At 36.8% G+C, this 72,089-nt stretch overlaps 1 long non-coding RNA gene across 1 annotated transcript; it reads right to left on the bottom strand.

Moving 5' to 3' along the window:
- Positions 1–24,552: 24,552 nt before the first annotated feature.
- Positions 24,553–61,270, bottom strand: LOC135328031 (uncharacterized). Its single transcript, XR_010388757.1, has 3 exons — positions 60,982–61,270; positions 51,002–51,080; positions 24,553–24,658 (listed from the first exon to the last, which is right to left on the bottom strand). It is a non-coding gene; the product is annotated as an uncharacterized LOC135328031 (long non-coding RNA).
- Between the last annotated feature and the right edge of the window lie 10,819 nt (positions 61,271–72,089).

Below are 72,089 nucleotides of genomic sequence, written 5' to 3'. Positions count from 1 at the left end.
CAACAGCTGATGTTACCAGTGACTTAATCTGTAAGTTGCTGTCTTTGTCTTTCCTCTGGAAATCATAAGCTATCAAGTCAACACTGTATGCAAACATAGGCCATGACTAACTTATTCATCATATATAGAATTTACTGTATTTGGCTTATTATCCAAAGCAATATATTCAGATAGAGTGAATTTGAAAAAAAAATTTTTTTAGTTTGCAATCATTACATGTGGTGTTGAAAAGAAATGAGGCTATTATATGAAAATTCATTTCTTGATGGAAATACTGAATCAGAAAGCAAAACATTGGTAATAGCTAGTTCAGGGTCTGGTTTAGTCAACCCTATGTTTGCTTGAAAATGAGCTATGCTGAAGACTAGATTTTTTCTAACAGGTCCAGTTTTACCACCAACCCAAGAAGCCCGATAAAAGGTGAAAGATGATGGTGACAGTAGATGTGGTGCTCTTGCCTATACATGGCCTCTCACTGATGATAATATCAGACCAGAAGGATCATCAGAATTTCTTTCTTAGATTTCCCCAGTGAACACAAGACTTGCCTGTGGATTTAGTGATAAGCATATTGTTTGACAAGTTAGATCCCAAATGGATTATTTTTGTTACTACTAAACTTGAATCTGATGTAGAAGGAGGACTTGGCGGGGCAGGGGGGGGCGCGCTATTTTTAACTGCTCTTGGAAACATTTTGTTGAGTAGTAGGAGTGGTTGGTACTTTTCCAGATTGGAACTGCTTAGCTCATGAGTTCGTAAAATAACTACTACAACCAAAAAGTATTGCAGCAGCACAGAAAAAAAAATCTTTAAAGAAAACTTTTGCAGATTTATCAACACACTATTTTCTCTTTCTAATTAAGTTCCAGATGTTGAAAAAGAAAACACAAGGGCAGAAAAGATTTTTAAATAAGAAATGATACTTCTTACTTGTTTCACTTGAAGAATTGTATAGAAGTAAGAATTTCTATTTTACACATGTTAAATGATGTATACTGCAAACTCTGTGCTATGTTTGAGGTTATAAAATCACTGGCACAAAATAAGACATATTTAAGCTACACCATATCAGCTATTTTCCCATAAGAACAAAAATTGTTGTGGTAGGGAAGAATTTGCTTGTTGTCTGTTCAGTGCTCTGTTTCTTTGTGGGGATCAGCTCAAAATAGAGATACTTCATCTTCTAGACAGTGCTAGCCACAGAGCCTATTATGGAATCATGTCAGTGCCTCATGCTATAACCTCTCTTCTGTAACATGTCATATCCTTGCCACACACTCTGGTGTACACATGTGCATGCCAGACAGATCACAATTAGGCATGCAACATCTTCCCTCTCATGATATTTTCCAAATACACAACTGCCTGAATTATCCTATGAGGTGCTGTACATGTACCCACCACTTCAGTTTCACTTGTTGGATGTATAGACTTGTGTTAGGGAGGCACTCTGAGAATCATATGACAGCAAGCAGGCTCTGGCTCACATACCAAACCTGGGCTGCTCCTGCTTCAAGATTAACAGATGTCTCTCCCCATCCTAGAAAAACCACTCAGCACACAAACATTTTGGGATGACATGTGCTGACTACGATATCATTTTAAGCAGATGCATTAGTTTCCATTTGTAGAACAAATGAGCTTTCCTGATAAAAGGCACAGTTACTCAATTTCTAAATTAATTTTATTGTGTGCTGAACAGGTGAATATTGGCCAGTCATTCATGAACTTCTGCATGGGAATGAGATTGTTTGTTCAGCAGAGATATCAAACTGTGGCAAACAGGTTGCTGCAGTTTTAGTGATGAACTTAATTGGCATCCAGTGACGATAAAATAACAGAGGATACTGCAGGTCAAACTTCAACTCCATCAGCAGAGCTCTGTGGGGAAGCTTCCACAGTACCTGCTGCACTATTGTTCCCTCTATTCAGTACTATCAATATCTCTCTTTCTGATGGACACTAGGCTTTTTATTTTAAACCCCAAAAGCTCACAAGGGGTTCTATGTGCCAGGATGGTGTAATATATGATTTGCATAAGAAAAGGTGAATAGACTCAAAATACCTCCCTGAAAAGCGAGGAGTTGAATTTTCCTTTTTAATTATAAAGAAAAAGTCTTATGTCACACTCTGCATCTCATTGTGAGTCTCCCACAAAATCATTTGATTAGAAAGGCAAAGGATAATTGGCATGACAAAAACAAGGACACAAGAAGTGAGGCATTATGTGCTGTTTCCACAAATATTACTGCTAATTGTGTCAATTAAATTATCTAATTAGTCTACAGTAAATCACTTGAACACACACTAACACAAATTCAAAGCATTTTTCCAGCGTATGTCTGTATGGAGAAACCGAAGGGTCAGAGTTTGCATGAGCAAAGAGTATCTCTGATTTGAATTTTGTTAATAATCAAACATACCTAGATAGCATACAGGCCATCCCACTGCTTAGGAAGTGTTATGATCATGTTACGAGCACTATATGTAGTAGGCAGAAGTCAGAACCGAACAATCTCTGACAGTCCTATGAATCAACCGAAAGCCACAGCTGTGTCACTGCAGAGCGGAACCCGAGTTAATAAGTCTTCAGGAAAGGCTGGATATATGTGCTGGCCCGTGCAGGGCATACCCATCTGTAACATACTGCACAGACAGACGAACAGAAGCAAAGCCTATGTTAGCAAATTAAATGTTCCTGGAACCATTACCTGCCCCTGAGCTCAGCTGACATGGAACAACCCATGCCCATACAATTAAACTCTCTTGCATACCCAGGCAGGATGCCCACGGTCAGAGTGCCTATTGGGGATGACCCTTGGTCTGTGCTAACTCCCAGACTGTGCCAGGAATTGTTCAGGAGAGTGCTAGTTCACTCAGGCCAAAACTGCCTGGGACTGTTCTCACACTTTTGCAGTTTAGACAGTCAAGTCAATTCCCAGGGTTCTCCAGCATTTTTAATTTGCTTGTGTACATGTAGTAGTACCATCTATTTTATCCTCTGTGTGAAGCATTCTTGCAGAGTCACTACTGGTTTTATATAGAGAGCACAACGAGAAAGTAGAAACAGGGATCACAGGTTTGACTAACATAAGAACCGAGCTCTCCTCAAAACTAAATCCTTTATCTATACCTACAAACAGAAGCCTTTGGCTAATGCCATACTTATACTCTGTCTACACACATACCTGCACAAAGCTGGCAGGTCAAATAATCAGTTTCATCATCAAGGTCTCACCTTACTCTGTGATGACATCTCTAGTAAGATGCGGTGCCACATGTGAAGTGGATGATTGGTCTTAGGCAACTAAGAGGGATGCATTCTGAGATTTGATACTTTCTGGAAATAGTTCTTTCTAATCACTTAGCAGTACAATACATAAAATAAACAAGGAGTGTCCAAACAGTAGTTGCAGAATGTTTTGGGAAATCAGTGGTGGATGAAGTTTCCGCAAAGTAATGAACAGGAGGCTGTCATTTTTCATTCAGCACCATTTGATGTCATTGTTCATTGAAGTTTCATTTGTCACATTTCACATGTTTAATAAGGAATAAACTAAATTCTTATTTAGTTGTAGTGCAATAAAACAGCTTGAAAACTGCACACACACATACACACACACACACATTTGAAACTGGCCAAATTAACCCTTTCTTCTGTCAAGGTATCTGAGTATGATATGCTCTACTGTTTTTAAAAATATTTTATTTTATGTAAATGTTTCTGAATATAATCTCAAAAAATGGATTTCCATAAAAGAATAGTTAGATTGTATTGAATAGTTATTGAGAAATTTTATTAAATGCAAGTTGAATGTAAACATCAACAGAATTTATATTCCTCAGTCACAATTTATAAATTTTTAGTTAACTTTTCAAGTTGCAAAAATGCCCTCAATATTTGCAAGACCAAGTGTGAAATAAGAATGTTCAAACCCAGGGAAAGCAGCTCTAAACATGAGTTTTGGATGAGAGGAACTTGTATCTTCCATTCGATAACTCATCACTTCCCACCAAAAATTGCTACATACACAATATACAGAGAGGTTCTGACTCTTATAACAACAGAAATTACTTCCTCATTCAACAGGCCTTAGTGGATATCCCAAATTTGGGGGTCTGTTTTTTGCCTCTGAGTCAACCATATTTCCTCTTCCCTCATCAAACAGGAATGCTTGCATTTTATGCAGATTCACAGCAGTTATGTAAACTGTATAAGGGATTTCTCTCATTGTTCCTGAAAGCTATAATAAGTCAGTGTGTATGGGCTTCTGTTGACCAGTGAGGGAGGCTGGCTCACAGAAATATCAGTGTCTAAGTTAAGTGCATATCTAACTTCTCATTTTATAAACACATCATAGAAGTGTATAAACTGAATTTATTGATCAGCTTTTAGTTCCTGTTACCTTTTTCTTTCTAATCTGAAGATATTACATTTTTTAATGACACAGTTGTTCATGAATAAGATATTTTTAAAATAATATTTGTAGATGTCCTTCCAAGGACTAGGTGCATCTTGCAGAAAGAAAGAATGAAGCTTCAGTATTCTGTATTGTCAGGGAAACACCCTAAACCTTCAACATAGTCTGTTCTCTCTGAATAGCAACAATGGTGCTCTGTTTCTCACTTCGGCATGTCATTATTGCAAAGCTTTATTTTTCATTTATTATCTTTAGTTTCTTTTAGGAATTCACAAATATAGCAAAGGAAAAATGCATGCACCTTGATTAGCCACAACAAAGAACAAAGCAAATGTTTTATAGCTGAGTCTATACGGAGGGTATCAGTTTTAGAAAGTAAGCCTAATTTTGACTAGCCTGATATAGACAATAATGTGAGACAATAAAAAAAATGGAAGAACAAGCCTGGCTGGACCTACTCTGTCATTCAGTTTAGACTCACTCTTTGATATGCAATGATACATTAAAAAATAATCTAGAAAGATTCACAAAACCTTCATTCTCTCTATCTCCCCACACACCACGTTTCACAGTACACTTTTCCATACCCAAAAGGCTTCACTATAAATAAGTTACCTCAACAAGAAACATCGTTATCTAGGCACAGGATTCTGAGGTCAAATATAATAGAACAACCCATACCATTCATACAATTAATCTCTTTTGCTCTTCAAAGCAGGATGTCACATCCAAACTGCCTGTTAGCAATGATCCTCAGCCTGTGCTATCCCTCAGTCTTTCCTGTTGGACTAGAGACTTCCTGAGGTCCTTTCCAGCCTGAATGATTCTGTGATCCTGTGATTCTTTAATTACAAATAAAAATGTTTGCCACATATTCACATGCCAAAAATTCACTGGTAGATCCATTTGATTAATTTCAAGAACTTCCAGTTCATGGTTCAGTCTTAATGATTTAAGAGTTTTGCAGAATATACTGCCATATTGACCACTGTTTGTAAGAAAGAACTACCTCTGGAAAACCTGGTACCACTCTGTCGCACTAACACAGTGTTATCACAATCAAAAAATATTTTTATTTGCAACATCTTGATTTAGCACACTCCTCTGCATACAAAACAGGTAGTTTTTGTGTTGATGTGTTATCTACCATTAACACTAAAGTGTCTATATTCATTTGGGCTTAACCAGTTGCATTATAATAAATAAGAAAATGTTGCTTTGCCAGAGGTCAGATTTTATATAATCACAAACACCTTTCTTGTGCCAAAAAACAAAGCTAGTGTTTCAGGTTAACTTTTCACTGAGGGGTACTAAGACATCTCCTTCTCTCCTGTAGTTTCCCAATTGCATGGGTTAGCAGGTTTTCACTGTACATTGAGCTATTTCAACATTAACAGAGTTTCCTTTACACTGTGAGAGAATGGCATCATGCTCCAAAGCATGGGTGATCCAAGCAGAGCAACCATGGGGACTCTCTGTGGGGTTTGGGGCCACTCTGCCTCTCCCCAGTGTGTAGGACTTACTTCCCTCTCACACAGCAGCAGGTGCCAAACAGACCCACTTCTGCATCTCCCGCAGGGAGCTCTGGTGGGCAGGAGGCAATGTCTAGCTGTTTCCGCAGCATCTGCTGATCCAAAAGTTGTTCTCATTTGCCTCTTGAGGAAAAAGCAGTGGGCTGTATTCATCCGGCAGGCCACTGACTGGGTCATGCTGTTCTGTTTTCAGAAACATCCTCTTGTACAAATGAAGAAAAAAACTGTTTGAAAAAAATTAAGTGTAGGCCTCTCCTTTCATTCTCAACTCCTTTTCCTCATCCTAACTCAGTTAATAGATTCCCAAGTAATTCTGGTATTGTGTGCACATCAGGGTTACTCAAAAGAGATAAGCCTCCATATCACAAACAAGTGAACGTGGCTGTCTTTTAGAGACGAATAAGCAGTCCCTGCAAATCATACGTAGTTGTGATGCTGTGCAGAAGCTTGCTTGAACACAGACAAACTTCACCTAACTTAGAAGAAAGGAGCATCAAGATCAGCAAAGACACATAGAAAGGAAGCCAGGGTATAACAGAAGAAAGAGATCTCTATTTTTCTTCTGTGGAACTGATTTTTACCGCTTTTCTACGGTATCAAGACACCGAATGCCCCTGGCACATGACTTTCAAAAGGTGCATCATCATGTATCAGATATGACTTTCTATTTTATGCAAAGGTAGATGTCATTGATTTTATTGACCACTTTGCTGCACAGGCAATGCAGGTATTCTAATGAAAGTTAGCACATGTGTTACAGTCTTTTAGCATTTGCTTTCTTTTTTAACTGCTGGCTTGCATAATTCAGAAACCATTAAGTATTCATGTAGTCATCTCACAAAGCATTCAAAGATAAAATAATAAATACACATATAGGGTTTTTTTTTTCTCTTGGGAGGAAACAAATACTCTTACAGTAATGGGTTTAATAAACATAAGAAATTTGCATATGATGAGTGAACTTTCCAAACGAAACGTGTTGCAAGAATTGCATATTTTTGTTTAATGAAATTGTTAGCTTTTTTAAGTAAATGAGTTTTTTAGTAGAAACTGAGAAGTATTTATTAAAAATCACTGTTTTGCATGAAGACCAGGAAAGGACATTACAATTTGTACATTACAAGCCACATACATGTGTCCATTTCTGGGAGGAAAATGCCTTATTTTCTGGGAATGCCTGTTTACAATGAAGCCAGGCATTATTTTGTCTTTACTTGCAGCTGAGCATAGAAGTCCCAAGTTCATCTGGATGGTCCAAGTTTCGCTCCTTCATGTGGGAGAAGACATTCTTTTGATGAAGAAAATATGCTTTTCAAAAAATGCCTGAGAAGGGCTATATAGCAAATAAAATTATTCTAAACAAAAATCAAGTGCCTTCCTGACTGACACTTGGTTCTGGATTTGCAGAAGTGAGAGCCCGTCCAGGCTCTCTTCTAAGATAATAATAAATAAGCATTGCATCACAAAAGGTGGCAAAACCAGCTGATCACATGTATGTGTTTGTTCTTACGGGTGCATACGTTCCTTAGTTCACAGTTTGCTTTTGTCATCATTCATTATTAGTCCTTTCTTTCACTGAAGATTCTACAGAAAGGTTAGAGGCCTCTGGCAGCTTCCTCTCAGCTGCATGCTGCAATTAAGCAAGGCTCATGTATGAGCATCTCACATTACTGACCTCAGAGGTCTGCGTGTGAGACAGTATATGCTTGAGAAGCAGATAGCTGGAAGGCTAATAATAGCACCAGAAATTTAGCATTAATTTTTAGATGTAGCATGCATGTGCTAGGTGTTAACACTGCAAAAAGGGAATGATATTTTCTGTCCCAGGAAGTGTTTATAGCCCTAATATAGGACAGAAGTAAGAAAGACAGCTAAAGGAGCAGGTAATGATCACCATTAAATGGAACTATCTTTACCAGGCTTTAAGTTCACTTCATTCTTTAGCAATAGCCCTGGGAAAGGGAGCTTGTATTAAGGCCCTTTTCCATTCTGTTTTCTATGAGGTATTTGTGGCAGAGCTGGGTTGAATAGGCAATATTATGAGACTGGGTGATAGATGAAGAAAAATTAAAAAATTAGAGAGACGTAAGTAATGAGTACAGACAAGGACAATGAAATTATAGTGATGGAAAAGAAAAAGGTAGGAGAGCTATTGGGACTGGTGGAAGAGTCATGGAGAAATATTTGGGAATAAAATTCAAATAGGGATACAGAATCCTTTTCTGGCTATAGCTCAATGGAATATACTTCCTTTTCCATCTGGTTTACTAAGAATTGTCTCTGGAACAGGATTTGAAATGTTAACCAGTGTACGAGAAATCCAGCACCAAACCCAGGATCTTTCTTCACCAGGAATCTTGCAGGAATCTAATGGCTACATTTGGGCTGCACTAAAAATATATACTATAATAATAACACAGAACATAATGAGGTGATGTCATTATTCCTGGCTGTACTACAGATTTGGGGTGGCACACTTGTTTTCAAGGCCTATCACATTCTGCTAAGGTAACCTCTGCCTACAGCACATTTAGCCAATACTGAAAAACTGTGTGTTGGAAAACAAATACAATGCTTGTCATTGTTGGTAGGAGACACAGTGGTAGCTTCCCACTTATTAGGCTGAAAATGTATCCTGTACTGTATTGCTCTGGGTTTTGATGGTATACACAGTGTGCATTTTTGATACAACTTAGGCTGATCTAACCAGACACAATGTGACCCATGCAACAAACTGCACTAAAAAGAAATTTGTTTCTTTAATGGATAAAAACAGGCAATTCCTTTGACAACAGCGTTTGCAGCTGCCCTTTCATATTAAAGATAACTAGCCTTATTAATAAGCACTTGACACCACATCTGCATTGGATTTCTGTGTGTTTGTTCATTCAGAAACCAGAAACATCACCAACATGATGTTTTGGAGACATTTGCGAACTTCATATAACAGCCACATGTAGAGCACACTCTGCCTATTGAGGCCTACTGAGCACAGCAGTTTTCATACCTGTGAAGTGCAGCTATATCTGTTCTCAGTAGCAGCAACATATTACAGACATATGCAGCCATTAAAATCTGGAGTCACTCTGTGCATATTGGGAAAAAAAGTTTATATAGTTCTTTTTGTACAAAGGGCAGGAATGGTCTGACTGGTCAGTGTACCTCTCTGAAATGAACTGTTCTAGTTACAGCTCTGGCAATAAAAAATACAGCATGGAATTGTGCTTTTTGGACAACTGCTGCCAGTCCAGCCACCTACAGAGTCAGTATTACTCCTTTTGAAGAATAAGTGTGATCACACAACTGGAAATCGGAGGATTTGCCCTCCTGGCGATCCCCAATTGAGATAATCAGGAAAATATTCTGCAGGGGCTCAGAGACAAATGAATACCCTTGAAAATGTTTCATATAACAAAAGCTACTTTTAAGCTTTGCCCAGTCGCAGACAAAACTCTCAGCGCTTGCAAGAGAACAGTTGACAGAAACAGGAGGCCACAGACTCTCCAAGGCATCTGTAGGCGACGTAGCCAGTGTTGTTGGGCAGGGCTAAGAGTTCAAGGAGTGCTTATAATGCATAGAAGCAAAATGAGAGAGAGTAAGAGAGAGAGAGAGGAAAAAAAAATGACTGCGGTTGCTTCATGTACTGTTCCAGCTCCTGGGTGTCTGTGGCTTGCACAGCACAGCTAGCTGAAGGTACACTGAGTACAATTTGCATCTTGCAGTGTGCCAGCCTTCTGGCCCGCTCTCCTCTGAGCTAGTCATTCTCTTTCTCAGCCTATATGCTATATTTCACAGACATTATTCAGAGCCACTTAAATCAAGGACATTTTTATTAATCTAATAAACTGCTCTGAGAAAAGAAGTTATAAACAATTCCTTTTTATTCTTGTCCAGAAGAAGCTCTTAACTGTTTTCCTTTTGACCCTCTGTCTTGCAAAGCAGCAAAACTTCTGAATTTTGGAAGGGTCTCAGGTGCCCGATTCTGAAACAGAAGATTGCTTTAGTATGTGGAAAATGTCAAAGAGCAGTCCTTGATTTTAGAAGCAGATACAGTGGTGGGTGACTTATGTTTTCATTCTATGGGTGAGAATTTATTGTCCATGAGAGTGAGCTAATAACTTTACACAGACACTATGCAAACAGTTCCCTGGCACCCTTTTTGTGCCACAACTTTGAAAATACCACACAATCCACCCAGACAGTTAGGCATAAACAACATCTTGCCATGAGCTCCAGTGCTTCTTGCTACATCTCTTCGCATTAGCAAATGTGCCAGGCTGTAAGATGTCTTTCGGTTCTTCAAATACTGCAGACCAAACTAGTATTTACCATACATTAATATTGATATATTCACTGTTATAATCAGACTCTTGTTATTTGTAATTGCTTATTACTGATATTGGTATAAGAATGATTATCCATGTGAGAAGCACAAATAATAATGGGCCTGTCAATGACTATTGAGAGCAAAAAGCTGTGTGTAGAGAGGATAAAGACTGGGATTTGGTTCTTGTCTCTTGTATGGTTGAATAGCCTCTCAAAACAATCACAACAGCATTAGTCAGGGAAACACAGTTTAATATTGTCACAGTTACATGGAAGTTTTCTTGCAATTCCAGGGGTAAAAGCATTGTTTTGGGTAGAACATGGATTGTTTTCATACACTTTGCCCCCAAGGACAAAGTCATACATTGGATGTAAGCTAAAATGTCAAACCAATGATATATGCAAAGGTCATATTTAATGGACTGGAAAAAAAAAGAGGAATGTAAATGACTAGAACTAGAGAAATAGGGTTAAATGCCACTGATGTCTGTGGCATTTGCAGAGCTGCGCAGACAGAAGGAAGCACTATATAGGGGGACTCAGGTGAAGTTTAGACCTTCTGAATTTGGCCAGCACTATAGGAATGGAGCAAATGGTGGAGAACTCACAGGCAAAGGAAATATTCACAGAGTGAAAATAACAGTGGTTCCCAAATGCTTTGTACAGCTGGCATTTTCAATCCTCAGCACTTCCCATGAACCAGAACATTTCTTATTCACAAAATTTCTAATTGGAAGACACTTTAAGGCAATAAATTTTGTTACCCAATCGAAAACCACTTTACTGTATCCACATAGTTCACAGTTTGGAAGCCACATAGTTATAACTATTTATCCCATTCTTACTATCTGAAAATGGAGTTCTTATGTCCTTTTAGAACTATTTTGTTTTGTTTCTAGTTTCAGGTTTCCTCCATAGCTTGTGTTTGCCAGTTTTACATGTTTCTTCATTAGGATAGTCCTTTTAGATGCATTCTCACCAAAGGGCAGGTACACAAGCCTGTGCTTGGAGGCAGGTTAACACAGGCAGATGGAGTTTCTATCTGTAAGTGCAGACATGGCAACTTTGTATCTGCTTGAAATTTCCTCTGTAGACTATTTTCTGCAATAGATTGATCTATCCAAAATATATATTCACAGTTTAGGCTCCTAGATGGAAGATCTGTGTGCCCAAATTATACAGAGTTATTTCAGACATGACAAAATAAGTAAAGGTAATAAACCACATAAAGGTTACAATAGCAGGATTATGCAGTACACATACTTGACTGAAGTTTAGCATATGTTTTCAGTCAAAATTTGTGGTTACATCAGTTTTTGTCAGTGAGACTAAAGCAAACTTCAGGCACCGAATGACAGTCCAGTGGTGAGTTTAGGAGAGAAAGTTCTACAAACAGTGAAGTTTGTGGCACAAGGCCAAAGGCAAGAATAAAGGGAGGGCAGTGTTCAAGTTGATTTATTTAGGAAAAAGAAAGGAGAGAAATGGTAAGAAATAAGCAGATGGCAGCACCAGTCCTTTCCTCATTTCTGTGGAGTTACAAGGTGACATTCTGCATCTCATGAAGTCAAAAAAGTATATAAAAGTATATACACCTTAATATTTGCCTATATATACACATACATTATGTACATACATACATAGAAATATATGCCCATTTAGATAGATAGATAGATAGAACCTACATATATTGCTTTTTAGAGCAGAGTCATTTTGGATTAGAGGTCCTCCACTTGAATTGTAAGATAGTGTAAATGTAACACTGCTCAGAATTAAAAAAAATTTTTTTGAAAGAGGTGAGAAATGATGGGAGATGATTTTTAACCTTTCATACTTCTGCATACGTAGTTCTATAGAAGAATGTACTGCTTAGGCTAGTTTTTTCACTCTCAGCTATTTGTACAACAGCAATCATAGTATCTAGGTGCCAGTTTTGACAAAGTTTCACCAGGAAAGAAATAGTTATTATAGGTTTCATTGTGAAATAACTGGTTATGTGTCAGCAGCTGCTGTAGAGAACTGCAAATACATCAGTGACTGTACAGAATGAGTGTTACAGAGATTTGGATACACATCGCTGAGCGCTGGAGAAACTACAGTCGTTGTAGGAAACTGTGCTATGTTCCTATTCTGTAGCAGACAAATTTCCCAGGGAAACACATTTTGGAGGTATCTTCAAAGAGTGAAGTTCAATACAAAGAAAAAGTTCCTGCAAACCACAATTCCAAAATACATCTGTGTCTTTCAGAATACATGAAAATCAAGCACACCATGTTCTATTGCCTGATTCCCTAATTCTTGGAAAGACTCAAACCGAGATGGCAATATTCAGATGGCAGAGACAACCGGTGGTGGTAACTGGCTGATGCAGAGATTAAGGTTTTAGTAGACAATAGTTGTATTATACTACAACTTTTACTAGCATAATCTCAAAGCTTACTGCTGTAGTCATTTCCTAAAGCAGATAGTCATCCAATACTTGTTTTGGATTTTACAAAAATGGACTATTAAATCAATTACCAGGTGGCACTACCAGGTCATAGATGGCAGCGCTTACAAGAACAAGCTATATGGACACGAATATTTTCAGTAGAACATCTGAACTTTAATTCATGCCTGATAACTGCTTCTTCCAGAATTTCACCTCTCATAGACAGGTGAAATAAAGAGATTCCTAGATTAGGAAAAGAAGATCCACATCTCTCCTCCCTGTAATATGTGGAGAATATTTTCTACTTGAACTACAAGTTATGCTGCTAAGTGTATCTCTAGTATCCATGGGTCTTTCTACTGATGGATGCCTTGAGGAAATATTTTGTCCTTCTGCATATTTCTTGAATATATACTGTCTAATTCTTCTAATAAAAAAGTACACGTTTTGTCATAAAGTGTATACAAGGTAAAAGAAAAATTTTATATTCTTGTCTGGGCCATCAGCTGATAAGTTATCCACACATGGAAATGCCATTGACTCTGTGTCCATTATTCATAAGAATATTTTAAGTAGCTGTGTTTTCCTGTGGACATTTAGAGAGAAAAACCTGGCACATTTAAGATAAAAGTGAAGTTTTTATAAAAATAGGTAATTTGAAAGGTGTGAGGAATGATAGCAGTGAAGATGGAGTTCATGTTCTAGCATACTCTTGCAGCCAAGGCATTTGTTCAGATCTGTATAACTGAGAAGTATGACAGCTAAAGCCCAGATGGTATAACTGTGTCATGCAGCTATTGCTACGAAAACTCTGTTGGTATAATTTTGCTTATATTTCAAGTAGTCTTGAGCAGCTTATCAGCTACTGTATCTTGTTTTTTTGCCTCCCTTGCCTCTTTAGAGTTTATAAACACAAATGGCTGGATGGAAATGGCGTACATTTCTGGGTTTTTATATTCAGGTCATTGAGGGATATGTTTATTATTGCTTTGGTGGGATTTTCATGCCTATGGGCAATATCCAGAAAAACCCTTGTGGGGTTTAAGCTGTTTCTAGTCATGTCAAAAGAAATCTTTCAATTATTTTTTGTGGATGATCTCTATGCTACACACAAACTGCAAACCAGGAAGACATTTTCAGCATGAAACTTCAGCTGTATATGCTAGGCCTAATTTTGAATGAAGCATGACCCTGCGTTGCTGAGGTAATACTTAAGGAAGAGTCAAAGTTCAAAACTTTAAGTAGAATAAATATCTCCATGCCTTTATATGTTCCTAACACTGACATTCAGAAAAGCAGAGATTAGCCTTTGGTGAGGTTTAGGCTTTCCAGCCTAAAACTACCAAAAAAAAAAAAAAAAAAAAAAAAAAAAAGCACAGGGGAAAAGTTAACTTTAACCATCATTTTTCTCTTCTATTCACTGCAAATGTAGTTTTATTTTGAGTTTTGGGCACATGTTGGGGTCATTTCTGATTTTATCAAAACAGTTTTCCCATCTTAATTAAAATCAGTGGGCTCTGCAATTCGATTAGATTGGAGGAAGGAGAGTTTGTTAATTTACATTTAAATAAAACTGATTTTCTGAACTTCTGATATAGTTGCATTTTTAATATCTTGTCCTTCATATTATATTTATAAATGTTACCACTGGAATTATGGGGAGTCTTGGCTCACAATTCTGACTGTTATCCCTGAGTAACAGTGGTGGCTTTGTAGCCATGGCATTCTAGAAACAGAAGCAAGACAAAGTTTTTAAGTGGAGTTATTTTTTATTAAATCTATTAGTATAGCTGAAAGAAGAGACAATTTAAAGAAATTAGACTTCAGATTTGGGGTTCAGCATTAACAGTGACTAGAAATGTTTCATTGATCTGAAGGTAGTATAACATTTTTGAGACTGCTTTCAGTTTAGATTTGTTGCTGTCACTGAAGATAAAATTATAAAGAAACAGTTTTCCATCTGGAAAAAACTGAAGGGTTTTGGAACATTTCCTGGTTAAATTGTAATAAAAAGTAAAAAAAAAAAAGTGGTTGTGATGAAATATAAAAAATTTTGAAATGTTATTTCAATGCCAGTTATTCTCAATGATTATGCTACAGTTTCCAAACCAAAATTTACTTTTAAAACTTTTTTCTGATTTTAAAATCAGAATTCCTGTTTAAAATCTGCTAAAGAGAGCATTTAGAGAATTTCAAAACAGTTTTGAATCTGAAAAGTTAATTCAAACTGACCTTTCTTTAGAATGATAAGGAATATATTTTCCTGATGTCCTGGAGTATTTATCCACAAAAGAAGAATGCAAGCATTTGTCTGGTTTTCACAGACACTCGTATCAACTGCACACTTCGGTAACCTTGTTATGACCAGAATGCATCAGACTTACTGTACGAGCACTTGCTATCTTTGCAGTGCATGTACAATAGACTCAATTTCTTTGGAAAATTTCTCTGGAATGATATTTTACTTTTTCAGTGAGAAAGTTTTCATTTTTGTCCAATTTCTTTTTTATCAGAAAAAAGAAAAAACCTAACTATTTCTAGTTGGTGACAACATGATTTTGATTTCCTAAATCTACTGGAAGTGTCTTTCACAGTCACATCCTCCTTTGAAGCAATTATCCGGTCCAGGGAAGCTAGTTTCTTGATTTTCTCATTGTTTGTAGTCAATGCTATTCTGAAGCCAGGTAGTAAAAAAAAGAGACAATGAGAGCTTCATTTAGCACTATCAGCATCTATTATAAATGAGCTCCCTTTACCTAGGAAAGCTGAATGCTCAGACTTGATCTTAAACTCTGGTCCCAAGAGCACAGACTCTCTTTCAGCTGGTATGGTAATGGTATTCTATATAAAGCAACAAAATACTACGTGGATTTTCCTAACGCTATCTCATGCAGATTTAAATATTGTTCAGGTTCTGGGAGATTTTTCCACCATATGGAAACACCTGAAGGTAGGCTTAGATACTTAGACTGTCAAAGTTATGCCTTAGCTTTAATTGACAACTCCCACTAGCTTTGTGGCAGTTCTGCACCTAAAACTTCTTGTTTCATGTCCAACCAATGCCTAGTGAAAGATGATATGCATCCAGGAAAAAAAAAAAAAAAAAAAAAAAAAAAAAAAAAAGGAAGGAAAAAGAAAAGAAAGACCTAAGACTTGAATTATCATTCTGTCTCAGGGAGAGAAAAAAGAAAAAAAGATATGACCTTAATTATTTTGATACAGAACAGAGAATGGCTATGTATGAAATGTGCACATCCAGGAATCTAACCCTTAGAATCTTTTTCCAAGCTGCTAAACCATTACAGATGCAGCCATGCATACCTGAGATAAACTCAGTGATAGCTTTTGAGACGGTCAGAACTGTGTCCTTAGGAAAGGTTGATTTTTCTCTTTTTCTGCCAAATAGTTTGTAGTCAATTTAAATTTCCTCAGGTTGAAACTTACCAGAACATTTTGTCATGCCCATTTACCGATTGATTTAATTATGCTGTGCAACAGAACTTGCCAACAAGACAAGGTGTGATGTACTGTTACTTCAATAAGCTTGGAAATTTCAGAGAGAAACGCAATGTACTTTAAGTTTCTAGTTCCCACATACTCATTCCCTATTAATATTGGATGAAACTTCTTGACAAATGCGTTGTCATGAACAGTCTGTTTTCATTGGTGGAATATTGGGCAGTTATACCTAAATCTTTCACGGCGTCATTTAATCATTAATACAAAGTTAATGATTATCTATTAATAATGTGGTACTACCTTATGTTTGATTTGCATTTTTGCGTGGCAACTACATAGGTACCTAATATCCTGGTAAGCCTATCTAAATGCATTCATCTGTACAATACAAACATATTTTTGTTCCCTAAAGCAGGATCTTATGAATCCTGTGAACATTATTTAGCTAAACATTAGTTTCTTCTTTTTTTTCCATGAAGTGCTGAATATTTGGGAGCTTCAAAAACTATTTTCCTCTTCCCACTACATAAGGAAGCAAATATTCCTTGGGTTCTTAAATTCTGAGTGTTACAGAATGATATATTACAAAAAAGGCACAACAGGGCATGGCAAGGCTGTGAGGACAAGAGCAGACTGAAGAAGAGCAAAGAAGAGGTGAGAACCACCTAAAGTTTATTTATAGTCATAAACAGGAAATAAATGAATAAGCTTGAAAACAGAGAGATAAATTATCTGCCCGGCTGCACAGAAAACTATTGACAATCCAGAATAGGCAGTTTATGTCAAGTATACTTCATTTTCTTGTGTCAAATCAAATCAATCATTTGTCAGTATCTGTGATACCGCATTCCAGAAATGCAAACTGAATATGGATAAATTCACTATTCACAAGAACACTGTATACTAAAAGATGCACCTACCTAGCACCTCTAATGAAATCATTGAAGAAATGTCCTTCAACTGGAAGGACAGTGAGAAATATTAAAAATCTACCAAGACAAAAATAAAAATTCTTGAACATGTAACTGACAAAATATTACTCAACAAATGCACTTTGTCATCACAACACAAATTTCACTCTTTTTCTGAAGGAAGAGTCCTGATCTTGCAAAGACTTGAATACATCATTATGGAAGTCCCACTGGACAAAGTTAGGTAGGTATGATTGTAATTGAATGAATCCTTGTTTCTGAAGTTACAAATAATATGGGCATCTTAAGAAAAAAACATCCATCACTGGCTTATTTTGATATAGTTAGTCACTACAGATTAGGTCTATCAAGGGGTGAAGACATCTGACTTGAAATAAAATCTCAGATCCTCATGAAGGTTTGTGCACTCCCTGCGTGATGTTCAAGGAGAATGTCCTGGAGTGGGAACAGAGGGAGCAGCCTGCTGAACCAAAGGCTGCCTAGAGCCCTCCTAAGGGAAGTAGTGCTAAGGAAAAAGGTCTGAGACTTTCAGTCCTTCAGTTTCTGGAGCGCCAGTCCCTATCTCAGCCTCTGTTTTTTCCATCCATTTGGAAGACACAGTCCAGAGGTGGGTTAGAACTTGTCAGCAATGTAGGTGAAACTAGATTTTGCCATGTCAGGGATGAAAGAGTTGATTTTGCTTGAGAAGTGAAAAGAGAAAGAAAGTCTAGAACAGAGGCATCACGCAGAGTGGGTTTCCTTTCTTGTTGACTCCTGTTGATGCTGGTGATGGGGAGTGGGAGTAATTCCCCAGGCTGAGATCAGATATTGTCCTTCCTGGGATGGTCCCTCTCTATTCTCCCTTCACCGCATCCTTCTGCCTCCTGCACCATGGCAGCAGCTTTTCTGCACCCTCCAACCCATCCAAGAGTGGCAGCAGCACGAGCCAGACTAGTTTTCAAGGCTCTGTAATAGGCAAAGAAAATAGACCTGTGGTCATTCTTTTGCCGTTGTAGTTTGTACATAGATAATTTCTCATTACCTCTTTTCTAGAACCCATGCAGAATCTTCTAGCTGATTTTCTCTTAAGAGGGAATGTTATGTGTAGAATGTAAGAATGATTCTATCTTTAATTGATATATATATACATATATATATATTTGGGTTATTTGTGTTTGCAATGGAAAATAAAATCATTAACTATTTTGCAAGCGCTCTGTTATTGGGTTACAGAATTGTAATTTGATGGTTAAAAATTTTGAACGATATTTCATTATAGACTTGACTTAAAATAGTGAAAAATAATGTGACTTTTGGGCTTGCATCTTCTGACCAAAGAATCAGTTTTGGAACAAGTGCAGTTATTTCAGTTCCTTTCCAGTACATATATATGTCAATAAATCTAGTGATGAAAATACTTAAGTAAATCCACTGTACTTTCATATCCTTTTCCTTCCTTCCTTCTTCCTTTGGCCTATTTCCCACTTATAATGAAGCGCTGACAGTGATACTCATAGACACCAAATTTACATCTAAACTTACTTTTGTCAGTATTTTTTCTAAAAGTGACATAGTTATTAATGGGTGATTATAATTACTATGACTAGCACTACTACTATTACTGCTTACCTTATTTTCCAAATCTGCTCTCTTTATAAAGATGAGAAGACATGACAGGATTTTGAACTAAAATCTGAAAGTCTAGACATATTCTTTCTAGCAGGTGCGTCTTCGTCCCTGTCTGTAAAAAGTACACTGGTTTTCTGAAATGTTTATTTAATTTCCATTGTAGTAGAAAATATTTGCAAGTACTTGCTAGCTCAGAAAATGAATTTAAAATGTGTACTAACTGAAACTTTGCTAATGATTCTACTGAAGATACGCAATGTGAGGGATTGTTTCACAGTTCTCTTTGCTCCAAAAGAAATGAATGATATTATAAGAGAAATGTCTGTATTAAAATATAACAAGTACTTTGTTAAAATGAACAGATAAGAATCTGAATATTTATGGCTAGATATTAGGCTGAGGATAAAGTAGTTATTTTTTTAAAATAGCAACTTTCCAAGTGACTTTGATTTGGGGTTTGTTTTTTCTTCAAATTTGTAAACATAAGAATGTTTAGATAAATTCTTCCCACACCAGAAAATATTGAATTCTATTTTTTATGTAATTCTAATGTGAGAGCTCTCCCACGATTCAAGTCAATCATAGTGGGTTTTTAATGTTTCTTTAAAGTTTTCTTCATGAAACTGAATTTATAACAATTTACCACAAATATTGCAGGAACATTATATCCTTTTTATTGACAGTTTAATTTCATTCTTACAGAATAAATATGAGGAACTGAAAGCCTGGAATATACATTTTTTGTTTCAAAAACATATGTTAAGCTTAATGAAATAGATTCAGTCAAGATGTATTGCTCTGCAGCACAGTATTGTAACGTGATGTTTTCACAGGTATGAAATTCCTTCCTTTGGATTTCATGAGGATTTTTGTAATGTCCATTAGCTCTTTTCAGCTGAAATGTTATTTTTATTGGCAGTAAAGAAAACAGGACGTTTAAAATAAACAAATAGATCAGTTAGAATGAATAGATTGTGTAGCAAAGTGCCAGGAGAAAGGAAGGGTTTAAAGTTTTTGTGCTTTTGAAAGTTACTAGATTATAGGGACTGGCAAACAGAATAATCATTTGCATAGGTATCTGACATATGATTATGCATTGGATGATTTATGTAAGGCCCTGACAGGATGCAGTGATGAGCACGCTAGAAATACGATAGATGGATGAATAGAAGGTACTCAGTGAGGTGAATGTGAATTGGAAAGTCAATATCAATTTGAGAATCAATCAGCAAGAATAAGACTGCTCAGTTTGTGTGCACAAAATATTGGGTTAAGGGCTGGCTGTAAAAGCTAGGTGGAGATTTCCAAATCCTACAGAAAATATTTTCTCCAGCAGTGTTTGAATGTCTGCAATAAAACGTGTGTGATTCAATTGTTTATAGGTCAGGAAATTGCAATCTTTTCTGTACCAGAACCTTCTCTCCCATTCCCAGGAGCCTGCACCATCTATCTAGGATTTAGATGAGACTCATTTCCCTTTCAGCAACATGAGAAGGGCAGGGTAGTTGTAACTCCCCGACCTCTGGCTGAGAACCCCATGGTAAGTCAATTCTTCAGATAGCTCTTTTGGTGGAGACACTTGGCTGCCCTCATCTTCATGCCAGTTTGAAAAGGTTACAAAGAGAAAAAGCCCCATTGTTCTTATTCCAAACAACCCAAAATATATATAAAGCACTCCCCAAAAGCTGCACCTATTTGTATAGAAAACTACTTAAGGGCAGTCATTGTCTCTCAGTATGTTTTTATACAATCTTGTGCAATAGGACCCCCTCTTGACTGAAGCTTAAAGCATTACCTTTCATAGAACTGCATCCCAAAATATATTAAAGTGCATCAGCGCTAAAAGCAAAGAGATCTAAATTTAGGAAATATCAGAGTTAATACTGATAAGCCTTAATTTAGGTTATATGTCCTTTGTTTAGATATAGTCCTATACTCTGTACTATTTCTGATTTCTGATCAACTCCCAGCCTTATTTCTTGCTCAGAAAGGCTTATGCTCATTGCATGAGTAGTGCAGTTCAGTATTTCATTCCATCCCCTTTGTTCAGGGTTTGGCACCATGCTTTGTTTACTGCATACCATTTAATTCAGCCTCTGAATACAAAATTATTAATCTCCTCATTTTTTTTTATAACACTCACTGCTATAATAGTTCAATAATGCAGACAATTTATCTGTTCACCTTTTCAGTACTTTTGTGACATGAAATATTATTCCCATTTTATAGACAAGGAGAAAAGACCTATATGTACTTATCTCAAAAGATTACAGTAATTTTGGATGCCCAACTGAAGATGGTCTGATTTGTTAGATGTCTTATTGCATCACAGCATTATTTTTCCAGAGTACAGCTTGTGTGGAATTCAGGAACAGATGTAGCAGCATAGTATTTCTGAGAAGCAGATATAAAATCTTAAAGTGGACACTAAAAATAACATTCATATGAAAATCTGGTTTTAGGTGACTTGCACTCTACCACATTAGAACATTCTCATGGAGATGGGGATAAATCCATTTCTCCTTGGCAGATCTAGCTGTCTAAATCATAAATCACACTCTCTTTTGCTGGGGCTCTTTGTTTCACTCTTGAACAATAAGTAAGGAGAAATTCCTCAGACAAAGGTCGTTCACAAAAAACAGTTCTAGCTTATTGCAGGAAACAACAGTAGAATTGTTAGGCTGAAAGAGGGAAAAAGAATAAAAAATTTAAAAGTGCAAATATACTTCCTAGAGGAGCTTCATGAACTTTAGGACTGAACATAAAAGGACGATTAGAAAAGAAAATGATAATCTTACAAGTTCCATTATGTTTGATGCCATAAAAAAAAAGTCAACAGAAATGGAATAAGCATGCAGAAAGAAGCTACTTTCCTTCACCGTCAACAAAGTACAAGACTTCCTTCTCTTGCTACAAATGCCCAACGAGTGCATTCTTAATGTTCTCAGTATGGAAGAAGTGCTACTTATTGCTCAGTATCTCCTGAACATTCATCCAGCAGTGTTTATACGTACATGGATGGAATCTCCTTCCAGGGGACTTTCCAGTATTAAATAACTTTTCTGCTATAAGTATCATTAAGTCAGTGACTACAGACTGTTTCCAAAATCCCTTGTATGCTAAAGACCAGATACTCAAAGATCCCTAACACCTATTGATTACCCTGGTAAAAACATGTACAAAGAGTAGCTAGGTGCTCTGTGGATCATGCTCTTATTTTAGTTTCCTTTCAGAGAGTCAGATACAGCCACAAACTGGGTAGGAGGTGAAGGTGAGAAGTTGACCAGTCAACTAACTTCATAGCATTGACTATATAGTCAGTATTAACAGATACTATTAACAGCTCCTTAGAACTTCTCTCCTTGGTAGACAGAGATTCTCATCTGGCTTCCCATTTTTATGATGAATTTGCCATGCTTAATTCATATTTTGTTCGTACTTTGTATTTTTTCCTAAATCAAAATATTCCCAAAACATAAAGGCTTCCAAATGGAAATACCATCCGGCTCTAAATGTCAGCTTATTTTCATCTATCCTGCCAGACTCTAAGGTTTAGAGTCTGATTTGAGTTATAACAATATTATACAATTCAGAATGCATGAATATAATTGTTTTAGCAAATTGTTTGCTAAAACAATTATAATCTATCTATGAGGTCACTCAACTCACTCATTCAGTGATCTAATGTCTTTGCAATTTTAAATCAAGTTGCAAATTTTTACAGTTTTCTATGCTTGAAATTTTTAATGTAGACACTAAAATTGAGTCACCAAAGCGATTTCCTGGAGACTGCCAAACAATCTTAATATAGTTGGTATTATAAATTATTAAAACATGCTATGCTTAAATTGTTAACATAGACAATCGATCCATGTCACATAAGTCGAGATCTTGCAATATCTGTCTTGCTTGTTTGAGTGCTAGTTGCTTTTTAAAAAAATTCAGTGTAATCTCCAAGACATATTACCTGCAATGCCTGATATTCTTCAAAGCTGCCTAGGGGCATCAATTTTAATGGGACTTTGTTTCCAAAATCCTTAGGCATTTCTGGAATGTCTAAACCATTTTTTTCTCCTACAATATCCAAATAATAATCATTTTTGCAATGAAGTATTATGAAAGCTCTGCTCTTCTAAGCTTGCAAAGCATCTAACTCATGCAATGGTGCTCACTAGTGGGTACTACTAGAATTCCCATGTGAAATGATAAATAATAATGCAACCCATAGTATGGGCCTGTTAGCTTCCTTCTTATATTTCCCAAAGCCATCTAAAGGTACTCTTTCTAATACAATCCCTGAAAGGCATGTTTAGCAGATATAATGATGGAAAGATGCTTTCTTGTTTTAATTAATACATATGCATAATTTCAAAAATGACTTAGTCATTGCTTTCATTAGTCTAATTCTTTTTGGTCATAGTGAACACTGCCTATGCAATTTTCCAATTAAAATTACAATTCTGTGACTGTAATTGAAGCTTTATCTACTGATCCATTAGTTCAGTACAGAAAATGATCTAAATGTTACAGCTCAATTACTTTTTCCTAAACAGCCATCAAGGTTATATATTCGATTCTAAATATATCTGCACAAACCTATGTAAGTAAGATTTCTTTATTATTAAAAAAAATATAAAACAATTAGTCAACAGCATACCTACAGTATATCTCAAAACTAAGCCTATGTTTCCATCTTGAGAAAGCTCATCTCAGATCAACCTTTCACATTTGCCTTAGACCATGTTAGTTATTTTTCCTTTGTTTCTCAGTTGGCAGCTAGTTGTCAAAAAGGGGTTAACTTAGTTAGTTTTCTAAAATAATATAGAACCCATAAGTACAGCTAGTCTAGCCAATGCCATCCTCTATTGTTTTCCAGTGTTTTTCCTCCCCAAACATACTAACATTTGGAAGGATATCCAAACGTTTACATTTTATGCAAAGCTGGGAGTGGCTGAGCCTTTGCGCTTGTGTCATTATCATTTGATGCAAGGAGATGTCAGAGTGCCAGTGGCTCATCGGGGACTGAGTTAAGAACTAGCCAACAGATGGATCTCAAGGTGTATGTGTCAACTGAAAATGAGCATGGGATACATGTTTCCAGTGGAGTTCCACAGAGATGGACTCATTCAGGGTGATTTAAAGATTGGAGGAATGCCTAATAAAGATGAGGACAGGAAAGTCAGGCTGATATTGGGTTTCTGAGTAAGCTGGGCCCACTTAAGTCCAACTAGATTCAATAGAATCAAATAAGTCAAATGTCTTACAGCAAGCAATATAGGAAATTTATACAGAGGACAGGACTGTGTAATGAAAATCAAGGAGGATATAAGAGCCATAGTGGACAAACTTAGTGTCTCTTGTCAGTAAGATGCTGTGGCAAAAGGACTAACAGGAAAAGCAGAAGCAAGTCATTGAATTTATCTCTGTTATAAGATTTAGAGAGGTTTAATATTGAAATGCCATTCACAATTCTTATGCCTTCACTTTTTAAATAATGATACAAAATTCAACCTTTTTCACAGGATTTAGTGAACTGCCACAAGAACTATTTGAATGTTTGACGGATTTTTTAATGCTTTCCAAAAGGAGACTTAAGTGCTTATAAGAACAAGACAGAGATGTGAATTGATTACGGTACAGCTGTATTTTCATAGGAAGCAAATACCAGGGATCAAAAGGTTCCTTAATTTAGTGGGTAAAGGCACTGGGTTTTGTTATACGCTGAGCCAGTGCACAGAAGCTGAAACCAACCAAATTCAAATGACAAACGAGGCAAAATATTGAACAGCTGGTGCAGGAACAGATAGGTATAGATAGAATCTAAATAGGACTCTTCTTACTATGAATAACCTCTTTATTGGGCCAGTTCCATTTTTCTTCCTTTTCTCCTTTCTCATCGTTTGCTTGAAATGTTGAAATGTTCCATCTGGGTGGATATTCATATTTTTCCATCTGTATTAAAATAGCAGAAAACAAAGTTACCTATAAAGACAAATTAAACTATTTTTAATGTAAATTGCTGCAACTGAGATATAAAATTCAGAGTTAATGAAGATAAACTTTTAAAATGAACAAGCAGTTTCAAACATATTATAAAACATCAGTGTAAGAATTCTGAACTGAATTCAGCAAGAAGATAAATCCTTGAAGGACATTTTGGGGATAACAAGAGGGGATAAATGTCAACTTTCTATTAAATTAGGTTTAAAAAGTAGGAAGAAACATTATTTCTATGACACCCTGAATTGTTTTAAAGATACTGGAGGACATTCTCCTTTTCCAGCCCTGCTGCAGCTGCAGTTTCTGACTTTGTCTCTCTATCAGCTCTAAGCCTAACCCTAACCTTATCCTGACTATTAACCCTAATCCTAAATATAGGCTGAGACTTAGACAAGGTTCCCAGCCAAAAAATTTCTCACTGCAAAGTTCTCTACATCCTACTTTCTTTTGGCAGTCCCTTTCCAGCTCTACTCCAGCTACCCCCTTAGATTTTTTTTTCTTTTAATCCAAATCTTATCCTAACACTAACTCTAAATCAAAGATACCCAAATGCAAAAGTCAAAACAAGGTGATACCAAATATCTTCTGAACAGTCTTTGTAATTAAACAGACATTTTCATATTTCAAAGCCTAGACTTCCAGGATTGTTTCAGCATTGTTTCTATTTTAGATCAATGATTCTAACCATCCTCAGGAAAAACTATTATTTATTATTGCACTGCTTAGAGAATATGGTCAAGGTTGGAGACTCACTGTGATAGGCTTTTCTCCATTCTTAGAAGTGTCAATTACATAGTTAAGTTCTATTCATATCATGTGAATATTTAATCCAGGTCCATATTGAAAATAATGACCGTGTCTTCATGCAGAAGAACAGCCACTAGAAGCAACCATTCAAAACAACGTCATTCCATTCCCTAACATAAGATTCTTCTGTTGAATTAGACAGATAATCCTCATTCAAGTGTTTACCAGTAAAAACACAGTTATTTTCTGGAAAAATTATAGAATTATATAGAACCATATAGACTTCTAGGATTATATTCTGGAAATCAATGTTATTTTATGTTTTCTGGTCCTAACATACCTGTAAAAACTGACTCCTCAGAACCTCCTGACAACAGTAAAGGAACCAGTGTTTTCTATGCAAGCAGTTAGACCAGTGCTGAGTAAACATGATTGGAGAATTTTCTGACAGAATTTGTCCACACTGAGTCTTCTTACCAAAATCTTCCCATTTCAGTCTTCACATGGAAAAGTTCCCTCATGTTCTGTATGTGATTTCTGCCCAGTTCATTTATCCCAAAACACCAATCACTGTGTCATGAGAGGAATCAGACTTGTGAGAAATTAAAGCTGCAGAGCTCAGATCCTCATCTGATTCATGAAGAGAAGGTGGCTGTGTTTTCCTACCTGTTAATGAAATTCTCTAAACACTGGGCTGATGGCAATTCTGTGGTTCAATGTGCCTTCTCTGCTTTTTTTTTTTTTTTTTATGCCTGTCACATGTATGATTTCTGAAAGTTTTAGAATAGGATGTACTGTGAAATGATCAGCATTTTAAAGGCACAAAAAACAGATCCTGACTCATTTTCATTATGAATTACTTTCAAAAATCACTCCCCAGATTTTTACAGAACAAAACATGTTCACTTATAAGCTTATAATGATTTGCAAGTAGATTTATTTTTTCCTTTGCATACTATTGAATCCCTTCCTCCTAGAAAATGTAGGCTGACTCTTTCCTGTTTAATGTCTATAATCCTACATTGTTTGGCCTATGTTTGACATATGTACCACAACTGAATGGACCATAATTATAAAGGACTCTTGGTCTACTGTTTAAAGTATGAATTATTTGCATTATAATTTATCCTGAAGAAGGAGAAACCAAGAATGGGGTGAAGTCTGAGCTCAAACTGACTGCCACTTGACGTCTGCTGTAGGATGAACTGAGTCACTCTTCATGCTCTGTCACATGTGAAGACCAGAGGCACCATTCAATTGCCAGTTAAAATGCCTAAGGTGCCTATATAGGCACCCATTCACACAGGGATGGCAGAGATGACACAGGATTTTAAAGAGTTTCATCCTTCTCTGGTGTAGGAGTTGGATGCTTGTTGGGATATCCTAGAGTGTTGCTACTGGCACTAGCTGTCTACGTTTAAGCAACTGAGCTGAGCCCTCTATATCCATTAACTCCATTAACTGAAAGTCAGTCACCTTTTCTACATGTGGATGCTTACCAATAGATACCTACACTTAAGTGTCTTAATCTGGAAATGAATTTCAACCCAAAACACCATCATCAGGAAATCACAAGCCTGTTTAGATTAAGTATGTAAAAGGCGAAACATTTTTGATACACACAAATTCCTGCAGAGTCCCAGATGTTCTTGGGGAGATAGACAGATGTTGATTGTCTGAGGAAGATACACCTGTAGGAAAAGTCCTGCCCAGGTCCTGCAGTACTGGGACCAAGCTTCTGATGCAAACAGAAACCTCATAGAATATATCTGCCTATTTCTGTCTAGGCTCTAATGATCCACACAAGTGGAGATTTCAGAGGATAAAGCCCTCCCTGCTTGGGGAGAAGTCATATGAATGACATGGACCTCAGAAGGTTTGTTCTGATGCAAGTATTCCCACCAACAAATAGTAAGCCCTTGCTTCCAAACCTGTGCTAGAATGTTTCAGTGAAAACTCTTGCAACAATAATTTGTTCTCTTTTTTCACTCTACTTTGTTCTGAGGAACTGTGGAACTATTTTTGCAAGAAAAAAAAATCAATATAAGCCAACTTTCATGGAAGACTTCAAGCATGGTCTAAAATGAATGCTTGCATTTTGGCAAAATAATGAGTTACTGAAAAAACAGTTTTATAATGACAAGATTTAGACAAATTTGACTATATAGGCAGCACTACATTTATGTGCTTCATAAAAAGAGCAGAATATAGGAAAGGTTACTGGGAAAAGGAATGCTGGAGTATAATCCAAATTTATAATCTCTTTCATTCTAAAGTTATGGTGTAAAAGAGAAACCTACTCACTTGAGTTCTTTCTTGTGCTGATGTTGCACACCCTCGCAGAATTATATTTGAAACTCATTAAGCTCTATTGTGTACAGATTATGGTACTATGCAATTTATTTTTCTAAGCACTGCAGCTATTCATAGGCTTTCAGTTCTATTGCACAACTCTCAATTTCACATTTTCTATTGAAGCATCAGCTCATGGAATCATGTGACTTTGTGAAAATTACCACAATTTTTGAATCACCATCTTACTTTTCATGAAAATATAAGAGAAGAGGGAAGATGCTAACTGTCATGGTAGAAGAGAATGGCTTAAAAAGCATCATTTGAGCATATCACAATTGCTAAGAAATAAAAGGACTATAAAATACAAATACTGTGATTTTTAAGGAAATGCTTTTTAAGACTGGTACTGACTTGGGAGATACATAAGACATCTAGATAGTGTAGAAATTGTACTTGAGACCTGCAATACTGAGTTTTTAATAGTAACTTATGTAGGCTAGATAATTCTAAATTAATTAAGTATATAACAGATGAATTGGTAGAAGTCTAATTGAAAAGCAAGAAGATTCTTTAAAAATCGGCACTCAGAAAATGTGTACACATATTTAAGATCAATTTCCAAATAAAATTCATTTGATTTTGTGCATGCAAAGTTCATAACAATTGCCCATCAGTAATGAACTCTTTGGTGAACACATTATGTATTACAACACTTTAGTGAGCCTTCATTTTTTGAATTTTGTTGTCCTTTTAGAGAAGAACCAAGACTGACACAGTATAAAATTAATTTTCCATTTAGGTATAAGAATATGAAAAAATATGTTATAGTATTAATGAAAGCAGTATAAGAATATTATAAGTGCCTCTACTCCTGATTCAAAATTCAGCAAAAATAAATGTAATCTTTGCATTGACTTTCTTTTTTTTTTTAACCAAGGCCATAACGAACAAAAGTAAACATATTTTCCAATATTAAAAAGTAGAGGAGGAAGAAGACACTCCAAGATTTATGTCCAGAGCAAAGGGAAAAAAGGGACCCAACGTAGGAATTCTTGGAAAAAATGTTGATACCATAACTACTAAGCACAGTATGCACACAAAAGCAAAATGACTTGGGATGACACATCTGTGGAAGTAGCATTACTGAGACCTCATTAGTCATGTCAGCTGTATTTTTATCAAAATTTTAGCTTGAATGCGTTTGTGAAAACTGTGAAATAAAGTTAATATTCTGGCAGCTTAAAAAAACCCCCTGATGTCTAGTTTCTAGTAATTGAAGAATACGGGCATATAGTGAAGAAACAGATGGCAAAATAACTCAATATCCTTTGGAAAATCTTACATTAGCATTAAAAACTACACCTGCTGAAATATGTGATCTTACTTTAAATGTAGAAAAGCATTAATAGGAATGTACAGCAGTGTGGTTATATCTCTTAATTGGTATACCCTAGTGGAAACAAACATGCTAATTAAGTGATCATCCTGTTTATAAGAGTCTGATAGGCATTCACAGTACTGGGAGACACTCGTTTCTATTTCAGCAATTGCTTTAAAAATAATCATAGTAAGATGCTTGAAATATTTAAATTATATTAAGGGAACTGACTTATTACAGAGCATAGAATAAGCCTGAAGTGAAAAGGATTGCAGTAGAAAAAATTGTGACACAGAACAAAGATACAATTTCAGATTTGTATATATTGTCTTGTGGACTATATCAAATAGCTATTTTGATTTGACTAGGTTTGTCATTTTTCCGCTCATTAGTCAGTGAAATTCATTATATTCAATCTATTTCCTGAAGTCATTTTCAGACATTACTTTAACCCAGGTGCCAATTTAGAAATTGATTTCAAAGTTCTGGTTCAAAGTTCTGCTGCTGCATTAATCTGCAATTGTAAATTCAGATTCTTATTTGTGTTCTGATTGGGTTTTGCAGTATCATTCAGTGCAATTTGCATCCATACTCAAGCCTTTCTTTACACACTTTTTTCAATGCCTTTGGTTTGCTCCAGTCACCCCCAGAAGAAATCTTCTATTTTGGAAGACTGGAGCCATCAAATCCAAAATAGATAGCTGGTGGTTCGGCAGACTACGAGAGGCATTATAGCCTCTACACCCCTACTCTTCTACACAGTCGATTCTGATAACAAAAGAAGAGTATATGTGTGAGCTTTTGATACCTCTCATCTACTTGAGACTCAAAAGAAAGAGAGGGAGAGAGAAAGAACAGATTCTGTTGGAGGTAGTGAATGGGGATAGAAATAAAATACTAAGTGTATTTTCAAGAAAAGCCTCTTTCATGGAACTAGATACCATTTCCTCAAGTCAAATCCAGTAAGGGCTAACATCAGCAAATATTTGCCTTGACTGAGCTGTGTACTTTGATATGAACCTTACAGTTCATGACAACAAGAAAACCCTCCCTGAGATCAAAATTTATCTGAATCTTGCAATGGCATTTCTAGATGTACTGAACAGATGACAGAAGCCTACAGGAAATTACAAATGCTAGCTGCTATACCATAGGAATGAGTGCTAGAATGGAAGGTTACTTCATGTGATGCAGTAACAGCTGTATTTGGATGTATGCTTGTGTCTAGAAGAAAAGGAAAAATAGACAAATGAAATATACAGTTATTGATAATTTGTACATAGAAAGCTATTTAATCCAGTATCTTGTAGGAGGTTGAACATACCACCACAGATTCAGTTTTAACCTCACATAGAACCAAGATAAAGAGGAAGCTTCTGCAATATTACCAGCAAAATTAATCACCTGTTATTAAAAAAATGCCAGCAGTTAGCACAACATAGCATTTGTGATAACAGTCTTATTTCTTAATATAAGTAGAGGAAAATAAGCACATCTCTACTTAGCCTTTTCTCTGTGACATGTCAAAAAATATTTAAAAGCATTGTACATATAACCAATACCTCATAAAAAAAGGCACTTGCCTTTTTAGGCACAAGGAATAGAATTTTTCATTAGCTGACACAAAATATACCCTTAACTTTATAAAAATAAGTTATATAGGGTAAGGCTCATTTGTAAGACTCCCAACACTTTTCTTTGGCAGTCCCATTCCAGCCCCACTCCAGCTGCACCATGGGCTGTCTAACTCCCTCTCTCAGCCCTCACCCTAACCCTAAGTACACAGTTATCTGGACTGTGGGGAATCCAATCAATACAGCCTGAACTTCCGGGAATTCCCTGGAAGCTTTTTTTAAGACTTTAATTCTAATTTGTTATAAATTGAGATCTGAGTTTTTCTATTTCTACAGACAGAATAAATATATCTTTCTTCCACTAATTTTGATTTTAATTTAAGGGAAATAGAAATAGATGAAAACATAAATAAAATCTTTGGTTTGGTCACAGAGTTTCGTGTGTACAGATTGTAGAGCTATGGGGTTATTCTGTACCTAACTAAAAGGCTGAAAGATCTCTGAAAACAAAAGGGTTGCCAAATCTCCAGAATTAAAGGGAGTTTTATAAATTAAACTGCAATACAGAAAAGAACCAAACAACCCTCACCCCATCCTCTTTTTTATTTTTTTTTTACTGCATACAAGATCTGAAGAATTCCATAATAACTTTCCTTTACTGAACTTCACCTCTGGAAATCTCCCTGTCAAATTTTTGAATGTTTTCCTTAAAATGTATTCAGGACACTGAGTGTTCAGATTCTGTCAGTCATTCTTAATGTGATTTGTGACCCCTTAACTTTATGTTGTATATGTATAAACATGTGCATGTGTGTATGTGTCTCACTCTCTTCCTAAATATACTTATATATATTTTATATATACACACATGCACACACACATACGGATACATATATATATGCATATGCAGCTGGAGCTGTGAGAACTTACACATTGAATATACCACAGCTGCAATTTAGAAATACTAAGCCAAGCAGTGAAGAAAAGAAAAAGTCCTACGACTTAATCTGTGCTGACAGTTTGTGCATTTCATTCCAGCCCATTGCAATGTAAAATGTCTGTCTCCTTCACCATATCTAAAAAACAAGGTTTACAGTGAAAACACCACAGACCTTTGGTACATGTATCTGTAGCAGGACAACAGGGCACTTGCTGTAATAAGAAAACCAATTGATGAGACTCCTTGTACAGCTGAGTGGCAGCACTAGAATTTTCAGTGCTCAGATGTAATTAGAAAACAGCTGTGAAGGAAAATCAATTGTTCCTGTAGTCAATGGCTAATTTTCCACAATCAGAATACAGAATGCAATATGACATCTCTGAAACGAGCAAGTAATTCTTTCTCTTTTGTTTATTGTTTTAACATTTCTTTGTTTATTTGTGCTAGCTATCCTTTATTTGCTTCAGGACTACTTCTCACAATTCTTAGATTCTCCAAATGATATTTAAACCCTGCTTAGCTGTAAAAAACAGTTCAGTTTGATACAGAGTTCTTTAAGGTGATGATTTGTGATTCATGAAGGAAGAGTTGAACAAACGCTTATAAATTACTCTGTGATGGTTTGATAACGGAAGGCTTGCTAAATGAAAAAAGTTGAATCCCATCAGTGAAATTGCACACACATTAATATTAATAAGTATTTGACCCATCAGAGGAATAAAATCCTCAGATTCATTGTCCTGATCTTTACAGTGTCTTTGAGATACACCTGCATTCCAATACACTCATTCTCTTTTTGTTGACATTACCACAAAAAGGGTATGAGGTGAAAAGAATTGTGTTCGTCACAAAGTATGAGCAATAGATTGCAGGAGGAACCTCTGCAATCCAAATCTTGAAATCAAATTACAATGAGTTTGAATTCTGGTAGGAAAATATGAATTTTAAGTTATTATTATTTGTATTATCATAGTGCTGTTAATATTGATTTAATCTTACACAGTGACAAATTGAAACGCCAGGAGTGATAGCTATGCTGAACTGCTTTGAGCATGTAAAATGATAGTATTCTATTAAATCACCCTCAATTCATTTATTTATCCAATGCTGAACTATAAATTTAATCTCCCATTACACGATTCGGATCCTAATTTACACGAGGTTAGAAATGGGAAAGCAAAACACATGTATATGCCACAGTATTCCCTGTGACTTGTTTTTAGTTTGAGGGTTAACTGTTCCTGTGACTATGTGCTAGAAGAGCCTACACAGCTCTTCAGGGCACAGACCCTGTTTTTGTTTTCATTTTGAACAGTGCTTAGCCCAATGAGGCCCTAATCAATAATGTGAACCCTGAGGAGCTACTTCAATACAGCGGAGTATTGGGACACCCATGTTAGCAGCTCTCAGAGTTGTGCAAAAGCAATAGCACATCCATGGTGCTCTGCTGCTGTTGCGTGGATTTCCTGTTCTGGCATGGGCAGCGGCTGCTTTCGCCGGAGTTTTGGCCATTTGGTAACACCCGCCCGCCTGCTGTAGGACTTCCCACACCTCCAAAGGGTAAGCTGACGCAGCTGTTCTTGCTTGCACCAAGTGTGTCTTAGTCACATTTTTTAGTGTCGTTCCTCAGTCATCAGAGCTGCATATCTAAGCTGGTGTGCAGCCCGACAGCTGAGATTCTGCCTTCAGCCTTTAAGGCAAAAGTCAGGGCCCCAGTCACAGGCCTAAGCTGTGTCATTGTTTTTGAATTAGCTTGTTCGCTTAATGACTGTAGACGAGATTCTGCTGCTAAATGCAGATATTCTCGAAAGTATGTGTAACTACAAAAGAGCTAAAAACACCTTGTGGAACAACGCTAGGAGGAATAAGGAGCTGCAGCCCCCATTTTATTTTTGGGAAAAAAGCAAAATGTTTTCACAGTTTCCAAACAGGTCTAGCCAGCAGATTTCATATTGACAGTTTTGGGCATAGAAATAAGCTAACACAAATATAGGAAATATTATTGTAGCAGCAGTTATTTAAGCATTTATTAAAGGAAGTACATTTCTCAGAATTTTTGGGTGGCAAAATCTAGAGCGATGCTTAGAATCCAGATGAAAACATTAAATATTGTCAGTGTATTAGTGGGGACAGAAATACTACCATATCTAAGTTTCTACCTAGAAGTTTTAAGAGGCTGTTTTTCCATGGTATGGAAGATTAAATTAAATAAATCTGAGGCATGATCTATTCATTTACTCGGAATTGTAGAAATGACAGAGAGAGCACATCAAACACTGACAATGGAGTTACTTTCTGGATAAAAACTCTAAATGTTGCCTCTTCTACTTACAGAAGTTTTGCATCACTGGTCATTCTGTAGTTTTAGTGGTGTTACTCCTAATTTACACCAGCAGAAATGAGATTAAAATAATGTTCAAGTGTTTCAAATATACAGTAATTTATTTCTATGCGGCAGCTTCAGAGTCAGACCAAGTGGATGTAAGTCTAAAGGCTGCGTCATCCAGCAATTCAGTAACCTCCGTCAAATGAATCTTGTGATGTTGGTCCTATTTCCAGGGGATAAATGTTTCCTGACAATAAGCAAGCGAGCAAACAAATAAATAAATAAAGAAGTGCCATCACAACCGACACACTTGCTGAGAAGTCCATATAAAGGGGTCAAACAGTAAGGCCGAGGGCTGAAGGGACACAGAGCACCAGCTATTACTTATATCTTCTAGGCAGCTTCTCAAGTTCAGGGTAGCTAATGAGGCAGCTGTGTGGCAGAGAAGGCAGCAAAGCTGCCCAAAATTTGGTCTCTAAGGCCAACAACCTAGCACCTTTTATGGACATTGAATTTGCATGAATATGCTTGTCAAGCTGAAAGTTGAGCACACAGAATATTTCTAAATAAATTAAAAGAGCTATGTGAAATGCTCAGTCTGAGGTGAGTGAATTGTTCACCTGACTGGCAAACTATGGATTAGCGTGATGGTTTAAAATGAGGAAAGGGAATTATTTGGGGGAATAATAGTGTCTTTGGGAGAATGAACAGATGATGATAAGTGGCAAGAAGCAGTTTCCATCTGCTGAATTTGAAAGAGAATATATTCAGACAGGACTTTGCAAGTTAAAAAAATACTTGTAGAATAAATTTGCAACAGAAAGGGATGAGAAAAAAGAAACACTATCCTGATGGCTTGCAGTGAGAGGTACAAAGCAAGGAGTGGGTTCAGGTAGGTATAACATGGGACAGAGGTTTTAAGATGGAAAGAAAGGGCAGGAATGGGAGGATCTCAGCGGGCAACAGAAAAAATTTCCTGGAGACATGGAAGTGTGGATGGTCAGATAAAGGACAGGCTATTGGGCCAAGCAAGGATTTTAAATGGAGTGCAGGGTTTCTTAACTTTAACGGGTTCCTCACTGCATGTATTCCACAGCACAGCTTTATTTCTGCTCATGGAGCTAGCTAAAAAGACTTGTTAGTGCTTGTTGTATAATTATCGGTGCAGGGGGAGGGATACTAATGGCTGGGCAAAAAGATTTCTAAAAGTATTGACATTCTAGAACAGCAGTCCAGCCCCAAACTTCTTCACATTCATCCATTCTAACTTTTCCCTCTTCTTGTTGTGGGTTTGTGACCTCTGAGCCTTTTGCAGGTGACAGCATTAAGATTCGAGAAGGCACAGGGGAGCATTGCAATTCCCCACAAGCTCTGAATCTCTGGCCACTGATCAGTATGTCATTCCACAATGCATTCGTGCACAGATATTACACAACAGCAGCAGCAGCAGCAGCAGATTATGAGTCCTAAAAATATTTGGATATAATTGAAAAAATTTAAAAGTTATAAGCCTTTTATTTAATGTCACAGTTCCCTCTCCGGCATAAAGTAGGGGCTATCGTAGCTAGAAAGTGGACTTTAAACTAGCTTATTCTTTTGCAGGATGAAGAGACTACTGTTGATTCACACACAGAATTTGAAAAGGGAAAAAAAAAGAACAAAAAACATGGCATCTGAAAAATAGTGTAGATAGAAGAAGAAGGGGGAAAGCAGACACTTGAGAAATTTTTCAAGCATGATTCTTTGTCTTCTTGAACTCTGATTTAAAGGTTGCCTAGCAACAGTGGCAGTAACAGCTGGGACACCCTTGATCTTGTTGTGTAAACTATTAAAAATAGGTGATGGAAAGTGGCACCATAGAAAAAATGACAATTCTGAAGCAGGTGTCTGCAGTGCTGCTTTTCAGTTTAATGTCAGAGGTGTAAATTTCAGAATTACTTTCTCCATTTGATCTGAATTTTTAGGAAGGAAGCAATCTTTATTTCTCCAAAATTAAATAAGATTGAAGATAATGTTATCCCATTTTGTGGCACTGACTTCCGATTACTGTTTTATATCGTTTCTTGCCAAAATCTTTAGAGGATCTTCATTTCCAGGGACTGAGGTCATTTCACTCCAGTGAATTACTGAAGAAGTTCTTCAACAAGGGGCAAAACTGTTGTTTACAATATTAACCTCAACCATGAAAGGATCATAACCTTGATTTCAGCTGGACAATTTAGCTAAAGCCTCACCCCAAATTATTATTATTTAAAAGACAATCTGAAAATGCTTATCCTTTATAGGGCTAATAAACATAGCTACGATTAATAAACATAGACATTGCAACCTGCAATGCTCATTCTGAAAGTATTCAGAGACCCAAGGTCAAGTTTGTTTTAACATGACTGGTAAATCTGGGGCATGCTGAAGAGTACCAGTTTTCAGAAACAGTAATTCTCTGTACTTGGCATCAGGCTCCTTTTAAGGATCTCAAATTCCATGTCCATGTTAAAGCAGGCAAAATCACTAGTCTCTCTAAAAACATGGGGCAATATCTTTTCTCTGGCTAAGGTTACTTAGCCTAAAATGAGAGAAAAAACCCACCCTACATTTTTAGTGACATGTTTATTTATTGCTAACTTAAAATATTAACAAGCAGAAAAAATAAGAAAAATGTCCCTGGTTTCTGGCATACCAGAAACCGGAGACTTTTTTATTCTTAATGAGAAGTAAGCAGTCAAATGTTCAAAGAAGACTTGGAGGCCCATGCCATGTAGGCATTTTTGAAAACTCTTTCCTTATTTTATCGTGGGGTACTTGCATTCTGATTGGCTAATAGCGCAAGTGAAGCAGAGCAGTATCTGGAAAAAGAGTGTAAGGAATTGTCTATCTGGCAAATAAAACTGTAGCTACAAATCAAAATACCAGCTACTTAGTATATTCTGACTGACTGAAGCAGCTTCATCTCATTACTGCAATAACTTTGAAGCATTCAGCTTAATTTTTTAACACGGCTTATGAAGGTGAAAGCTGCTGTCTCCTCTGAGAATCTTTTGTATTTCTGAGATTGGTACATTGATAAAGCAGTATGTTGTATCAGTTTTGCTTTTGCTGATCTTGGAATAGAGAAATTAGGGTACCACTGGAATGCACAATTCTGGTATTATGCTGTAGCGCATTGTACTGTTTTTAGATGATATTCTGAATCCCATATGGAGATAGGATAGAGCTGACATGTAATGGCATTGCCTCCAGTGGAATTAACTTCTACCGCGGCCTAACTGGAAAGCACATTTTTGGCATAACCTTATACTTCTTGGTTTACAGCAAATGGTGGATAGAAACCTTTACTGCAATCTCAGTTGGGTGGGCATGCGAACAGCATAGGGTAGCATAAAGTTACAGACTCTTTCTTCTAACCTAATTTAGTTTTACCTACTTTTACACATTGCTGGATAGAACAGTTACACTTCCAGGGCACATTCAAATAGCTGACATTGGGCTATATTTGAAAGAATGTATTGGTATTAAACCTTTGTGCTAAGTACACATTTCTCAGCAGAATCTTCTCTAGTGCACAAGAATGATGTACTAACTAAGTAGATAGACTTGTCTCCCTGAGCTTCATGATTTAAGCCAAGTGCTAGAACTAACTTCCCTGAAGTCTGTTCTCACCAGTAGTTGCATAAAAGCCATTCTACAAGCATCTAGAAATATTGAATTATTTATTCTAGTCAAATTATTTTGAGGAATAATACGTTCAATTTCAATTGTCCTGCCCTGTATGAAAATCAGCCTGCTCTGCTCTGCAATTTCGATGAGCCTGGAGTTTTCCCAAAATGTACTATTTATTTTCAGTATTCCAAGTATAAATCATTCAAGCCCTACTAGCAAGACCTAATTCACAATGAACATCACTTTAAAAAGTTTTATTAGGGAATTTAGGTAATAGAGTTTATTTTAAACTTTGGCAGATCTGAAGGTTGAGCTGACAGCTCCCGACTTTGGGGGTGGAATAGAGACTTTTCATCTTTAACCTCATCTGAATATTATTTTACTTTAAAGAAATCATCTGAAGTCAATAGAATTACTTCCTTTATAATTAAGGAAGTATACTCGAGGCATAAGACAACATAACTGAATCTAATATCTCTTACAGATTAAGAAAATATTTCAAAACCTACATCTGATACCAAGGAAGTATCATGGAAATTTTTAAGTCTTTCGTTAAGGAGTTCAGGGAAAATAAACCATACTGATGCTGTTGATATGAGCTATAGCTAATCTATTTCTTCATGTATTTGTCACACAAAAACTTTCCTTGTCTTATATCAGGAAGAATTATGCCAGGTTAAAGGCATTACAGTATCCAGGGGTTACAACTTGCCTTCACTGTTTGCTAGTGTCCTACATTTTTTGAGGCTCCTGATTTTTTTTACACAGAGATGCATCTTACTCTAACAACAAGCAGGACCATTAGAGTGGGTTATCACAGGCAATGAACAGCTCACAGGAGGATTAATGGTTAGGAGAATGTTGTAGAACTACTCCATTAGCATACCAAACGACTAGAAACCAGTAAGTATAGAATAGTAACTAAGTTACTTTCTTTAGTAAAAGACGTTTTTCAGCTGACAGTTTTACAGGCATGCTGTGCTCCCAGTGGAGGACTTTAAGGCATAAATTCAAGGAAGAGATAAACCCCAAAGAAATACTTCTATTATTAGGTAAATGCTTTCTCATTAGTTTCATTCATATTGGTTGCTATTCTGTTTTTTTTTTTTTTTTTTTCTGGGAATTGTTACTTTAAATAGACATTTTTCCATAGCTTCTTTTATATGTCTCTAAAAACCTGTTTTCTTCCTTTATTACTTATTTGCCACTTGCATGGAAGGGCATCTATATAGGAGATGAAAATTTTCTGAGATCAGCCCAAGATCAGTAATGAAACCCTGCAGGAACTTAGGACCATCACTGATCTAGCTACCATCCATTCTAAGCACAATGTATATCTAGTTTCTCTCTAACTGTGGCAGACCGATGAATGAATCTTTTGCCTTAAACATTTCTTGGTGCATGGGGTGCAGGCAGGCCATACAACTTCTGTGAGACTTGCTTGGCATGAGTGGCTGAATTTGCTGGAGCCTTGGGCCGCACCCCCTAGTTCGGTGAGAAAGGGCCCCAGAGCTGGTGCAGGCGGGAACGATAAGGGAGTTACCAGCAACTTGCATCTGAAACAGTGCTAATTGCTGGAGTTACCAACTCTTTGTCAGGACCTTGAGAGACAATAGCAGAACCGGAGGAATGGAGACACACCTGTGGAAGAAACTGCAGCAGAAAACAGCCTGCCTAGGAACCACGATGAGATCCAATAAGGAGCAGGAGACCCCAGACCCAGAAAATTATTATTGGTCCAAACTACCGCGTGAGGGGTGGAGAGCTTAGATTGGAAGGTATAATTGTCCAGGGACTTCTTTGTTTGGGGTCCCTCTTTGGAGGTACCCAACTCGAGCTGTGTGAAGAGGACCCACCTATCACCAGACGGAAGCCCCCCCCACTGCTGAGACTCCCAAAGGAAGAGGACCAACGGGACAACGCTGGATCCACGGATGGTGATATCTTTTCTTTCGCTCTCTCTCTCTCTCCTCTCTTTTTCCCTCTCCTTTGTTAAATCTGTTTGAAACGTGTGGCACGGGACTTGTCTAGCTAGCTGATCCTATTTGACCACATGCCTTATCTTTGTTAATAAATCTTAAAACTGGTTGGCTGGTGTCATTTCACCTTAATTCAGTCCAAGGGCATCACGAACTTGGTCGTTTGGCCCCAAGGGGAGGGAGGTCGTCCTGAACGACTCCCTTCGGGCCGCGACGCTAACGCACGTATTAAAAAGGTTTACCACAACAACATACTTCACTGAACAAGATTTTCTTCATTTGAAGGAGAGAGCAACTGAACCTAGAGATGTCCATTGTATTACTCAGTGTACTACTTGCAACGGGCTGAGATATTTGGTAAGGAGAAAGCTGGAACAATGTAGCTATAACTAGTCCTGGGCTACCCAGTAGGCTGAAACATGCTCTAGTTGATTGGCTTGTCTGGCAGAAGAGTTGCCTGAAGGTTTTTCTGCCAGATACTGAGATAACAAGCTCTTCAGCTCTGCAGCTATCTTCTCTGTTTGTAGATCATGAAGTACAGTATATTCCTGTCTTATTATTGGGAACCCCCTGAAGCTGCCCTGCCCTCCCCCACTCTCAAATAAAATAAAGACAAAATGGGTATGGCACACATAATGTTTCAAATCTTCCTGTTCGTCTCCTTCTCTTTGGGAATAATCTTGTAACCAAACATCTTTTTCTCTGCCTTGTATTGACAAGACTGATGAATGAGGAGGAAAAGAAAAGGAATGAAGAATCAAAGAAAAGACACTAGTCATCTTTTCTTGCTCCAGCTGAGTCTTCGTGACACTTTGAAATGGCACAGATAGAACTAACCAAAACATGAAGATTGTTTTGCACCATGAAGTGCTGGTTCTTTTTTGGTTCCCAACAAAAAAGGAACAAACACTATCAACAAAGATAACTATTTTATTAATGTCTCAGAAAAGGTGATAGCAAGTTATAAAATCTTACATCCCTTCTGATGCTGGGAACCTTGGGATGATACAGCATAAGCCAGACCTCTGGTCAGGGCACAGCACAAAGACTTCCAGTCCATGGTGAGGTTCACCAGTACTGTGGACTTTAGAGTTTTACAGGATTTTCTTAGAAGTAAACAACTCTATTCATCATTTTTAGTGTGGTACAAGAGGATGTTTATATGAAAACATGCAGCTTCACTTCAAGATAGACCAAGACAAGCCAGTGGCACCATCACCACTACATCAAGGGATATGTGCAGCACAGTGCAATCCTGCATATACTTAGGTCAGCTGTTATATGGATCACTAACTCCTCAATGTACAATAGTCTTCCAGATAGGACCACTAAAAGGACCAGACTTTGTTTTATGTTTTTTCACTCTTTCTCTTGTCAGGGTTCTGGAGCTTGGGGTCATTGTGCTACTTACAGGGGTGACCCAACCTAGAGCTATCCCCGAGAGCCAGGAGGTTAATACAGCTGAAAGAGGAATTTTTTTGGGTAGCAAGTGAGGATTAGCTGCATCTGACTAAAAAGATCCTACCTTCACCTGATCCCCAGGGAGTAGTCTGAGAAGGTGGGGAGCAGGAGCTGCTCTGGCTGCAGTGTAGAGGGCTGTCTCTATATGACCTCAGTTTTCTATGGGGTTTGGAGGTCAACCTGGAGCAGGTCAGGGCGAGAAACCTAGCTTGGGCTTAAGTGTGGCCCCTGGACCATGGGCAAATTGTGCCTGGGTGGGGGTAAGGCTGGTCAGGGCAATCAAGGCCTACGGGTGAACTCAGGGCCCTGCTCTCTCTCTCCTCTGTCAGGAAAGAAATTTCCCATCTGCATTTGAATCTTTCCTCCCCATCCTCCACTCCCTCTCTCCCAGCCTTTCTTTCTATATTTGCTATATTCAACATTTTCAGGATCTGTGTGTGAAGTCGTTTCCTGTACATGCTAGCAAATAAACATATGGAGCAGCCCAACAAGCCCATGCTCTTGCTGATTTCATTGCCTGCTGGGCGGTATAATGAACCACCAAATAAACTGTTCGGCAGCAATATTTGAGATTTATGCTCTAAAAAATAAGCCTAAGAATGGTAATATATGAGTTGAAAACTGTACTAACCATATCCCACACTTCTCAGAAGAGATGCTATTTATTCTTGCTATGTCTTGACAGGTATCTTCCCGCCAGGGCTGTAGTTCACAATGTAGAAATTAATCAGATGTTCAAGATAATTAAAAACACATTTTTAAGTGCTTTTGGGAAAGAAAGATGTGGAATAAAGGGACAAGTTCTTAAATGAACTTACAGACAATGATTTTACAGTTCAGTTCTGCTCAGCATCACCGCCGAGATGAATCTTACAGTTACTTTCAGTTTATTTGCAGATTTACAGTATCAGCAAAGCAGTTATGGACATTTTTTTCTCAAATGAAATGCACATTAGGTTTTTTTTCCCTATAACAGCACGTAATATAGAGGAAATAAAGATATTCTGTTCACAAGGAAAAAGAAAAGCGTATAGGAAAAAATGAAGGGATTTCATGACAAGCCTGAGCTCCTTAGCTGCATACATGTACAGTGGAGATTCCTTTTCCAGAGAGGTACCGGGGCTACTAACAGTCCCAGAAGCCCTAACTCAATAGGTCTCCAGCAATATATCTGTGACCCAGAGCCTAAGAGCCAACAATGAGTACAAGGGACTTCTGACAGGATAGAGCTGGCTTCCCCTCCAAACCAGCATGAGCTATGAAAATTATGAATATTCCCTGGGGTTTGCTTAAGCACCTTCCTCCCATCCTCCCAACAGGTAAGAGACATTCCCTTTACTCTCCCCTTCTCCAGTGTGTTTTCCCTATAGAAGGAAAAACTGGAACCATTAGATAGATCCACTTCCAAAAGCCTTCTTCCAAAGATTCATGTGAATATTTTAGGAGAAAAAATCCATCCCTTGATAGTTTTTCACTGAAAAGATTATGCCTTTTTAATGCCCTCTGAAATTAACATATATACCTTCCTGATTAGACCAAGAAAGGGAAAAAGAAGTAGGACCTTTCAAATCCAGTGGAGCAAATTATGCTTTCAGCCACCTTATGCAATTCTGGCCACATGCAAAATATTTATTGAAAAGATTGCTTATTAGTTTGCTTGGGTTTTTTTGGTTTTTTTTTTTTTTGGTTTTTTTTTAAGAATATCTTGCTCTTTTCAAGGCTCACTGTCCTTTCTGGCACTGAAACTACATAATACTGAATATGTGTGACACCACATTAATTTCCATAGCAGGGGATTATGATATTACAAACATGGAATTAGGTCCACTTGAAGGATCAAAGCAAAAAGAGAAGTGATGTGGAGAATAAACCTTTTCTGCCAAACAAATAAATGTCCAGGATAATAGCATAAAATAGAAAGCAACTGCCCAACTGAATGTTTGTAACTTAACCTGAACTCATGATCCATGGGGATATTGGATTTTACCTGATATATTCTTAACCAGTAGAAAAATTCTGAGCTGTTTGTTTTCTTTTGCTTTTCACTGCAGCAGTGCTATTCATACAGAAACCAATACAGAATCTGAAACAATATCCTGGGGCCATTTTCATACAATTTAGCATCTTGTATTCATGTGCACCAGGGAACAGCTACGCTTCCCATTCACGTTGCTAAGTTATTGCAGTACATTTGTGGTTGATTTTTCCATTGATGCTACAGCAGTGTATAATTAGCAGCGAATAACTTATTCCATGAATTCAACCTCATTTTCTCTTTGTGGAACATCCACAAATAGATAAAAACATATCCCTTATTTCATTTCACTATATAAATGAAGAGAAATTTTCTTTTCTAAGTTCTGAAGTGTTTGTGAGTATTTTGCTGAAATCATTCAGTAACTGAATTTGGAAATTAAATGTTTGACAGCTAAGATTTTTCACCTAATTGCCGTAGCTTTTTATCCTTAAGTTCAAAAAGCATTACTATTTCATGGTGAGATACTCATCTGATACAAATTGGCACAAATCTGTGAATATAAGGGTTGCTTTGTGAGGCTGAAGAAAGAAAGAAAACTGAAGTGGCATATTATATTTAGAGATGTCTTGGACAAAAGAGAAAAAAATATAAAAGAAAAAATCCTACTTGCTCAAAAACACTACCTTATTTTTCTGTACGAAAATTTTTCAAATTATCCACCAGCTTCCCTAAAACAGTTTATAATCTCCTTCTGAAAGGGATAACTGAAATTTGCAGCAGGTGGGCAGTCTCTTTCACAAACTGGGGCTCTCAATGAAGCAGAAGAGCTCTTACTCTTTCAGAAAAAGGTAGGAAGGGAAGTGTGATTTTTGTATTTCTTTTTCACATTGCTTTTCTTTGTTAGGTCATACCAAATCCTATCTTCCTCAATGCCCAGCGATAGTCAGTTTTACTTTCACAATTGCACTTGCTAAGTGAAACCATGTATGGCAATGACACTTTTCACTGGAAATATCCATAACAGGTCTGAAAATGTGTGTGTTTAAGTTAAAATGTATTCTTTCTGCTCCACTTGTGTACATAAGAACTACTTTCCTTGAAGATGGCTATCACACACTCACAGAAAGCAAACTTAATTAATCCACTTTAACTACCTTTTAACTTTCTGTCCAGCTATAGACATTACCCAGAATATTCAGGTACTCTATGTTTAGCAGTTGGATACCACAATGAGGAAGGCCACAGACTTATTTTTCAGGACAGTAGGGTGAACATTAGAAATCTTTCTCCTGACTTTGTAGGTTTTAATTTAGCCCTTTAAAAGTGCCCATGCGTGTGTTAAAAATTCTTTTTCAAAGTAAAAATGTGAAATGTGCCACAAGGTATCCACTTAGAGTTTAGTGTAATTATTATAGACAAGCAGTCAGGTTCGATAAAAACAAAGATGAAACAGCAAACAAAATTCCCTATTTGTCAGGGCTGAATCCTGATCCCTAAAATACCCCAAATAAACCCCTTTAAAGTCACTAAATAAATCTTCTCTTTGAATGAACTTTGCCAATCAGACGCACACACCATGAGCAAATTAAAAGTAGGTATGTACTGCCAATGCACGAATGACAGAACCACCAGCAAATCTAATTGTGTATGGAGCTTGAAGATCCCACTGGGTAGTGTAGGAAATGGAGAGTTCTTCACTGAAAATAATTATGTTCACTCTAGGCTGTAGAGCCTAGAGAATTTAAAAATTAGAAGGAAAAAACCCAAAGAAACAAAGAGTGAGAGAATTTTCTTGCCAGGTCTGTTTATCCAAGCTCACAGCTCTAAGATTAATCCATTAGGACAGAGAGGAAGAAGATTAAGGAACTCAAGATAGTTTTCATTCTTTGCTGTATCTTCTTTTTGCTTTGAAGCTATTTGAAGGCCTATGTCCATAACATTGTGGCCTGTCAAGCACAAGACACTGCTTATGAAACAGATGTCCAATACATTTGTATCATCTGTGTAGTGGCACATACATACAACTGAACAACAGGAACTGGGTTCTCACAGAAGGTGCAGAGGGATTTTTCATATGCGAATGAGACACACCAAAATAATCCCATTTCAAACCCCACCTTGTTTCCTAGCAGCATGAGTATTAGGACAGGTATTTACACTAAGGAAGGCAGGAGAATGGTAATGGAACATAGCATTCCCAAGGAGTTCTGAATCAAAAAGATAAATTCTTTATATAAATTTGAAAAATTCAGGAATCATTGAAAGCATGGACAATTTAAGTAATCATTACAGAATGGGAACAGAAAATTTAAAATTCACAATTTCATAATTTCATAAATTTAAATTCATAAAATTTAAAATTCATAAATTCGTTATTTGGCCTTAAAATATGATACGTTCAGTCAGTCAGGCAACAGAAATGCACAGCAAAGATATTAATACAGCCTAACTTTGCATGCCAAAGATTGGATTGAATAAAGTATTAATGTGTATATACAACTCAAGGATCCAATGTAGAACACAATGTGTCGAAGTATTTACTACAAACCATTTGTTATTTGGTTAGTTCTAATATTGCCCTGGTGGATTTCTAGTTATCTAAGTTCAATTTTTGCCATAATATTATATGGCTCATATACTAAAAAAAACCCCAAACAGATATTTTTATTTGAAGAAAAGTAAAACTGTATTATACTGAGGGCATAATATATGCCTTGCCAATAAAAACATAAAATAAGCTCTCTAGGGAACTAAGACTTAAGAAAACCAATGGAAGAGAAGAATTGTCATAAATAGTGCAATATCTGACATGTCAGAGAAGGAATAATTTTCTACTCATTCATGAAATCAAAAATACTGAAAAGCAGGCACTGATTTTGCTACTGTAAAAAGCACAAGTAGGATAAGACCCAGAGAAGAATGAAGAATTTACTGGCTTAAAAGATTGTTTAGATTAAGGTAACTTGCAGCAGTTTGATCACAGGGTAAGTTATAGAAAAACAGTTATGGAAAGTGAAAATGTACAGAAGCATCAGAATGTGCCTTGAGTCTAGACAGGACCAGACTTCCATCCCTGTGCTGCTTTTCAAAATTTATGGTAGCATCGTAGCAAGCTGTTATGCACAGTGTATTATTCTAGTCCTTACACAGTTCTATAGTACCCCCCAAAATTCAAGAGATTTTGGAAATAACTTAGCACAGACCTTCTAAATAGGAAATAAAAGTGAACTTTCCCCTGAGTACTTTCTAATTCTAACCATGTCAAACAAAAACAAGGTGAAATTATGTTTTTAAATTGGAATTTTAAATTATGCTTTAATTGGATTCAGAGGTGAATAAAGCACCTATATTTGTGTGTTAATTTCTTCAACCAAAACAAAAAAAATTATTTAACCAATCTGTAAGACACATAGGTGAAATTATGACCCACTTTAAGAAGAGATAATAGCTTCTGCTTACTCAGTGGAAACAGAATTTCACCCCATACAGTGCCACTCCCTCCCTTACAGTGCTGTGATTAGCAGTTGCTCGAAAAGAAAAAAAGTTAGCTATTGTAAAAGTCAACTGCATATGCACAACACACAAATAACCTCTGAAAATATTTTTCATTGCTTTGATTAACCTGACCCAAAAGACAAGAAGCAGAGCAGCACTTCTGTTGTAAAATAAGCATGGACATTCCTCTGAGAAAAACAATACTGTATTCAAGACACTTTGCAACTGCTTTCCAAGGAGGAGACATATGATCAGACCGTCATTCTTCTGCCCCAGATATTGTAGATGCAGAAGCACAGAAAAACCTTTGGAGCAGAAGCGTGCATCTCCATCATCTGGAATCAAAACTGGCAGACCTCTGAAATCATTTTCATTCCTGGCACTGCAAACCTTTCTAATTCAGCAGAAGCAGAAGCCAAGTGATGGAGATGTATTTGCATCAGTTTGTTGTTGACCTGACAACATTGACTGTTCTTCTCTGTTCTTGGAGCTACATTATTAGAGACTCCATCCTATCTCCTATTGTCAGTGAATCCAAAGCAGGCAGCCAAATAATGTTTGTCTAGACCCTGATGAAAATTTTAGTCTCTAAAGTAAAAGTAAGAACATAAAATTATTTCATTGGTTTGCATGAACTGCGTACATACTACTAAATTACCAGCATTTTCATGTTGCTAATATCTCTTCTTTGAACCATGTGCACATAGAAATGGCTTTCACAACTCAAAAGACTGATATGGAACTTGGAATGCCTCTAGAAGTACACCTGGCTTGTGCAGCACCACCTCATTTCATCTTCCTTACAACTTCAGGATCTCATGCAATGTTACTTAATAACTGTAATAAAGCTGCAAGAAGGTGACAAATTGCATTCTGCCAGCAAACAAAAGGCAATTTTTGCCTGTGTTACCTTGGATGTATTCTGTGCACTGAGGAACTGATAATTTTCTTGGCCATGTGCTTTATAGTCTTCTGACAACTCTGACTTTTCATATCAGACCACAGCAAAATGTCCATTATTATGGCTTACAACCTGCGTGGAAAGTACTGTAATAAGAAAATGCATGTGAGGAACAAAGAAAGTGTGCTGCAGTGTAGGAAAAACTGGCCCAGTGAGTTTAGCAAGACAGACTGACTCAATAGCAGTAAAAATGGTCTTTACCTAAATATGTAAGATCCAAGATCTGCCTTAAACAGCAGATATTTTCTCTCTTATTTCAGACTTTGCATAACCTTTACTAAGACTGCTATACAATGTCATTTTTGTTGTTTTTTTTATTATTTTTTTTTCTTCCTAAAGTAAATGAATGCATTGGCATTTAGTTCTAAGGTTGTGCAAATTCTACGTGGTTAACTAGAAGTAAATAGTTTGTCTGGTATTTTTACAGAAGCCTGAACATATACAGATCCCTTGAGTATTACATAGACAGGAAAGATTCTCACTCTCACTTTTTAAAAGCCTCTGTACATATGATGGTCACACTCACAGGGCTAACTGATGCCAGACCGTCTGTAGATAGTATTGCCTTTCCTCTGCAGGCTTTCAAAGACACCTGCTCTGCAAGTCACTTCCTTGGTTAGATAGGGAGCTTAGGTGCTTATTTCAGGAAGACATTTTGCCAAAAAGTTAGATACAATTTAGGTATTGCTACACAGGCAAATTGGATCTCCCTTTGTTAGCTCTGTGAATACCATTCAGTGGCCTCTTTAGAATACGCTTCTAAACTGATTTCTGTGTTATTCCTAGTTTGCTTAGATCATTTTTAGTTTCTTCCTGCCTACCCTGCCAACTCACTGTTTTTTCAGTATAGACTGTCAAACTTGCTCATCTTTCCATAATTAATTTGTGATATAGTAATAATAATTCCAGGGGGAGAGAAATAGTTCTTCTCTAGACAAAGAGTGTAGTGGCTGGAGTTATCAGCTGCCAATGTTACACTATACAGAAAAAAAATTTGCACGTAATAAGTTTCCTAAGGATTTCGGGAGCCAGAAACTTGGACTTGTACCTGCATGTTAAATCCACAAAGGACAAAGGATTTCCATTTATTTACACTGGTTGTGGGAACAACATTTTGAACATTAGGCAGCTGAATTCTTTATGAAACTATTGAGAGGTGCAGAGAGTGAGGTTGCCTAGGAATGGAATTAATGCTAGGGATTTAACAGAATTGATGCTAGCAATTAGGCAGGGAATTGGTTTAGTCCATACCCTTGACCCCTTTCATTTGTTGTGTTAATAGGTCACATTTGGTATCCACAAAAAGCAACTTAGAGATTGTGAATTTGATAAGATATACTAATTAATTAATTAATTAATTTCCATAAAATAACATCGACAACAGAGACAGCATAGACTAAGAGCGGTAACATGATCAAAGATGTTCCAGCTCCTCAAGGGCTACACCCACCAGACGCTGGTAATACCAAAGTGATATCTGGGTCATTACAGAGATGACCAGACAATGTAAATGTCTGACGCCTTTCACAAAAGCTTGCCAAGAAAAGAACTTGCCAAGCTGAATTGCTGTGTCAAGTTTTCTAGACCTTTGGCCTGTCAAGGACCAGTTTGCAAGCTGGCATGGCCAGATGTTGAGTTCTGAGGATGAAGAATGGGTGGAGAGGGAGTTTCCCTCTGTGATTATCCATTAGGCTGTCACTGATAAATTCTAATACAACTGGCATATTCAACATAAAATGAGGGGTACAGAAAACACACCAAGGGAGAATCTTAAGGTTCCATAACTTTCTGCTACAGTAGATGCCAGAGATTCCTTTTGGTCTAATGATTAGCCTAGATCAGCACTTTGTCTTTCTAAGAAAGGAAAAGGGTCAGAGACAGACAGAGTCTCTAACACTCATATAAGAAGAGTAAGATTCTTCTTACTCTGGTAATTGTGAATGGACAGTGTTGTTCTTCCTCCAAAAAACTGTGATTCATATTGATGATAAAATGAAAAGACAACATGAAAATTAATAACACAAACAAAAAGATAATATGCACAGTGCAGGAAAGTGGAAACACAATAAATAAATAAAAAACGTTGCTTGGGAGTGAACCAGATATAGCTCTGGCAGACAGTATTTGGTTTCCTAATACTATATTGCATGCAAAATTCTTTCAGAAGGAGAAACATTCCAAGGCAAGACACCAGTCATAAAAAATAACAATGCATTGCCGATTTTGGCAACATTTTCTCAGGGCAGTTGCTTGCACATCTGACAACATCATGTAGATTGCAAAATACTGACCAATTTAGATCACCGCAGATGCTTTCTTGTAAAATCTTACATACTTCACTGAGGCTGAAATTCAGAAATACAAGCCACTTAAAATGACAGTATTTTAAAAGAAAAAAATTATCATATTCTCATTTAAAAAAGAAATGGCTGGCAACCAGTGATGACATAAAACTTCTTTTGAAATGAGAATGAATATCATGTCTTTTTTAAATAGAAAGTATGAGTGTTTCAAAGGAGTTTATAGCTTTCATATGGCTAACAAATATGTTTGTAAAGAAATTTTCAAAAAATAGTAACAAGAAAGAAGTTTTCTTCATGAAGGAAAACGGGTGAATAAAAAAATAAAAGGAATCTTAAAACACATATTTGAATGTAAATATCAACTAATTGATATTTACAGATATTCTAGATTTGCCTTTAAATATATTGATGCAATAAGATTATTGTTTCACCCTAGAAGTAGTTTATTTAGCAAGGGCTAAACAACTTGATAAACCAAAGCAAATTCTTCAAAAAAAACCCTGAATAATCCTTACTCTCATATACAAGCACATCACTAAACACTTTGATATGCCAAAGTATCCCACTTGAAGAACAATTTACTGATCATTTCAAAAGTTGAAGTACCCATATGGTACTTTACTTACTAAATAGAACACTGAACCTAGAAAGTTAAGCAGATAAAGCAGTAACAATACTTTGGAAACTGCCACCTCTTTAGCCTTCTGGAAATCAGAGAGAAATAATTGATTAGTTTTCAGTTTACTGCCCCAAGAAACAGAGAGAGCTGTTCCTTATTTCCAAGAGGCAAAATCTCACTGACCTTATGCATGAGCTCTTGTATTCAAATGCCTTTCACCTCGGTATCATCAAGAGTCCTGTTAATAGGACAGGAGTGTTGTTAGCTAGCCTTTCACCTCATCAGCTAGGGAACAATCCTGCAAAATTCTGAGCATTACTGAGTGGTACTAAGAACCCTGAATTCTCACTGGAATTGAAGAAGAATATCAACTTTTGGTATCTAGTCCTGAACTAAAAACATATGTTAAATATTTAGTTTTATCTACTTGTAGTCAGAATCGGTATAAGCAGTTTATACACTCTGTTTGTGCTCACTCAACTTAGAGGAAAGCCACAGTTGAGTGGCTTGACTTCCTTCATTTAACAATAACTACTAAAGACAACAGGAGCATAGCATGTTGCAATATCACTTTGCACCTACCTGAATAGGCACAGCATTTTCATTCATTCTCCATGATGTATCCGGCAACCTTTTGAGTGTTCAATGTACATTCCAGTCCCTGCAATACAATAGGGTTATGAGATTAAATAAGACAAAAGAACAATTTTTTTTTCCAGGAAAAAATATGTGCACACAAAAGTTGTGTTTCAAAAATTATTGTGAAGTCAGTTTTAAGTATCTTCCTGATAAAGAGTGAGAAAGCCATCCTAAATAACCATGACTTTGCTAATAGTTATAGCAAAAATACCACCTTTTATATACTAGATGTTTGCACTCTAATAGCATTGTATGGAATATGACTGATTGCACTTGCCACCCACAGAGTGCCAGAACAGTATGAGGATTTGTTCTTTAAAGTACTTATAAATACTCTTGTATTGCACACCCTTTTAAAGAATTTCATATCTTATCCAAGCACTATAGTGAAAACAAACACACAAACAACTGGTATTAGGACATTTTTATGAGTTTAAATAAAATACATGAAGTTCCTGTTCCCAGCTAGAGATATGAAAAATCTCTGACCTGGAACTGATCTGTACAGTATTACTCTTGTTAATTGTATCTGAAACTACCAGGTATGGTAAAAGATATTCCATAAGACAAAAACATCTCATGACATCACCCAGCACTTATTTGTGTTATTTTTTATGTATTAATTGATTTCAAAGTTTGACTAACCAATCTCAGCCCATCAGTATAAGACTTCAATTTTAAAATATACATGCAATATTGACAAGGAGCTTGTCAGGAAATGAGTGTAATTTGAGAAAACTGAAATTAAGTGATACAAAGCAGAAATTTGTTTCTCAGGAAGAAAGTAGAAATCACTATTGATTATGGGCATAGGAAAACTGATTAGTATCTAGGAATTAATCATCTATGTTTTACAAAAGTGCGTTAAAAGACAAAGAAGGATGAGACAGACTATGTAGTTGTAGAATTTAAAGAGGCAATACAAAATTGATTTGCTAATGGTTGGAACAACCAATGTGAAAGGAGGATTTTGGCTAATGGTAAGACCCTGAACTAATTCCTTAAATTTGAACTATGCTGGATTTGGGATTAGAAGAAGGAGACTCAGAATCAATTTGAAATTAAAACAGATGTGTCCAGTCACTACAATGATCTAGACCAATGCACTTCATTCACAAACACTGAGGTATTCATATCTTGAGCTAGATGATGTATCTGAAGCTCATTTTTAATTTTTGTTGCATAATAAATGTTAAGGGTAAAACATACAATGATAAACTAGGAAACCAAGCCTCAGACCTTTTCTAAAAATCAGTGTCAAAACTTCAGGTCTGCTGTGCAGAATGATTCAGTAAATTCCCAGTCTGTAAAATGTGAAACGTTTGTATCATTGAGGAAGATGCAATAAAACCTAAAAATAAGACCCTCTGCCCCCCAAGAGCCTGGAGAACAGTTGGCATTTCTGACACCAGCTATTTAGATATTGCTGATATTTTTCAGTTCTGAGGCAAAATTTAAGCTAAAATTCCCTATCTACCTGAGACCAAGATGTTAAGTTTTATTCCTCTAATAGACTGAATGTTAGAAATAAACTTGAAATGGATATAAACTTGAAAGGTGTATGTACCAAGAGAGAAGATGCTCCAGGGTCAAAGATACATGTTTTATGGACCCAAGATAAATCTTTATGCTGTCATAGATTATTTCTGTGATTTCTTCTCTAGTGCACTTCTGAAAAATCTGGGTAACAGCATTTACCTAGAATACACATTGTGGGCCTACATACATTAAAGGCCAGGGGGAACTTAACTTCAAGGACAGTGGAGCCATGCCATGTACACTATAGAGTATTTCTATTACAGCGGCACTTCATGAAAACATTTATAGAAATAGATCAAAGAATTCAAGCCATGTAAACAGATAAAAAATATCTGCTTTTGATTGTTTTAGCAGGACTGTCTTACAGTTTGACCCTCCATTTGAAGACTTTGAAAAGGCTTGGGCTAAATTTAATTTAAATTAAAAGCAAACAAACAAAACCAAAACAAAAAAAGGATGAAAGTTCAAGGGGAAGGCATAGCTATGTTGCTATCTGGAATGATTTAACAGTTGCTAGCAGGCTTGCTGCAATAGATAGATTTTTCCAACTTTAGTCCAGGGCTTTCAACACTCTCCTATCTCCCACATTCGATTGCCTTCTATGAGATGAGGGAAGGTGTTTCTGACAGCACTTCTTGATTTAAATTTGTACTGTTGGGCAACAACATATCAGCCATAGTGCACCCCTAGTGGATTTGTACAGGCTGGGGGATATAGCAATATCCTATTGGATTTTTTTGCTATCACAGGCAGGATGCCAGACACAACAGAGAAAATTAATTATTAACAGCACTGCTATCTTTCTAACTTAGCTTCAAGGCACTATTGTGTTTGCTCTCACTGATGGTGATCATTTCTCAACTGCTCCATGTATAATGAACTGCATATGCCTCTTAAATTTCAGCCCTTAATCTAGCAGGTTATCTGTTGTAACCACAAATCCTGTCGTTCCCTGAATATGCAGGTATTGGAGCTTGTGATTTAAACTACAGACCTCTCTGATGTGATTGTAACATATACAGGACTACACTGAAGTGCATGCTGTGACAGATATATTCAAAACTGGAAAAATTCATGGAGGTTGTCTGTTCAGAGACTATACATTCGTATATTCCAAATCAACCAGCATAAATTCTGTTCTGTAACTAACACGGAGAAATACAAATACTTTATATGTACTCATTTGTAGGTAACAGCTGTCATTGCTTCAAGAAGGAGATGATTCCCTTTCAAGTCCCCAAATAACTTAAATTATTGTGATACTCAAGATCATACCCGAACAACCTTCATTTTTTTGCCGCCTTAAAAAAAGGTATTTCCAATGTCTTCATAATTCAGCAGTGAATTGTTCCTTCATGGTCAACAGCATCTGCTTAGAGTCCTATATAAACAATTAAAAACTAACAAATCCATACAAACCATATATAATATTCATTGCATGTTGAGAGATGCATGTACTACACAGTATTGCTCTCCTAGGCCAGACTATAAGCAGGCTGAGGCAAATTAGGTGTGAAAATGAAGAAATAGATTATGAAGGACTTTCAAAATGGCCATAAAATGAGCATGCACTAATATTTTTGCACCAAAACAAATATATGCTAATCCAAGCGAAGATGAGGTTAAAGCTATTTGTTTTATTAATATTTCTATAACACCAAAGTTATTAATGTGACCAAATAGGCAAGAAAGGGGCAAGTCCAAGATAATTAGAAAGGGATGTTTCATTAGCTTTCTTAATCTGAAGGGTTTCTACACTAAGTCTTATGTTCATGCACCAACTCAGAGCTGTGCAGATAGTTACAGCTCATTTTAGGAAAATACTGATACAAAATATATCTTTCAAAAAAATTTCCCATGCTAGGCTGTCACAAGTTAAAATTCTCAAAATGTGAGTCAACAAGTCTCCCCTCAAAGGAAAAGAAATATTGCTTAGCATCAACTGAAACATTGTCATTTGAGAATTTGAAAAGGATTCACTTTTATTTTTGTTTACCCTTACACTGTTTATATTTATTTCATACATATTCTTACTTAGAATTATTCAAATAATGGTCTTATAATTGTGAAAAAAATAATTCTGAAGCAAAAGATAGAATTCCTTTTTGACATTTCAACACTTTCATAACTACTTTCATTTCTTAACTACTTCCTGAAACAAAATTCAGCCAAAAATTTGTGAAAACTTCCCAAAGACATTGGAGACATGAATAAACTGGCATTTTTCAGGTCATCATTTGTCATAATGCATCCCCTCTACAACTTCTCTGCGACTAGTTATCCCTAATACTAACCTATTTCATTAGATTAGTGGTAATACTCAAACACTTGCAAAGAAAGGCTAGGAGGACAACTGCACAGAAGAAACACAGAAAAAAAATGTTTTTTATATTTACCATTTCTTAATTCTTTCTGCCTGTATATAACTAAGTATTTAGGTCCATATTTTGTATATTAGATTCAAGGCCTGTTTTTGAAAAGTGTTACAATGGGTTTTGTTTTCTTTTTTAAAGTTAATAGCAAAATAGTTCAAAGGTAGTACCTCTATCTGGATTAAAATTTTACCAACATTGAATGAAATTCTTGCCATTATTTGCCAAAAAATCTGTTCACCATTTCTGCTTGCTTATTTGGATCACAACTAAAATTCGTTCTGGACTGCTATATCTGAAAGACTTAAAGAAATCATGGCTGCATATGCTGTGTTTTTAAAATATATCAGTATATACAGGGAATGAAGTAGATAACTATTAAAATAGGTTTTCAGAGTCACTTTGTAAGCTATAATAAATTTACTGGGTTGCCACAATAGTCTATATGGCCTTATATACTCAGAAGATGATACAGTATAAGGCCAGTGTTATTTTCAAAGACTGATAATGTGAGAGAAGCAGGAGAAGAAAGAACAATGGAAGAGTACCAACAAAGATTTTTTTCATCAAATCATTGTGCTCCTTTCACTCAAGGTATGATTTGACAGCTTGATATAATGCTCTTTGAATAGTTTCTGTTCCATAAAACAGAATGTTGGGAAAAGGGAAACAACTTCAGCCCTCGAAAACTCTATAGCACTTCCTCAGTTTGAATGCATTGTAAATATTTGTTAGGTACTCAAAGATGCAGCTGCCAGTTGATCGGATAAGGAAAACAAACATATAATCCAAAAATTCATTTGGTAAAGAGACTTACTGCAAATACTCAGCTGCTCTGTTGGAAGCTATCAGTTTGTAAGCAACACCTGAAATCATTTGTGTGTCAGCAGTGGGATGTAGATTATTTTCCCTTTTTTGGATGAGCTGATTCTGGAATGCTAGTACTGCTGCAAGCCATAAAATTTTAGGTTGAGTTTAGGTAGAAATAAAGGTGTGTGTAGTTAGAAGAGTCATTCCTACTCAGCTTTTATGACAAAATATAAATAGTTCATATTTCATGAATAGCTTGGCAAAAATAAATTTGCTCCAGAACACTCAAGCTGAACTTCTGGAGAGGATTCCATATTCCAATATCTGCTCCTTACCAAATGCAGCAGGTAACATTTAGGACATCTATGCAACTTCACTTCCAGATACTGATTCTTTCCTTTCATTCCTCATTTGTATTCTGTTTTCAACTTCTGAAGACTTCTAGAAGTTCATTGAAGTAGCCATACACTGCTCTCATGTTCAGGAAAATGTAAAATTCTGGAAGATGCTGGAGAAATTATAAATTTGAACTTAGGATGAGAAGGGAAGCATGGAGCAGATGTACCAGGCCTGCAGCATGCAAGTATTCCCTTCAGGACTATATAACTCTTTCCATATTTGTTCCAATGGATTATAGTCCCTGTAGAGAGTTCCCTTGGAACCTCAAAGCTTTTTCCAAGATATATTATACTGGAAGATGAATATTCGCACATTTTCTGGTTAATATCATCATCACTATCATGATGATTTCAATAGTAATTGTGCTTTAATATTTTGTGGAGCTGAGATCCATAGGAAACATGTTTCATTCGAGCTGTGTGTGTAAAGCCAAGGGGCAATTGCACAGTCTTGCACAGATCTCAGAAGAAGTGTAACTTGGACAACTGTAATGCCTAGCAGTTCCACACGAGGTAAAAGCTTAAAATCCATAGACTTACTGGAGAGGCCTGATGGGTGAATATCTTCCTCTTAGCAGAGCCAGATTTGTTACATGTATTCCACTCATTACGTACCCTCTTCCCACTTTCCCAGCATACTGAGATTGCCTCCATCGCAGTTACAAATATGATCAGAAATAATGAAATTCAGAACTTGGGAATTTTCAGGTCCTAGTTTGGAAGAGTATTGGTAAATAAAAGGCAGATAAAGTTGATTCAAATATAGTCTGTACCTCTGCAAAAATATTCTGCGCTTTGTGAAATATGAACAATACATACCGAAGTTACTTCACAGCAGTACTGCAAAGGCTAACAGAGCATTTTAAAAGCACAGTAGAGCTTTCAAAGGAGGGTACGATGTAAATCCTTGATATTTGCTGAGTGAAAGCAATGGGTATCCTTTTCGCTTCCATGTTTGCTGAACAAGCTTTGAGCCTTATCATATGGTTTTATATTTCACTCACTTGCTTGTTCATTTATTTTCATGGAACAATCCCCACAGAGCAATACAGAAAAAAGTAAAATGTATGAGAAATACTATCAGTTCTCACGTGTCCGTACAGCAAGAAACTGAAATTATAATTATTCACTGTGTTAAATAACATCCCTTTAATGTCTAACATTTATTTTGAATGTTTGAATCCAATTACCGTGTAAGAATAAAAACCCTAGCAGTACTATATCTTTCAGCACAGGGGGTTTATGTAGCTGCTTTCCATCTACTATTTGTACATTTCCAATTTGTTTAGTAGAAGAGTATAATTAGGGAGAAATATAGGAGAACAGAAAACAGCTCAATTCTATCAGAAATTTATACAAATACAGCATGATACAAGAGGGTAAAGCAGGCAGAGTATTAAAAAAGAAAGGGATGAAGCATTTAACCAGGCAAATAACTTTATCTACAAGACAATGCAATTCAAACAGGAGTGAGATGGTTGACTAACTCGGTTATATATGACCCTGTTAAAGACGATCAGAGAGAGCACCTGAAATAAATGTCAATATGATCCAAAATACTCTCAAGGGATACCAGAACTAAGGCAAGTGACAAGCTAGTATACGTCTTTGTCCTACAGAACTGATGTTGCTGTAGCTACAGCTAGAGATAGTATCACCCAGCACATAGAAGCTGTTCCCAAACAACCTATAAACATTTGTTTGGACATTCAAGGTAGTATAATCACAGTGCTTTTTAAGCTTTAAAATGGAAAAAAATAATCATACACATATGCCCCCACACAAAAGCAAAGAAGTTATTTTTTTACGTGTAAGAAGGAGAGAAGGGTAAACCGATAAAGAACTTTACAAGTGATAGTGACTGGACAGATTATACTCTACTCTGTAACTGAGGGCATAAGACAACAAGAATTACACATAGTATGGATCCAATTGGAGAGAAATGTCTGAGAGCTGAAAGAAAATAGATTCCTAATTATGAGGAAGAAACTTAATGAATTACAGACCAAGAAAAAAAGAATTACAGACTTATCTCTATTTCAGTATTTACGTGGCAAATTATAAAGCACTTGAGCTATTAAAAGAAATAGTCAGCATTATGACTTTTTTTTAATAGTGTTCCCAAAATGCTATTGTATTCTGGCTGAGTGTCATTGTAATATCTCGAAACCGAACAAAGAAAATGGTGTTTATCTTACTGTGCAAAAACCATCATATCTGATAGGGGGTCTTCATTTATTGTGACCAATTATCAAATAAGGGATTGTACATATTGGTATTTATACATCTATGTATTTGTGTACATATTTGCATAATGGGAATTCAGAATAATTACTAAACTGTAGTATGTATGATTCTAGAAAATATACATCCCTATTTTCAGACATAGGCAGATTAGTTAAATTCAAAATCCTTTTGCTCAAGTAAAGTGTCATTTGGGTCAAGGGTATAAATCAAGGCTTGTAAAATAAGTATCGCACCCCCCTGGAAAAAATGGTCCAAGTAATGTTTTACTGTTCAAAAAAAAAAAAAGAAAAATAAGCATTTTAGTTGTGTATACCACATAATATGATACAATGGGTGTTTAAAAGCTCAGAAGAAGATGAATTAATGTCTAGATGCATATTATTCATGTGCAGCTTAGATTTTCTAATGTGTCTAGTGTTTGTTTCTAGCTCCAATATCTTTGGAAGACAAGGTGTCTTGCAGAAGCAGCAGTGTAAAATCAACACAATCCTAGGTATCCTTAGAAGTTTTATTACCAATGGAATTTGTTTTGCATAGATTTACAAACCACAAAATCATTTTAAAGCAAAATCCATACCTGCTAATACTTTTTGCTCTTTACTAGTCTGCCACTTGTCGATTAGTTTTACAGGCAAATACAGATGCCTAAAAATTTCTAAGGAGGAATTCACTCACCTTCAGAGTGCTCCCCTTAAAAAGTCAGTAGGCTAGACATATTGTATTTTTAATTTTCTCAGCACAACATGCTCAAGTGCTCTGATAAGTAAAGTATATGTCTGTATTGGCCTGGACCCCTCATGTCTGAAGTAACTAGGCATGTTCTGAAGAGCAGGAAGTTATGGGTATAACAGATTATTAAATAGTAGCTTTACAATAAATAGCTTTTAAATACTTTTTCTTGCCTTTAAATATTTTTCTCATATTCTAATGAACATTAATACTCTGTTAATACAATGTTTCTACAGCATGCGTACAACACCAAGTAGAAGAAAATTAGCAGTGTTAATGAACCGGTAAATCTATACTCACTCACTCTTCCCTGCCACCTTCTCTTTTTTTACCCCCCACTATCCATGTTCCTGTCTTGAATATAACCAAAAAATATCTATATGGACTAAATGGAAAGGATGAAAACTATGGTAACCTTTATCCCTTGAGCTATGTGGCTACAAACACTCTCAATTACACTTGCAAGGATTCCTCACAGCTTGGTTTATCACCGTGATTGCTTGCATTCCTGTGGTCATCTGGGTTTGAGAAGGTCACTTCAGTGCTGGGAAGAACTTTGTAAATGCATAATGGCTATTCTCAGAAGATGCTTTCCTTCTTTCAGTGCTTGAAGAATTCTGATTTAGGGAAGGAATTGTTTATGTTTTAGTTCTGCAAAATATGTCAGCTATACAGAAAGAACTGAGTGACAGGCAAAACATAGCCCTACAACATCCATAAGTATTTCTAAGCACTGTTTTGCCTGCTCCTCTGCTTTGAATTCACAAATGATAAAGAGGTAGAGCTGGTAAGTGGAAGCCTGCATATATATCGCCATCTCTCTCTTTAAAAATAATTAAGGGTGTAAGAGGCAGCAAATCCTGGCCTTGTCTTAATGTGGCATGGTCTGAGAAAAATAAACCTTCATTGCAGTGTTTTCACTGAGTGGTGAAAGCTGTCTGAGAAGGGGAATGTGCAGTACATATGTGGACCCGTTTATGTTACAATTAATGTAACTGGGATGTACTTTCACCCGTAGTCATGAATTCAGTGTTTATTTTCTGTAGCAAATTTGTTTAATAAGTACCATTACAAAACTTAACATGTGCATTTTTTGTGTGTTTTACTTTGAAATGTTGCTATAGTATTCAGGAGGGGAAAGTGGGAATACATAGACAGATGGCCTTAAGTTCTTAATAATTTTTTTTTTTTTGGCCTATTCCCAACAGATATTTTGCTGTTTTCATGTCAGGATTGGGCAAAATGGTCTTCAATAAAGGAAAAAATAAGCCAAACATTTTCTCTTGAGAGAATATAATTATTTAAATAATATTTACATTTTTTTAGTTTCCATGGGTCTCTGCACTCCCTGGATGAAAAGTACTTGAAGACTGAAGCAAAGACTGTAACAGTAGTCTCTCAAGAGGGAACATCACCTTAAACAAAACAACTCTTTTGGCCAGATTGACTTGACAGTGACATTGCTGTTCTATAAAAATGTCAGGGCCCTGAGGGCCCTCCCAGCTCTCCCCATCCCTGGCACCCTCCAGGTCTCACACAGCCCCAGCCCTGGCCCCATCTCAGCCCGACCCGGGGCCATCAGGTGCTGCCCCATGACGACGCAGCAGTGCTGGCTCCAGCCCCGCCACGGCCCGGCCCTGCCCAGTCACAGGTCCCCGGCCTCCACCTCGATGCAGTCACCCTTATTTTTTTAAGATAGTTCCCCTTTCTCATTAATTTGAGAACCATTAAGACCTGGTACAGCACCAAAAATAATATAGAAGATAATTTTTTATACTGCAAGTATAAAAATAATAAACATTCTAAATAAATAAACATTTCTGCTCACTTGACTGCCATCTTCTCTCACTTCCTCATGTAATTTCAGTGCTTGAATCACTTTTTCAGTTCAGTTGTAGTATTCATTTTTTTCCTGAATGACTTCAACATCCTCCGTTTCACCACTGAGTTTAGAATTAAGCCTGCTTGTATCCTTGAAGAGCTGTTTGAGAGTTATGACATATATTAAAGTTCAGACAATCCAGTCTTGATACTACTTGAATTCTGCAAATTACTCTTTTTTTAACATGCAACGTACAAAGTGTGTAATGAGGTAAATGAAGTATGCCTCTTCACAGCCTACAGAACCTTTTCATAGTGCAAATGTTGTAAACTGCAATAGTTGCTGGTGCTTTTGGATATTAAACTGTGGTAACCTGTGTCCAAGGCACATTTCCAAGATGTGTAAAGGGCAAAACGCAGCTCCTGTGGACTTTGCCCAGAACAGTCCAGTTAAACTAAAAAGCAATTTTAATCCAGTAGTCTCAGTAAAGTTTTTTCTTTTCCCCCTGCAAAGTTTCAGCCTTTTGCCATCAGCTAGCTCAGAGCCTATACTGTAAAAGAACTAGTTAAAGTGACTTTTACAGTGATTGTGTGTCCATGTCCTCAATAGCAAATCCATGGAACTGTTTCTTCAAAGGCTTTCTAATGCAGTTTATCTGTGAACAGAGACAAAGCTTGGGAATTTTAACACAGCAGAGAAAACAAAAGTGGATTCAGAATAGGAACATGGATTTAGTATAGAAACACTTAGAAGTACATGCTTAGAGCTGGCTCTAGCATTCTACCTACATTTTTTTTACTTTTAGTTGAATACAAACATGCACTCTTTATGTTCCAATACATATACCTTTCTAGTGTACAAAATTTCAGTTAAATAACATCCAAGTTACAGGGATATGAGCAGTTTACCATATAGTATAATTGTGAAGTTTAGAGTCAAATATTTGGGAAGTGAAGACAATACCAGCGTAAAACCAGCAGTCAGTAAATTACTTTGAGGTACACACTGTTGTATTGATAGTCTGTCACAGGTGCTAAATATTCAAATGTTGAAATATATTAAGTAGTTTGGAAAATAGTAGATACCCTTAAACTAGCAGACCTGTGCCACTCTATTGAGATTCAGATATTTTATTTAAAGAAAAGCACTTCAAGTGAACTGCAATTGAAGTCTCATAGCAAAGATATGTTAGACAAGGAAGATCAGAGGTTTCAGAAACCCTGCACACCTAAAGGTTTTATAAAGAGTTTGCATTTTCTTTTTTAGCTCTGATAAAGATTTGACAGTAGATACCAGAATTTCACCACCTACTTTTTCAAAGCTGAAGTCTTTTTGACTATAGGTATTTCCTAGATTACAACAGATAGAAGTAACAGGTGTTTTGAGTCTAGATAAGCACTGTGGTTCAATTTACTACAGTATCATGACAAAGAATGATGGGACTTTATTCAATTCACTAAGTATTATTCACTGTAGGAGGAACTACAGCTGAAAAGAAGGAATCAAAGACTTTACGACAGTGATAATCTTAATCTTTCTTTAGCTAAAAGAGAATACTAATCTTATTTAAATGTGTGGGGGAAATATGCATTAAGAAATCACTCTGTAGACAAGTTAAAGCATTTGCAAAATAGCTGTTCCAGGAATTGCTCAGAAAATTGTGCAAGAAATCCTCTGTGCTGGTAAATCCAGTGGTAGGAGGATGACAGCTCAGGGATTTTTTTTTAAATAGAAAGCAGTTTTCTCAGCTAGAAAACTTCCCTGACCACAAAGGGAAAGATTCACTCTGCAAATACGATCTTCATTCTGTTATATGTCTAGCTTCATGATGCAAGGGGTACCTCTTAAAGCTCTGGCTGCTGAAATCAAGAGATTGCAGAAACAACTCAGCTTTCATTTTAAAAAGGAATACACGCTGATCTCTCCTATATGCAAAGGAAGCCAGGCCAATGTTCAGGTTCAGAAATAAGAATAGGAATTATCTTTTACTGTTTCAAATCTCATTAATTTTAATATCAGTCTCCTGGCTTCAAGAGGTCCTGGTCCATGGTTTTTCAGAGTTAGGAACTGGTAACACTTTGCATTTCTACCATGATAAAAACACAGGTAGTCAAGAATATATTTCAGCATGTTAAAAGGTAGATCAAATATTGGGAACAAGAAATGTTGCCCAACTATCAAAACTAGTCCTATATCAAAAATAGTAAATTCTCTCCCCACACACAAGATTCAGCAAATGGCTTCTACGTCCCATGTAATAGTTCTCATTCAAAGCGATGGGGGGGAGCTTCATGTTTCAAACACCAGGAAGGGAAGAGACAGGGCATTAAAAATCATTGCAGAAATTTGAAGTCAGTTCAGTGGAAACAGGATTTTGCTGCATCAAGAATTCCTAAAAGAAGGAGATATCTTAGGACATGTCCATGTAAATGTAAACATGCAGACTCAAACTCAACGCAGAACAGCTTATTGGCTCCGGTACAGTGGAGCACAAATATGATTATACAACTTCCAGCCCTGTATCGCCTCTGCTAAAGCAGTTTAAAATAATATTGTGTTAACCAGTCACATTTGCTTCTACTAGAGGTAAGAACTGATATGGGAAGAGCCAATGAATTTCTGTATCTTGGCCTCACACTGGCTTTTGACACTGTTTGAATAATATTGTTATAAACAAACTAGAAAGATGGCTTTGATGAAACTTCTAAATAGCGAGTGATTATGTGGTTGAAAATCTCTCTGAAAGCATTCTTTGCCTCAGTCTTTATTGGTAAGACTGTCCTTCAGCAATTCCAGGCCCTGGAGACCAGACGGGAAGTCTGGAGCAACAAAGACTTACCCTTGGTGGAGGAGGATCAGATTCGGGAAGACTTAAACACACTGGACATACACAAGTCCATGGGTCCTGACAGGATGCACCCACAAGTGCTGAGGGAGCTGGCTGATGTTATTGGGAAGCCACCCTCAATCATTTTTGAAAGGTCATGGTGACTGGGGGAGGTTACAGAGGAAAATGCAAATGTCACCCCTATCTTTAAGAAGGGCAAGAAGGAGGATCTGGGGAACTACAGGCCAGTTAGCCTCAGCTTGATCGTTGGGAAGGTGATGGAGCAACCAATCCTGGATACTATTTCTAGACACATGAAGAACAGGAAGGTGATCTGGAATAGTGAGCATGGATTTATGAAGGGGAAATTGTGCTTAACCAACCCAATAGCCTTCTATGATGAGATGACTGGCTTGATGGATGAGGGGAGAACAGCTGCTGTTGTTTACCTTGACTTTAGTATGGCTTTTGAGACTGTCTACCATAACAACTTCATAGACATGCTGACAAAGTACAGGCTAGATAAGTGGACACTGAGCTGTACTGAAACCTGGCTGAACTGCCAGGCTGGAAGGGTTATGATCAGTGGCACAAAGTCCCTCTGGAGGCCAGTCACTAGTGATGTACACCAGCGGTTGACACTGGGGCCAATACTGTTTAACATCTCCATTTGTGACCTAGATGATGGGACTGAATGCACACTCAGAAAGCTTGCAGATGATGGAAACTGGGAGGAATGGCTGATAGACCAGATGGTTGCACTGCTATTTAGAGGGATCTTGACAGGCTGGAGAGATGGGCAGAGATGAACATCGTGGAGTTCAACAAACGGAAATGCAGAGTCATGCACTTGGGTACGAATAACCCCATGACAATAATTTGACCATGAGCCACCAATATGCCCTTGCTGCAAAAAGGTCCATTGATATCCTGGGCTGCATTAGCCGGAGTGCTGCCAATATGTTGAGGGAGGTGATCCTTCCCCTATACTCAGCACTGTTCAGACTACATCTGGAGTGCTGTATCCAGTCCTGGGTTCCCCAGTACGAGAACAACATGGACCTGCTGGAGGCAAGTCCAGTGAAGGACCACAAAGATGATTAAGGGACTGGAGCATCTCTCATATGAGGAGAGGCTGAAAGGGCTGGGACTGTTTAGCCTGGAGAAGAGAAGGCTTAGGGGGAATCTTTTCACTGTGTATAAATAATTGATGGAGGTGAGTAAAGGAGATGGAGTCAGACTCTTCTCAGTGGTGCCCAGTGACAGGATGAGAGGCAATGGGCACAAACTGAAACACAGGAAATTCCATGTGAACACAAGAAAACACTTCATTGTGAGGGCAGTTGAACTGGGGCAGGTTGCCCACAGAGACTGTGGGGTCCACCATCCTTGGAAATACTCAAAACCTTTCTGTTCATGTTTCTGGGCAACCTGTTCTAGCCGACCCTGCTTTGAGAAGGAGTCAGACCAGATGATCTCCAGAGGTCCCTTCCAACCCCCACTATTCTGTGATTTTGTGAAGGGGAGAGAGACACATTAATTTTTCAAGGTTGTAGCAGACTGATACAAAGAGAAAAAGAATAAACATGATTTGCATGTCTCCTGCAAGGCAGGAATGACGTAAGTATAGCTGATCCTGTTGTGGACTAGTGAATGGTTTGTTTGGCCCAGATTCTTGAAGTCATGCTTTTGCAAGAGTCTACGATTTTTTATCTGTCAAAGTGTTCTCTTACTATCAAGTGGATCTGTGATGAAAGCAGCAAGCGTCCATGCTGAAGGAATTTTGCAAAAAAAGAAAGCAAAAATTCAAAACTTTAGTGCGCTAAAAAGAAAAGAAAAAAGTCTGCCAGATTTGTGGAGTATGATTAATAGCTTTGGTTTCTCCATTACTCAGTCTTCCAAAACAATTACAATTTGGCAAAGATAGTTTATCTAAGGAGTCTCATAACTTTGACTATAAAGAGCAGCTTTGGCAATGTTTGCTATAGCATGCTTCTTCAATAATTTGCACACACAATCTAATAAATGAAAAATAAACTTCATAGACGTAAGACCTTAACACAGTTTTGCTCTGTGTTTTATGTATTCTAAAGTGAAATAGTGGCAAGAGAACTTCATTTCTATTCTGATATGCTTCTTCTATATCAGAGTGCTTTGAAAGGAAATAGTATAGTATTCACAGACATTTCAAATATCAGAATATTTAGAATCAAACACCTTTAATTGCGTAACATAAATAACTTATCAAAGTGACTCTACGAGATTATTTTGGAATGGTTGAATATTGACAAATGTGAATCATACAAATTACATAATTAAAATAATTCAGTCCTAGCCAATAAACAATTAAAGAAAATTTGTTTCAGATCTCTTCTACCCTCTTCCCAAACAAGTTTGATATGTGAGATTTTGCTCATGGTTTATTTCTATGTTAATTGAAATTATGGTTATTTAATGAATGAAAGCTAGATGGAGATTTAATCTTAGTGGTAGGAAATTCTAGTTGTTCTGCCATAAGAAATGTACTTGGCTGAATCCGTTCTTCATATGTGCTCTATGTTTTAAAGAACAGTTTGTAAACTCATAAAACATTGCAAAAGGGAAAACTGCTTAGTGAAGACAGAACTGCCTAAGGAACAATTTCTGAATTTCATACACATTTTTATTCCTATTACTTGAGAGATATCCTCTCCTTGGAAAAGAAATGGCTTCCCTTTCAGTCCAGATTACAGCTTGTCTAGAGATGCATATAGGTGGAGTGGTAATTAGAAGACAGAGGGAAGGAAGGAATGGTATATCGTGGTTCAGATCTGTGAAAGGCTTTGATGAGTACACACAGCTATATGAAACTACAGATGATGGTTGGTGAGGAAAGATTATGATGTCCATGTATGTCTTTCTCACCTTTAGATAAAAGTGCAATGTACACTGATGAAAGACTATAGTTGAAAATCAAGCAAGAAACCTTACTGTAAGTCATATTCGGGAACTGTGTACCTAGGCCAGGTTTGTCTTTTCTTCCTTGCAATAAAATAAGGAAGTTATACCTTTCTAAAACTGGAACTTCTTATCCCTGAAACCTACCTGTTGGGCCAAAGGAGACAAGCATTTCAGCTCTTTACATACCTGAATATTTATGTACCCAAAGTGGTTCAAGAGGAAACAAGAGAAAAATCCACCATGCCCAGAGGTCTGAGATCTTCCTATAGTTAGAAAAGGTGTGCATTCATTCCCTGCCTTTCAAATCAGTCTCAAAAGAAATTATTAACTCCCTCAAACACTGAGCTAAAAGAGGAAAAAACGTACCACAGCTTTCTTATTTTTTCCTAAATATTAAGTATACTCCATAAAAGCTTTATTAGACTTTATAGTTGAGAGAGACAGAGAATATGCAATTGATAAATTCCACTGGATTTTGAGTAAATATGTGTCAGGCTGGCAGGTGGCATCAAGAACTAAGCAGCAATGGAGCAGAAATGCTAATGCTTCCCTATAGATTTCTGACTCCTATTTACTCAAACAGCAGTCAAATGAGAGAGTTTTTAGTGCTCTGGCAGCAGCAAAAGGAACTTCCAAATATTGCAGTGAACCCATCTGAATCTAATTGTTGAATCTAATCCAGGTTCCTTGATAAGGACGTACCGGTATCCCATGACTGAACATGAAACTGAAGCTGGGCTTCCCCGGCCCAGCCTAAGTATTTTGTTGCCCTCCTTCTATAAAAGTTAAAAGTGTCAATGCTAGAGGATGGAGTTAAATGACAAATTCCACCATTCCCTCTTTCCCTGTGTGACCACCTTGGCAGCTCAAGGTGGTTAAAATGCTTTGGCTGAAATTCCTGGAATGGTATTCAATGCCAGAGGCAGGACTTCTTAGTTAACAATAAATCTCTGCCTTTGGAATTCAAAGTAAATTATCTATTTTCAGCAGGGAGGGATGGGAAAGACTGTGTTTTTAGTTTGTTCTCATTTTGCTAACATGAATTAGTTTATGGTCAATACCTGGCACAAAAATATATGAGAAATATAGTGATGGTAGTAAAAGTTTGAAGGCTATGGCTTGTGAGTGGCTTATGCATGTAGTTTTTTTTTTTCTTTATTTAAGCACCTACCTGCAAACACAGTCAATAAAATACCAATCACGCAGTTAGTACTATCTCCATAAGTACATTGACCACTGGGCTAAATGTATATTTGGATTCATTTTTTACCTCTATTTGTACATCCTGTGGTACACCTGTGGGGTATTTAATAACCACAATTGAAAACCCTTTTGTCATATCATTTATAGGTTTTATTTTAATGCATTTTATTTATTCAACAGTATATTTAAAACTCAAAGTACTTAGCAAGTAATGATTCTTAGGATATTAATTATTGCATATTAGTGTAATTAAGGTAATTAATTCCTTGAATGTTCAGGTAAGTAAAATGCCTTGACAAAAAGGATCCTATTCAAAGGGAACAGGAAGTTTGAGATACTGAATGATATGAGAATATAGCTGTTTTACCAGGATGCTATTAAATTTATTTATTTATCAGAGTAAATTTTAGATCTTGGCAAAGAATTCTTTAACTCTATTTCCTCTGAATGAAATATTCATTAAAGAGTGCCTGTATTTGTATCACTCCACACAAAAATATAGACAGGAGAATGGACAGAAATAAGAAAAGCATATATCTGTCAAAATAATATATAGGAAACCAGTTCTCTCTCCCAGGAACCCAGACAGTCACTATAGTGCTTCGTGACAGAGTAAAGCAGCAGGAGACAACTAATGAGGCAAGTCATCCATTATCATTGCAGTGCTTAGCCTGATTTAGTTATCTGAATCGAAATGACAGATTCAGGAGGAAGGCTCCTGGGAACTTGACTGAAAATGTTATGTTGATGTAACCATGCATTGATCAGTCTAGTTGGGTGCCTCTTGGTCTCCATGCCAACAATGAATAGAAACAAAAAAGCAGGGGTTAAGGGGCATGCTTTGGAAAACTGATATTGGAGAAGACAATTTTTTTTATAAACAGGTTTATTTAAACACTGAAATAAGCTTCATGCCCAGGACAACTCAGGCTCTTCAAAACATAAGAGGTTTTATAATGTAATTTCAGTTCGTCAGGAACCATTTTCCTCTTCCCCTTTAAGTTTACTTAGAAGTTTAGCTTTAGTAGCTACAGTCCATGTCACGGGTTGCCTATTAGCTTTATTCCAATATGAAGATGAAGAAATAGTTTTTAACTATTTCAATACCAGCCAAATGCCACCAACTCTTTTAAAACCAGGCATGGTTCTGTTTTTATAGAATATTCGCCTTAGTAGATAGTTAAAGTCAAACTTTGTAATGTTAAACCTTTTCAGAAAAGAGATAATCTAAAAGATGAAAAATCCATATTATCATAAAAATGTAGAATAAAATGGTAAACAGTTGAAGGTAGAGCTAGATTTTTGAGTACGACAACTAGACTGAGCTTTCTTGCAAAATTAATAGGACCATTAAAAAACAAAAAAGCAAACAAGAGAAAAACAGACCTGGAGAAGAAAAGTTATTTGTTCAGAAACATAACAGTTCATTGTTCAAGCTTTGTGTATTCTTTGAGATAGTCTGGAAAATGAATTAAAAAAAAAACCCCAATTTTTCATTCATCTAACTCTGGGCAATACTCACATCAATCACAGAGGTTGGATACCTCTTCACTGTAAGTAAACTTCCACTCATATATATTCTCAAAGTGGTGGTGAGTTCTGTGTTCAAAATTTAAAAGTTCTCTTTCAGCAGAAATTTTACTGGTTTGTGATGTTTAGCTGGGACTCACCAGCTAAAAATGCATTTTAAGTATTTTTCTGTTTTACAAGAACTATACCCCCTCACTGATCTCTAATGCCAAAACTATTCCACTGCTTAAAAGAAGTTATCTGAGACAAACTGAAACCTTAGTGTTCTCTGGAGAGAATATCTATACCCATTCCACCCTGTCCTTGAATCACTGGAAATACACAGCTTTACTAAAGACTGGCTGAAACATAGAATTTATATTCCAGGGGGAAATAGTATGACAAGTTCTGAAATAGAATTAAAGAAATACGTCCAGGACTTCTGCTGAGTGAGAAAACCAAACTTTCACTTTAGGAGAGGCCATGAGGATCTTTTTGATAGACTCCCCTGGGTTAGCGACCCCAAAGGATGAATTGCGTCAGTTTTCTGGCAACTCAACAGGTAGATGGAGCTGAAACTGGAACATGAAAATCCCAGTGCCCCAGCAGAGGAGAAGTCACAAACTTTGAAGACTATGTGATAATCTTCCTCTTTTACTGATACATAGCCTTCCTTCCATCTGAGTTCGATCCCACATTCCTGTTGCTTATTGTTCCTTATGCTCTTTGCTTGTAAACCATTTTGGAGAGGCAGAAAATGTCTTTTTTCAGTATGTCTGCACTGGTTTTAGAGTCCCTATTTGCTGCTGCTAATAATAATAATAACCACGGCGACCATGGAACTTAAGCAGCTACAGGCAAAACCCACAGCAAGTAGGATATAGAAGGGATCTTTAAACCGATACAATACTGGATGCTTCTAAATGGGGATGGAGAGAGAAGGGAATATGGAGAAAGTAAGACTCTTGTCCCAGGGATCCTAGGTCAATGTGCAAACTTTAATAGTGTTCACTCCTATTGGAAGGAAAAGATGCTTTATGCTTTACTGCTCTATGCAAAGTGAAATCTCTCACAGTCCCACATCTAAGAAGCATTTATTCCTCCTGTCAGCAAAGATGCACATTCTTAAGTAACAGAGTCTGACCACAGGAGATGGTCAGTCGGCTGGAATTTGTGTGATGATGTTACTAAGAGTGGATTTCTGCATGAAAGCTTTGCTTTTAGACTTTGAACAGATCAGCATCTGATTTTTTAGTGCCTGTAGGATGAAACACAATATTCTTACTCTAGAAATACAGGACTTCAGTTAAGAGACTGAAATAGAAGACAGAAGATACGGGATTCGTCTCCATATAGTTTTTTTGTGTGACTTTGGACAAATCATGTAATCTCTTTGTGCCTCAATTCTTTGTCTCCATCATAGTACTCCTCTTCCTTATCCTTTGTTTGTCTTTAAATTTTAGACTTTAATCTCTCTGAAACCAGTAATATCTAATCTAATCCAATCAGACGATTTAAAATACCTCATATACCTCATAATACGGACATATACTGCATTGCATGGGAGCTCATAATTATTCTCCTCACTAATCTTGCACCTGGATTAAAAAAGAAAAAAGAAAAAAGAAAGAAAGAGAGAGAGATTCATTGCTACATAATTACATAATTTAAGATCTCTTCAGAGCTCCACCTTTATGTTCAAAGTCATTGAAGTATATCTGACACCCTTTCCTACCATATAAGTGAACTGAGCCTTCCAGAAATTTGGAACACTACCCTCAGCCAGATATGGAAAACATATAAGATTTTAAATATTCTTTTACTGAATGAGAAGAAAAGACATTATACAAACAGTTTATGACTGAGCATCCCAGGGGCTCATTTGAAAAATGTGTGTGGGAAGGGGCTATTCAGTTCTGGTACGTCATCCTCACATCAGTCTATTGTTCTGGTCATAACTCAAGTGCAGATCCAATGAGGAGCTTGCAGCAGGCTAACCTTGAAACATCTTCATGTATTTCCAACAATTTGTAAGTTGTATCAGTATAGTTGGGGGAGGCTATAAGCGTATTTTGATATTGTAAAATGTAGAATTTTAACAAATATGTATTAATTAAACAAACTGGAATTCATATAGCAAATTATGCTATTTGTTAATCTTATTTAAACAACCTGATCTTTACAGTGAGGAAATTAATTTTTCCCATCAGCATTGCCTTCAGAGTGCCCCGTCACAAAGATGAAAAAGAACACACTTTTCCTGAGCAAGAAAACAAAACTGTTGTTTACCTTTTGGGCTACGTGAAATCTTGCCCAGATTGGCTGCTTTAGTATTCATCTCTAATTGCCATCCGTAACAAAAAATTCAAGAAGAATCCAAGGAAGCTTCAAGAGATAGCTCTCTTGGGTTAGATTGTAGAGGTCAGGTAGCCACCCTCACAAGATAGGATTCAAGAAGAGTTAAGGATTAGAGACTAAATACAAACTTAATTAAAAATTTCATTCTTTTTACAAAGCTTCTCCAGCTTCACAAATTGGTATTTCTTATTTCATCCTTAAATCTGACTAGTGATAAAACTGTATCTAAGTAACTTTGTATCCTTTAGAAACACCGTTCTTTTGGGCACAGCCAATA

The sequence above is a fragment of the Dromaius novaehollandiae genome, chromosome 3 (assembly GCF_036370855.1).
Source record: "Dromaius novaehollandiae isolate bDroNov1 chromosome 3, bDroNov1.hap1, whole genome shotgun sequence".
Classification (NCBI taxonomy): domain Eukaryota; kingdom Metazoa; phylum Chordata; class Aves; order Casuariiformes; family Dromaiidae; genus Dromaius; species Dromaius novaehollandiae.
Note: the sequence above shows the minus strand (reverse complement) of the source record. Positions and strands in the feature narration are given on the sequence as shown.